The sequence below is a fragment of the Mytilus trossulus genome, chromosome 8, assembly GCF_036588685.1.
Source record: "Mytilus trossulus isolate FHL-02 chromosome 8, PNRI_Mtr1.1.1.hap1, whole genome shotgun sequence".
Lineage (NCBI taxonomy): Eukaryota > Metazoa > Mollusca > Bivalvia > Mytilida > Mytilidae > Mytilus > Mytilus trossulus.
In genome coordinates, this window is record NC_086380.1 from 36,037,868 (window position 1) to 36,109,956 (window position 72,089).

The 72,089-nt window shown below is 32.4% G+C and overlaps 3 protein-coding genes across 3 annotated transcripts; 2 read left to right on the top strand and 1 right to left on the bottom strand.

The window, feature by feature from the left end:
- Nucleotides 1–1,539: 1,539 nt before the first annotated feature.
- On the top strand, nucleotides 1,540–10,577 carry LOC134681874 (metalloproteinase inhibitor 3-like). Its single transcript, XM_063541519.1, has 5 exons — nucleotides 1,540–1,657; nucleotides 4,944–5,053; nucleotides 7,262–7,364; nucleotides 9,419–9,567; nucleotides 10,380–10,577. The coding sequence occupies exons 1-5, from the start codon at nucleotides 1,540–1,542 to the stop codon at nucleotides 10,512–10,514; spliced, it is 615 nt and encodes a 204-aa protein (XP_063397589.1). The 3' UTR covers nucleotides 10,515–10,577.
- A 17,792-nt stretch (nucleotides 10,578–28,369) lies between these two features.
- On the top strand, nucleotides 28,370–32,642 carry LOC134727617 (metalloproteinase inhibitor 2-like). Its single transcript, XM_063591999.1, has 3 exons — nucleotides 28,370–28,499; nucleotides 30,981–31,090; nucleotides 32,550–32,642. The coding sequence occupies exons 1-3, from the start codon at nucleotides 28,382–28,384 to the stop codon at nucleotides 32,640–32,642; spliced, it is 321 nt and encodes a 106-aa protein (XP_063448069.1). The 5' UTR covers nucleotides 28,370–28,381.
- A 4,163-nt stretch (nucleotides 32,643–36,805) lies between these two features.
- Nucleotides 36,806–45,853, bottom strand: LOC134681875 (uncharacterized). Its single transcript, XM_063541520.1, has 4 exons — nucleotides 45,691–45,853; nucleotides 43,557–43,691; nucleotides 37,470–37,707; nucleotides 36,806–36,971 (listed from the first exon to the last, which is right to left on the bottom strand). The coding sequence occupies exons 2-4, from the start codon at nucleotides 43,644–43,646 to the stop codon at nucleotides 36,928–36,930; spliced, it is 372 nt and encodes a 123-aa protein (XP_063397590.1). The 5' UTR covers nucleotides 43,647–43,691; nucleotides 45,691–45,853; the 3' UTR covers nucleotides 36,806–36,927.
- Nucleotides 45,854–72,089: the final 26,236 nt, after the last annotated feature.

Sequence of the window (72,089 nt, forward strand, 5' to 3'; positions counted from 1 at the left end):
GTTTAATTATTTTTGTTTGAATGTAAAAAAATATTATTACAAAGATTAACTTGCGAAAATAATTCTACTTTTTTTTGTGTATAAAGTTGTTAACATGATCAGCAAAGCGTGACAACATATTTTTTTTCAACATTACATACACTATGTAACGTAAGAAAATTGAATAATTTTACAATTATTTTATCAATACTCAAATAACTACTTGTACAAATCGTCTTTGAAATAAGCAGGTAATTATTATTTTATCATTGTTTTAACTCAAACCTTATACGAAAAAAACCCACCAAAACATTTACTCAACTTAAAAAGACAAATATCGCAATATCATATAATGAAAGTGTCCAAGTTGCATGAAAAGCATTTTAGTAGGCATAATTTTAAATGTTTGCTGTTATGCTTTTTTACACCTTTGGTTTTCGTCAATATGTTTTAATCAAAATTGCAATGACATGAATTAAATGTGTAAGAACTTGTTTTAAATGACTGACTGTGTATGATATTTATTGGCAATTTGTACATGTTCTCTTTGAAATAACTAATACACACTCTTTAGATCTCGGACAGAACCAGTTCCTAGAATTATTAACGTCATGTATCAGTGCAGTCGCGTCATGTTTCCATGTCCTTGTGCGTTAATATATCAACAATTACGCGCGAATGCATTTATACATTTAAACAGTAATCCAACGTTTTCGTTATTGCATTTCGTATCATTTTCTAAAATTATCAATACAGCTACCCGATAAATAGTGTCGTTTTATTTGGAGCAAGTAAAGTCAATATTTAAAAACAATATAATTATATGACTTTTTTGTATCATATACAATATGTTTCGAGACTTTTAAAATAGAAGCCAAACAAAGAATTTCTAATAGAATGAAATATTGTGAAATAAAGAATTAGTTCAATCAGTAAGATGAACGTTGACGAACAAACGTTTTAAAGCAAATAACAAACGAGCAACTATGTGTGGTAGTTAACAGCTATCATGGATATAAATGCATTTTAAAACTGAAGCACATAACGGCATTGCTTTTGTATATAGATGGCCATTTTTTAATATACAATGTAACAACATAACGTAATGCAAAACTCTATGAAGTATTTATTTAGTGTGAAAGGGTTGTTATCTTTAAATTGTTCGTTAGATTTATTTCCACATAAATAAAAGTGTATGATAATAATCCATATAATTTTTGTTCTACAGTGTGTAAATCTTCCACATTTTTAGTTGATTTGATATTATTCTTATGCTAGATTACAATATAAGTGTTACGAGGTCTGTAAAGGGTTTTTTCGTAAAACATTTGTGTCATTTATTTGAGAATGCTCATACAGTATAGCTGAACATCGAATTGAAATTAACAATAATGTTAACTTTTTTTTTTAAAGAAAATAGTTTATGTCAGGTCTTTCTGTGTACATAACTTAATCTCTCCCCCCCCTGTTTTTCATTTGCAAAACAAATATTAAAAGATATAACAGTCAGCTTTCCATATATATGTTATACATTCTATTAATAGACAAAAAATAGTGAGAATGTTTACCAAAGTGCTACAACTTATAATTGGTCTAGTATGGTTAACAAATAGAATACACAGTTGCTCGTGTCCTGGTTCTCAACACCCGCAGAATCAATTCTGCTCATCTGATTATGGTAAGTTCTAGACTAAACTTGTACATCATATGGGCCGTCGTCGATCTTCTGCATGTTCTGCATGTATAAAAAACAGAACGTGAAAACGTTCCTGTCATTATAAAAGATATGAATAAAAAACCGAACTCGATTCAAAGAAAAAAAACATCAACGGCTTCTTCTGCCTTTTTTTAATTTAATCTCCAGTTTGATAGTACATGGATATCTCAGTATCAAAATTACAATTAAGACGATTTTAGTTTTGAAATAATTAATTTACCACACCTTAACAACAGCACACCATCTTCACCTGTATATGGAATATACATTTCCAAAATAATTAGGTTTTCAAGAGTTTACAGCTGCTACTCACTAGACTTAGTAGATCTTCAACACTGTCTTAGCAGAAAGTTGATGAACCAGGATTATGTCAAAGAACCTCTCGACCTTCTATAAAAAATGTTATCAGAAGATATCAAGACTTGTTAATAAATACTCCGGATCAACTTCGCAAATAATACACGATGGTATTAAAAAATATCTTGGTACTGTTGTTGTCCATCACCTTAATAAATTTTTATGGTACTTTTTAATTTATATATTTGAATATTCTGTTTACTGTTTTGTATTTTCCCCCCGGTAAAATCCATTTCAGATGGCTCGGAACATAAACACACAGCCATTGTGTTATGTTGTGTTGTGTTATGTTATGTTATGTTATTTTTTTTATCTTTTTCTTGTTATTCATTTCTTCGTTATAAATGTGTTATGTCTATTTGCCTTTTCATGATTCTGAGTTGAAATATTTTTTTGTTCTATAGTAATAGAGATCAGAACATAATTAAGACTGCTGTAACCCTCTTGTTTTTACATGTTTACCAGTTATGTCTGTGTATGTCGTTCACACATAGTTTTCAATATAATTATATGTGTACATACTAGAAACATATGGATACTTACAACAATATGCAACTATGAACATGCCAGGTTATTGAAAAACATACCAAAGTCAATAATCAATCTTAAGCATATGACAACTAATCAATTTCTCCTTTTTAAAAACATGAAACATGCATTGCGATATTGTATGAATACTTGATCTTGAATATTTTGTATGAAAAATTATACTTAATTTGGATAAACCAACACGATGGTTGAATAAGGAATGGTTAATTAGAGCAAAGAAACCTGTACAATGAGACCGTTTAAAATGTTAGAAAAATGAAAATTAGAAGAAAAAGATTAAAATATTAAAAATATTAAAAATGTCAATTAAAACATGTATACACAAATAAATGGATGTTTCAGGTGCTTTCTAAAAAAATCGTTTTAAAATGAAAAATTGCAGTCCACTTGACAAATACTTACACGGAACGATGGCGGATTTGTGGTATCTTTTGTCGTGCGTTTTAGGTCGAACAGATGACGTCGTTAAATGCAAATAGTTTTCAGATATTAATGCCATGATCGGTTTGTAGTATATTTTTCTTGTAAGAAGTGCCATCTCGAAGAAAATCTCGCACATACAAACAAACACTTATGTATTGAGTTCGATAGTAACAGAAAGCATATGAATTCTTGATCATTTGAACTGCCTCAGCGGGCAGGCAGCAACCCATTTGTTCAACTTTGGATGATTATTGTTGTATTGTAACTTCAAACTAATTGCAACAGAAAACGGTTTTGTCTTTATGTATAGCATTAAATACCAAATATACACAGAAAAAAGTCTCATAAAATCGAACTTGATGAAAACTCTAAATCGGCTTTTTGTTTTTTTCATTTCTTATTAAAATTAACATTGTAAGGAAAATAATTTCTGCCAAAAATTAGTCTTTTTTGACTTTTTTGTAATTTTCTTAAAATTTATGTAGATTACATGTATGATACTTTGATGAAGTGATGAATTCGTACTTGAATATATTGTATTATCTTCTGCTCGTGAAATGTACAAAATCAAAGTGTCATAGGTATTTGTATTATTCATTGGCGCTGTGACCATTATGAAAAAAATAATGTAAATATTTGGTAATGTTTATTTCTGTAAATTATATTTGTTTAGAATCTACTTTGTTTATTGCAACTTCAAACCACAAATGGAAGAATATATGCTTATTTATTTTTATAAAACGAAACGCGCGTCTGGCGTATTAAATCATAATCCTGGTACCTTTGATAAATAATTAGACTCTTAATCTTGACATGCCGACAAATTTAATGAATGGTCTACTACAGTACTTAATTATGAAAAATGGGTTGAAACTTGATAAAAAGATTTAAAAAAAAACAACTTTAGATTTGTTTGTTATACTCTAAAGACGAATAAAATCGAGAATAAATACATATTCTAATGCAATTAGTTTGTAACGATAATTTTCATTGGACGTTGATAAATGTTTTGAGGGGTTAGATTCCACGTTCTACCAGTCCGTAACTAAGAAAGCCACCATTTTGAATTCTGTTTTTTTGGGGATATGTAATTTCTCATAAAATAAACAAGATATTCACATTTTGAGCCACAAAATGTTCTTTTAGTCTATATTGAAACCATTCTGAAGCGTACGAAAAGTAAAAATACGTTTAGTATTCATGTTTGAAATTCAGAGTAAACACATGACGTCACGTTGTTTAATTGCTAAAGACCATGCAACAGTTTCGCGGACTTTTTCATTTATGCCATTGTTAAGCCAAAATATTTATTAAATGACATTTATTTTAATATGTGGCTTTAGAATGGAGATAACTGTATTGTATTTTAAGCTTGGCCTTCGTAAAACTTGATTTTACTGTCGCAAATATCCGTTTACCTATCTCCGCTTCGCGTCGCTAGGTAAACTCAATTTGTGACAGTAAAATCTACGTTTTACGAAGGCCAAGCTTAAAATACAATACAGTTATCTCCTAAATGTTGAATACAGGTGGTCAGGTTTTAATTTTGTATCAATTTCTCTTGATATTTCTGCCTTTTTTGCAGGGTAATCTTCCATTTCGAAAATCTTCATTTTAATTTTAATATTGTTTTTTTTTTTTATTTTCCTCAAGTAAGATTTAGTTGGACTTTTTTTGTCTGTACATACTTAGGGTATAATGCTAGTGATTAAAACTAGAACACCATCAGTTGCAATAAGTCGTGAGCGTCAAATATAGGCTAGATTGACGGAACTGCATATGACAGTTCGTTTGATGTGTTTTACCTTTTGATCTTTTGTCATTTGATTAGAGAACTTGAGATTTGACAACTGTCGTGTCATTCGAGTTCAGTATTTTTGTTATTTTTTTTTATTTACAATAATTTATGCGTTTTCAGTATTTTACGGCGTGGTAAAAAACGAAGAGTTTATATCAGGCCCAGTAGATGATACTGCAAACAATTTAGCGACTTGGAAATATACGTTTGAAGATATTTTCAAAATGAAGGTAACTATCAGTATAAAATACATTTAAAAAAATTCAAACTGATTGAATATTACATTTTAAACAACATAGTTAAAAATATATATATATATCATTGGTTCAATGATTACATTGATTTCCAAGTAAAATAAAAACCGATAATTTCACATGTGAAATATACATGGTTATTTCACTCTCTGGCATCATACAAAAATAGGCGTTGCCAAGACGTCGTCTACGGTGGATCACAACAAAGTGTGAATGCGTAGAAAAAAGATATAGTTCCTTACATGTTTTACATTTAATTTCTGTAAAAATACATTAGCCAATGTTGTAAAAAGAATAATTAATTAAAGAAGTCAAATATCGAAAAAATATGCAACTCGTGCGCGACCAACACTGATAATTAATTCTTGCAATATGCGCATTCATGAATTAATGTGTTGTTCGGTCACTCGTGGAATAATTTTCTCTACTTGAATTCTTCGATAAGTCATTTTATATTTATTGGTCTCAAATACAGGAATCACTCGATACAAATTTTGACGAAAATATATAGTTATCCCAATATAGGTTAGAGTTTTTCTTTTTCTTTATGTTGCCTTACAATTGTTGGTGTTACATGTACATGCATATACCATTGGTTGTATCGGACGCAAGCTGGTCAAATTAAGAATTCACGACGGTAAAGACAACGAATGATTGCTTTGCAGACATTCAAAAGAGAAGTCTCTATCATATACTCGTACACCAGAAATGTTTTATGTTGATCAGATTGCACAAAAACGATTCGGAAGTAAATAGACCAAAATCAGTGGAATCAGCAAACACTAACACTATAAACATGATTAAAGTGTTTTAAATTTATTACACTAAATAATTTGAAAAAACAGAGCATTCTATCCTGGAATATTATAAAGCAAGTTTTTAAAATTTGTATACATCACGCAAAGAAACAATGTGCATAAAATCGACCTGTTGGGCCCAAATATAGCCGGGAACAGACAAGCAATAGAGATCTTCATGCTATGACCATCGAGCGTGTGTTTTAAGTCAGGTGTAACGTAAAGTGTGAATTTGAAAGAATATACGACGACGGAAAACTTATTCTACAGGGTATCTGGTTCTAATTTGTTTATGGATATCTTTAGAGACGGGTAACTTCTACATATAAACCTCAATATGATTTATACCGTTAATAGCGTTGCAATAATAACTAGATTTGTAATTGCTAGCAATAACGGATAGCACACTCGTCCCCTTTTGCCAGGCGAGCGGCAGCCATTTTTTGAAAAGTCAATCAACGGTTTTAGACATGTTTATCAACATTGTTGTAAAATTTCATCTCGTTTTGAGCATTTTGATCTTTTTTTTAAATGTTTGCTGTTTCCATGGTAACAGTTAATATTTCAAAAATTCCAAAGACGGGTGCCCCTTTGGGGCATGCCACATTATCCACTAAGGTTTAATATATTTTATCTTATATTCCTTTAGAAAAATACAGCTTTAATGTATTTTCCCATAGGGCAATGTTAAACTTTTGCCTTGTTTCCATGACAATGACAGCCATTTTGGAATTTCTAAATATTGTCGGTATATCAGGGCATACCAAGAAACATTTCCATGCAGTGTCATCCAGTTGGGTCTTACAATGAAGGACTTGGAATTTTAATTTTTTTTTAACATTTTTACCGTTTCCATTGAAACGGCGGCTATCTTGAACAATGACATAGCAAGATGCACAACTTCACATGGGGGTCCTTATTATAGTAGAGCTCCATCATCATTGACCCATTTAGATTCCGAGAACTAGCGTGGACAAAAGGTGTGGAGGAGATTAATAAGAATAATAAGGAAAAAAAGAAACGTAGAATAACAATACGTCACCCCAACTCCGTTGAGGGTGCCATAACTAATGATAGAGTCAAACGAAACAGGAATGATTTTCCAATTTCAATTGAACGATTAAAACATATATCAATTGATGCATACAGCTATTGGGGTATCACAAACAACACAATGAAATGCAATTCTTACCACAAAAGTACAGTTTATAATTGATATTAACTAAATGCTGAACATTACGCATGTCATATAGTGCAGTATGAACCAATGTGCTTAAGATGGGAGGGAATTGTTGTTTTTGTTTAATAGTCTGGCCTTTTAAAGTCAAAATATCTTATTATATCTGATTTAATAATAATTATATAATGCGACTCATTTAAAACACAGGGAGTGACAGAAGAAGTTGGACAAGATGTTGTCATAGAAACAGCAGGGAATGGTGCTCTCTGTGGAGTTCGATTAGTGGTCGGAAATGGTTATATCTTAATGGGTAAATTCACCGTAAGATGCGGAACTAACTTATATATAACATGTATAAATTAGCAAATGAACTACTTTTAAAATTGGTAAAACTACAATATACAGTGAAACCTGTTCAAACCGAACGGGACTTGCGTTTTGTTCGGTTTTCACAGTTGTTTAGATTGAAGAGGTAAACGGAGGTCGACATTAAAATAATTTTGTCACTTAATGACAAGGGACCTTAGGTGACACAACAGAGGACAATTTGTGTTCATGATGATTTGATGCGAAGTAAAAATAAAGGTAGATGAAGATAGACGTAGTGTACCTTTTCCATATAAATCAAACGCCACTGCACCAATCACGAACCTCGTTGTGTAAATATATTAATCGTTCAATGATGTCCGACGTTGAGCGAGTTTGCTTTTTGATTCGAGATCGTTATTTTCAAATATTTGTCCAAATACGAGTTCTTGGACTAAACTGGTCACCAACTGATTGATACTCTGTCAAACGACAAGGGCAAAACAACAGCAAGATTCCAGTTTATTCTCAGACTTTATCGTTGATAAAAAGCAAACTGAAGAATTATATATAGGGCCTCTAAAAGGAATCCGGAATCCCGTAAACATAATTCAAAAGTCATTGATCTTATGTTGCACAATTTCTAAATGCAGTGCGACTCTTTAAAACTATCATTTAATTAAACAGTTTAGCTGCTGAATGGCATTAACGAATTTATGACCGTGAAAATTTGAGAACCGTGCATTTAATCGATCTTAGGGAAAGTTCATTCTTGTCATTTTCGGCGAATAGACTCAAACATGTTAATAGGTTTGTTATAACAACTCATCAATTCATTTAAGGTGGTATGGGAGTCTAAAATAAAAATGATAGAATTTGTTCATACTTTGCCAAAACGTAGTATCTATTGATACATGTCAAAAAATATAATGAAAATGATAGGTCACCGTGCATTTTCTCAAGCTACAGGACGGGACAAAATGACACATTTTGTATGGATTATACAGGAAAAAACACCATTTTGTGATTTTTTTAGAAACTAAACAAAATGATAGAATTGTTAAATACTTCAGGAAAAGATAGCTTTGGGATACTGCTTTGAGAATATCAAAAGAAAAGATAGGGTCACCGTACGTTTTTTCCGGCTAAAATACAAAATAGGAAAATTCCATGTAGAATCCTTCAGAAAATGCACTGTTTTAAAATTACCTCCCCTTAAAATGCCAATTTAAAAAAAACTAAAAACAACCAAAAATAGTTAATATTTGCAAAAATATTAATATTTATAAGTTAAATTCTTATAAATAGGTTCTTATAAATGAAAATTCACATTAAATATCTGCATTCCTGCATCAAATTTTGCTAACTTGATGGAAAATCTGGACCTTTGGTTTTTTATTTTTTACAATCCAAGATGAAGGAAGACACCCATACCATCTTAACCTCACATACCATCGGGGATACTCTGTTATCATTGCGTTTGTTTAGCATGTTTAGTTAAAGCATGCAAATAATTAAAAATACTTTTTTGTTTTAATGGCTATTGATCGATTTTTGACAGGTTATATTTCAATACATATTTACTAACTAGCCTTAAAAACACGTTCGGAATTCGGTGTTGACAGGGTTCTGTTTTTTCCGGTTAGATTAACATTGATTGATAGTGAAATTTTTTGGGACTTTGAAATTGTTCGGTTAAAACTTAAATTCGTTGGTTTTTTTTTTATCAGGAATCGGTTTACTCAGGTTTTCACTGTACAAATTTGAATAATAAGTTCAACGTTTTACTTGTTTAGCTTATTTTGATATGAGTGTCACTAGTGAGTCTTATGTAGACGAAACGCGCGTCTGTCTTAATAAATTACAATCCAAGTACCTATTCAACATTTAAAACAAATTAAAAAAAAAGTAAGGAAAACGAAGAAATCTATCATACTGTACGCTATTAAAAAAGGAGGATTACATGAAGGGTAATCCGTTTCTATAAAAAATAAAAATTGAATATTTTCAAAATTTAGAAAATCAACAATTTTAAACAATTATATTTTTGTCTTTTAGGAAGAACAAAGGCCGATGGAACGAAAACGATAGGATTGTGTGAATTCATAAGTCAAATTGGCAATTTGACCCCGTTTCAAATGGCTTACCTGTTTAGCAATGGTTCTTTTTCTTATAATGGAAACTGTAGAACATGTAGAAGGAGATGCGTAAGTATCATAGAACCAGCTTACCTTCTTTAACTTATAAAATATCAGTGGTTACAAGGGACATCATAGCGACCGGATTTAGCTAAATTAAATATCATAGCACACACGTAATGAATATGTGTCGGTTTGAACAAAATTGAAGTATGTGTCAACCAATTCTGTTTTTAAATCTCAATAACCCTTCGTTACTAGTGCATACAAAAACATTTTCATCGTATTAAATTACCCTAAAAAATGCATCGTACAATTTTGCTGACAGCAAAATATGCACCCGAAGTATTTAATAAATAATAAATTTTATTTCATTATATCTTTTAACATAGGAGGTAAGTATCAATAGATTATAGATAACAACGCCCTACATTTTTCATATGTAATAAAACTCATTGATTAATATAGCTACATATTTGAACATATTAAACCTTTGTCCAGTTACAATATACATGGTCAATATAGAAATGCATGAATAAAACAAGGTTTCCAACAACACACGGATTATATGTGTTTAGTAATCTGTAGTTATTATGATGATGAGGTACAAAAATGAAAATACGCAGGTCATTATTGCATATCTTAAAACACATTTCATTGAAACATGATACTGTACATGTTGTTTCTTCATAAGTTATAATAATTTAGGAACAAACTTTATTTCAACATTTTTTGTAAACACGCATGATATACGTAATTAACTCGCAGAATTTATTGTTTGCATCACAACTATATCCATTGTATCTACACTAGATAATATCATATTAAACTGAAGCATATCGTACAAAAACCACAGTTAACTATAAACTTTCTGTTTTCAGAAAATTGGTCCAGAGTCAAGAGATTGCAAATATGATCCTTTCAATCCAAATAATGGTACTATCTGCCTTGCTAAAAATGCACTTTGCCTACGAGAAGGACGGCAGTGCCGCTGGATTAATAATGAAACATGTTAACGACCTCATGTCATCAACATGCGAACCCCAATGGCTGACTGAAAGCACTTGAAATTATTAAATTGAGTTTTAAGCCTTTTAGTACCCAATTTATATAGTTTGTTCTTATGTTGTATAATTACACCTCGTTCCCGACTTAAGAAAGGATTCGTGCCAACAAACTGGTTTACTCCCGCCACTTTCTGTTTGTGTTGGTCCCCAGTCAGGTGCCTGTAATTTGGTAGTAGTTGTGTGTCCTATTTTGGTATGAAGACAATAAAAAAGGTCAAATAAAACAAGAATTCTAAAAAAATGTTCACAAAAGGTAATATATGCGGAGTAAGAAGATAAATCTGGATGTTTCAAATAATCCAACATATAAAACAATGTTGTTAATTTACTTTCAATGAACATTTCAGTAATTTTTCATGTGAAAACAAAAGTTGTGCCTACTGAGCTGATGATAAACTCGGGGACTAAACATCCACCATTCACATATTTATAGTGGTTGTAAGGATATGCTGAACCTGCAAAATATGCCGGGATGATAATAAATTATAATGCAATTATTTTGTTTCGATGGTTCTGATTGGATGACAGTTAGCGTAGAATTCTCTATCTCCTTGTCTGTAACTAAGGAAGCCGACATTTTGAATTGCTGAATGTATTAACATGTAATTTCTACAATAATAAGCCAAAAAACTCACATGTTGCACATAAAAATCTTCTTTTTATGATTTTTTTTTTACGTTATGAAGCGTCGCAAAGTAAACTAAATTTGCGACAGTAAAACTACCGATGGACGTCCTTAAAGCTTCAAATACAATACAGTTATCTCTTAAGTACGCTGGTAACGCAGTGACACTCGAATCAATTGAAAGGCTAAACAACTTCAAATCTAAAGAGCATTATAAACCGATTTTTTTAAAATGTTTACGGTCTCTGTTTTCTACTTTTGAGTTGTATAACATGTGACATGTCGTGTATTTAATAACTTTCTATAAAGTATTTGTTAAGTTTATCGTTGAATGATTTAATTGTTGACACTTGATTTCTATGTTTTGCTCTTTTTATGAGATCTTTTTTATGCCACACATCTGCTGGTTTTGTTGTCGTGATATATCACTTGGTGCAAATGATGGGGACATCTGTTTTGCTATTACCTTATATCAGTACTTGCAAAGTATATTCTATGATAATAATGAGGTTAAACATAATAGGTTTACGCAACCCTGTGTTTGCTAAGAGTTTAGCTAAATTGTATTTGTGTATTAAACGTGACCAGCATAACGGGTCCTTCACAAACCCTGTTACTCTCAACAGTCATATGTATAAGAACAAAATAAAATGTGTGTCTCTTTACTTGTGACTTATTGATGTACTTTGCCCTGTTTTTAAGCCGGTATTGTTTTCTCTTAATCGATTCATGACTTAGAACAGCGGTATACTCCTTTTTGCCTTATTCATAATACACATGGTATCGCCAGACATGCCAGATGGGTATGTATGTAAGTGCTGTTAAAATTAAAATTAGTTTATAAGTGTTGTTCGGCTTTGCATCGGTCTTGAAAGTATATAAGCTAGCCTCCTTAGCTGCTTTGTATTTGTTGTACTGTTACACTACTACCGGTTTGTGAACCGGGACGGTTGAAAGCTTGATAACATGTTTAACAACGCGACAGTCATCATGTGTGTGTTTAAAATCAGTTAGTTATAATTCAGTAGTTTTCGCTAGCTTTTGTTTATAATATATCTTTCTGTTAATTGCCTTTAAACATAACCAGGCCGAAGTCTTTTCCATTTGAATGGTCTTACATGTTGTTAATTCGAGGCCTTATAACTTAATATGCGGTATTTGTTCTGTACATCTAATTATTGAAGGACATACAGTGATTTATAGATGCCACCTATTTTGGTCTTCCTATTACTTAACAACCGATTAAGCAATCTTTATATGAGGAAGATTATTTTTTTGAGAATTTCAAATAATTTTCAAAGTTATTATGAAATAAAATAAAATCCTTTTTTTAATGCCAAAGCAAAATCAAATATGGCTTCTTTTGTAATAATTCTCTCGGGTATTACTCGTTCATCCATCTAATACCAAAAATGGTATCAAAGATGTAATTACGCCGCAAGTACAAATTTGTGTAATGGTATTCATGAAGGTTTTGACAATTTATGTCTCTTCAGTGCTGCTTGAGATCACAACTATAATTGAAAATTCAAATTCTTAGTCACACGTTAATGTCATATGAAACGAGCTGCGAGTGGTGAAAAATAGTGTTTATCCATTTTTTGAACCAATGCATGTATATATCATAAACTTAGTCCTCTGTGCACGAATTTCTCATTTTGTATGCAAATATATCGTTTAATCGTCTTTTTTTCTCTCTGTCTGTTACGATTTAACAAATATGGCTGCTTATTAAATGCCGTGTTTTGAAGCCGAAGTTTACCAATTGTCACCTTAAATACCGAAAAGCATGGGTATTGAGCACGTGTTTAACATGTTTTCTCGTTTTGTTCATATAAATTAGACCGTTGGTTTTCCCGTTTGAATGGTTTTACACTAGTAATTGTGGGGCCCTTTATAGCTTGTTGTTCGGTGTGAGCCAAGGCTCCGTGTTGAAGGCCGTACTTTAACCTATAATGGTTTACTTTTTAAATTGTTACTTGGATGGAGAGTATTCTCATATGCACTCACACCACATCTTCCTATATCTATCTACAATCAGATAATTGTTTATTTTAATGACAGATCTATGCGTATTGCGATCACCGGATTTTTACGAGGAGGGTTGCGCTCATGGGACTATACATACGGAAAATATGTCGCCAAATTGCTTCCTAGAAATAGCAATTAAAAATTAGTAAACTTCTTCTAAATGTGGACAAATTAAAGAATTTTCCTCAGCAAATAGTATTTGTACATAAGTTGTATAAGAAAACTATCCATTTAGTTATAAAAAACATATGCAGACTTTTTTTTAATTTGAGTTTTTTTATGACTTTAAAGGAAAAAAACAGCACTTCATATTTTACCGAAGCTGTTGGTTTACCTTCACCAAGAACGCTCAAAGCTGAATATTTGAAAACCAAGGATGCCAAGGACTTTACAATATTGTAAAGTTAATAAAACCAAAAAATGGTTGCAAATCAAAACCTGACGAGCAATAGGATTTAATCATTAACTAAAGGTAGATTTTATAAGTACAACTCCCAAGTTTTAAAATGCTGTAACTTTCTTAATAATGCTTGACAATGTATAAAAGTGGTAGTTTTGGATAGCTAACAGATTACTCTTCCAAATTAATGCAATGTTAGTATTATGTAACTAATTATAGTGTTAACTGTGTCTAAACTATTTTTTACCAAATTTCCGCTTTCAAATGAAATAAAATTTGGCATAGGTATCCCAAGAGGGCTGATTTTATTATATGTTGTGTTGTTCATATGGCCATTATCTACAAAAGGTTGTCTTAGATTTCAGATAGAATGTATAAAACAAATTTTACACCTAATTAAACATTATCTTCTTTTATATGGTTAGGATGTTTACACTAATTAGAGATTTATGAGAGAATGGAATACCATAGAGACAATCTGAGACACCCTTTTGAAGCCAATGATGTGTTGGTTAAGATTTTGCCAATAATTACATAAATATTGATTACATAATGATTGCGTGCATAATAAAAATATTGCATTCATTTAAAAGATTAATCTGTTATCTATCTATTTATACCTCTTTTATTATTTTCTATGCATTCATAAGAAAGTTACAGCATTTCAAAGGTTAGTGATTGGAATTTAGAATATTGTCAAAATTTTACTACAGCAAATTCTAAATAAACAGTATCCGTATTACTCCTGCAACTTCTTTAACCATGCAGGATCTTCAAACAAAAGTGAAATTTTTATTGAAAACATAAGACATACATGTAGCCCTCGGGTTTTAGATTATACTTCGTCATTTGTTTACAAATAGACATGTTACGAAAAGGTATATTCACGACGCTGATGTTGACAAATTACATTTTAAATGTGGGGATGTGTCAAAACACAAAAGAGATTACCTGTGTATACATTAAATATAATTCAAAAACCTGCATTGATCCTTTTGGAGGAAATTCCATATGAAACGAATATTCAATAACATTTTTACCAAAAAAAATATGAGAAATAGATAGCAATGCAAACAATTAGAGAAAAGGGGGGTGGGGGGTGGGGGGGGGGTGGGGGGGGGGGGGCGTTCATGTGAATGCAGTAGACCTAGATATGCGGGGCAACGGAGTCATGGGGTACATACGAATGTAAATTCTTCGGCGAGCCCTTAACAGGTCTTTCAAACAATCTGGTATTGTAATCTAGTTTATACCTAGTCCTGAATAAGTTTCTTACGGTAATTTCATGTTCCGATCCACTTGTTTACCATCTATTTTTTTATTTAACGGGGTCTATTTTAAAACACCTTAAACAGGATTTTGTTTTACAATTTCAACTTGAAACATGTTGCATTATAGTTTAAGGACATTTACTCTCGATCATGTAGCTTCGAATACATGTATTTTTTCCCTTTATTTCCTTACAACTTTGTCTTAATTTGAACAGTTACAGCTCAATTTGTATTTTCTGTATAAGGGGTTTGTGATTTATTGATTGTTGGTTGCTGTACATCCAGTGGTAAATATTTCATGCATGTTCAGAACGGTAAGAGATTTGTGTAACACATGCCCCACTACTCACCGGTTGAACATCCCTGCAGCGTTTCAAATGCATGATAGCATAATGACTTTGCATGTACATCTTAACACCACATATGCATATATTTTGTATTTTATAAATTCCGGAAACGTTTGGTGGAAATTCGCCAACCGTTTCATTAAGAAATGACTATAGTAAAATTAACACCGATGATCGATGGGTCTTTTTTTCTATTTAAGATAACAACGCTGGGGGTTCTTTAAAAATATTTATGGCGTTTTTATATCAAATCTGGTGGATGCATACCTATAACTACTCTACGGCGGTACCTTTTTTCAGGGAGGGGGAGGGGGCAAGGATTCAATTTTGAAAAAGAGGCAGGACAGGCGTTTCGAAATTTTAAAAATGGCAGAATGATCAACTTCACACAAAATAGGCAGGATGACAATTCATGTTAAACAAGGCTGAAAAAAACTAATAAAAAGTCCGAATAGAATAAGGCGATAAAAAGGCAGGACATATAACAAAAATTATAAAGCCCGCAATACTTTTCATTAACCTGTCCTAAGTCAGGGGCCTGTAGTTCAGTGGTGGTCGTTAGCTACTGTCTGTCATATGTGTTCTTCGAAAATGTTTACCCCTACAGACGCCACCAACTTGAAAGCTTAACCACAAGTAGAAAGAAGAAAATTAAAAAAAAAAAAATTCTATATCAGAGTGTCGGATATATGTCGAACGCGCTATACAGAACTTAAAAAACTTTGAAGTCATTGGAAGCTTATGAAGACACCCGAGAGAGAAAAATCAATCAGACTATAGAGCTCTGTGTATGATTAGTGGAGCGACAGAATGAACTTTTTCAGGAACTGTAATACAACAATAAAATTAATATCTATTTAGCTTAACATGCTTAATATGTATATATTATCAATCTATAATCGAATGAACTTGTATAACTCTCAGCCCCCCTTTTTTTCTTCTAGCCCACCACTCCTGCACGAATACACTTTTCATGTCTTATGATAGCCAGAAATGATATCATAAAAGCAATTACCATCCTAGGATGTTACATTATGATGTTCTAGACAAATGTGATTTGAATTTACCAAGACGCACAAGATTTAAAGTTTACCTGTTTAAATTATAATCAATGTTTTGACACCGTCCCTTAATTTAAAGTCTAATTTGTCAACCTCAGCGTCGAGTATATACCTTTTCGTAACATGTCTAATAATATGACCATGAGCGTATCTGACTGATATTTTTAATTGAGAAACGTACTTCCAATTCATTAAATGTATCAAGAATTATATTAATTCAGATACTGGCAGACGGAGAAATTCAAGTTATGGCCATTAACCTATAGTTCAATAATCAGTAACATAATAAAAGAGAAGAGAACTGCAAACCTAAACATAATTTGTATTTCTAAACAGTTTATTAATCCCTAACTAAAGAATAAGCGATTTCCGTGAAACCATCTGTTATGTAATGCTGTAATTCTGTATTCAATGCATAACATTTACTTGAAAATATTCATACTTATATTGGTTAACAAAAGTATGTTAAAGCGATTAGATGAAGCGAGGTTTTTTAAGGTTTCTTTTTGTGCAACCATTTTGGCTTTTTTAAAAAGTACTGTCGTGCGTAATCGCCGAAATGCGAACTTCTTCATGATAAGTTTAATACGTAGAGTTCAAGCACATATTATGTTCTACAAAATAAAACCTTGATAATTCAATGTCTATTTGAAAAATTATTTCCTAACAGATCCCCAGAAATTAAAAAAAAAATGAAAATATATCAAAACAAATATTGTGTGGTAGTATTTTATGCTGGGCAACATTCCAGTATACCACATATCAAGAAAGATGTTTATGAAATTATTGCCAACAATTATTGTATTAACATGGTGTACCAGTGAGGTACATGGCTGCTACTGTGCCTTTTATCAACATCCACAAGAACAATTCTGCTCAGTAGATTATGGTAAGTTCTCGAAATCATGAAACTTGCACCGAGGTCTTTGAAAAAAGTATCAAAATAAGAAGATCGTGTAAATGAAGCCAACAGTAGTATACTGTTGGTCAAAAGTTATAAATCGATTGAGAGAAAACAAATTCAGGTTACAAATCAAAACTGAGGGAAACACGTCAATTATAGGAGTAAAATAAGGAAACAACAGAAACACTGACGTGCAACCAAAAGCCTAATGACATTGCAACACACACTGTAATTACATATAAAATAAGAACTGTCACTTTCCTGATTTAGCACAGGAAATTGAACTAAAGAATTGGGAGTTGGACCTGGTTAATGACTAAATAAACCTAACACTAGTATGACAATGTTAAATATAACATTAGAATGGCAACATTACATGACATGACTACAGTACAAACATATGCAAAAATATTCAGGACTGAGAAATACACAAATAACCAATACAAAAGAACTTTTAGACAAAAAGTCATGCAAATAGTTATCAATGCTTGTAAAAGGATGTCCATTTTTAAGTAATTGTTCGACAGCCAACTTTGAGCGAAGTACAAGTACGTCTAGTGAGATGTGTAAAGAAAGTTTTTTTTTAAACTTTCAAAGAGCGGAATAATCCAAACTGCCTGTTAAGTTTAGAACTTTTAATCTTTGATCCAATATCTTAACTTCTGAAATTTTACCTTTTTGGTGAAAATTTCAAAATTTTCAATTGTGTAGAATTTTGATATTTTAAAACTTTGATCAACATTTCAAACATTTCTTAAAATTTTAAATTGATAACTGTTTCACGGATCCGTTCCGTTTGTCATAGAAATTAGTATGAAGTTGTCCATATATGCCATTTTTTAGGAAAAGATCAAGATATGAAACAGTCCTTCTACTATCAATTAGTATCCTTCATGTCAGTTTCATTGGCATAGAATTTAAGAGATGCAAGTATTGGTTGATCTATGGTAATGGACATCATCAATATATCGGAAGGTTAAATGAAATAATTGCGCAAGGTGCTTTTTTTTAAAGGACTTCTGCTTCATACGAGTACGAAAACAAATAGGTCAGTAGGGGTGCACAAATAGTACCCATTGTAATACCGGCTGTCTTTTGAAATATTAATCTTCCAAATTCAACATATATATTGTCCATCAAAATGCCCAGCATGATCATAATATCATCTTCAGTATATGCTCTGGTAGTTTCAGTGTGATTTATATAAAAAAGCTCTGTTTAATGAGATAATAAAGTCGATTTTCCAGCTGTGTATGGGTAATATTAGTGTGAAGCGTTAAAAAAATAAAAGTCTTTATGTTGTTGCAAAATGGCAGAGATTTTGACCTTAGATTAAGTAGTAGATCTTTTCATTTTTTGAGAATCCACATCTGGTTAACACAACTGATAGAATATATCTCATCACATTATGTTTGATGACCCCTTCTATTACTTTAGAAAGAATAGTAGTCAGAACTTTAGAAAGATGATTAGTCTTAAATGTTGATAATCTAGCAATGTATCGTTCTTTATATGAAGTTTTGTAAAGTTTTGATTTCCAGTATAACATGATAATGACGGTAGACTTTCTTTGATTTCTTTGACATTGAAACAAAAGAAAGGACCGATTTGTGATTTTGGAAAATTTCATCTTTGGTAAATAATGTTTAAGAAAATGAAGAATATGAAGGATAACCAAATATTTATTCCGAACTCTGTTGTGAGACATGGCTGATAACGACTTTTGTATATGAAGACAATATTTTAAAGGCTTAATCTGCTGGAACAATGACATATTTGTCATGTAAGAGGATAAATATTCCACAACCTCCATTTTCTTAAAAGGGTCAACAACACTTGTGCTCAAAGTACGTCGTTGTTTCTTAATGCATGATCTAATAGATTTGATCAATTAAGAAAAAGTTTCTAGGTCTGGTTAGCATGGCTTGAACTTTACTCTTTTTCTTGCATAGTCCTCAACTGCATCCATGAGAAACCTGAATTATTTTTTCAGTTGATTGGCTAGGGATTTCTATATTTTACTCCCCTGGCTTACAACTTTTTCAGGTGTTTATTGGTAATGATACCACGGTTGTCAGTTATTATCTGACCAGGTGGACTATAAATGTATTGCAATTGTGACGATGCACAAGTGCAATACACCTTATCGCTATTTGTCCGCCATTACTGGATATCACACAGGTTCCCGTAAAATTTTGACGTCATAAAACAAAATATCTGACGTCTTATCCTTAAATCCATTGGATGTGTACAGATTGATAATGACTGTGTATGACGTCTTAACCTTAAATCCATTGGATGTGTACGGATTGATAATTAAGTCTTAGATGCATGTTTTTTTATTAGTTGTTAGTGGTTTTTAACTAGCTATCAGATAACTTTGAGTACTCTCGGAGCTGTTCATTGTGTCTTTTTGTGTCGGGATGTATAAGTATTGAATTGTTTTGCATTGTCTTATCGGAGCCTTTTATAGCTAACTATGCGATATGGGCTTTGCTCATTGTTGAAGGCCGTACATTGACCTATAGTTGTTAATGTCTGTGTCATTTTGGGCTCTTGTGGACAGTTGTCTCATTGGAAATCATACCACATCACCTTTTTCATACATGTATTTTTTTTATTAACAATTAATTAAAAGCTAGTATTTATATTAGTAATATAATACCTACACAATATTGCATGATGTTTTCAGCATTATATGGTAAAGTCATCACCGAAAAGTTTATACCTAGTTATCGTGACAATACAACGAATTTTAATATCCCAGATGGCTGGAGGTACAAAGTTCGTATAGTATATAAAATGAAGGTAGGAACAGTATTTCACTGAATCGCAAAATGCTTATTCTATGAATGTTATGAGTTTTGAACCAAACCTTATGTCCGATTTAGAGAAAAAAATACGTTTAATATTAGTCTCTTTTAACCTACTTGTCCAATAAATTCACCCGCATTCTTAACTATCACAGTAAATAGAACAAATGACGTGCACGTTTATGCATACTATAAACGTTTAATCTCCAGTGCCTAAATAAAACAAATCCTGATTTATATTATTTTATTGTATACAGATCCGTATATGTATTAGGTATACACATCAACTTTGTTATGACGCCCTATGATTTACAAATTATTATATGTTACAGACACTTAGAATTCCAAACCCTATGAAAAGTTCGCCTTCGGTTGATTAAGCTATTTTTGTTTAGGTACTTTTGGTTAATAGCGCGGTCAGTACAAATGGCTTTCAAATATTCGTCTGCGAGCCTTCCGGATGAATATAAATCCAGGAAAGCGCTTCGGTTGCACGAAATATATGACGTGTATATACAAATAAGATGTGGTATGATGGCCAATAAAACGACTCTTTGAAAGAGACAAAATGACAGTCATTTACAACTATTGGTCACCATACGGCCTTTAACAATGAGCAAAAACAATACTTCATAGTTCGCTATACAAAGCCCGGAAATGACAATATGTACAATTCCAACAAGAAATTAAATGGCCTATTTTATTCATGTAACACATAACCGACGACAACCGCTGAGTTGCAGGCTCTTGACTTGGGACAGGCACATACTATTTCGTTTTGTTCTTTGTCGTTGTCATAAACGGTTTCTAGCGTGTCAAAAATGCCAAAATATAACGTCGTATTTCGTTTATCTTATTTCAGCATTAATCGTATATTACTGAAAGTCGCAGTTCAATCTGATTTTGTGAAATTACACCTGAGTAGGTTTCGGTGGCAAATATAAAAAAAAAATCTATATTTTGATTTACAATTTACTGTCGTACATAACAGGGAGTGAAGGAACGTGTAGGTTCAGATGTAGTTTTGAAGACACCAGAGGATAGCTCGGCATGTGGAGTTCGTTTAACGGTTAATGAGTCATATATCATATTAGGTAAATATGGAGTTTATTATAATTATAGTAAATGCCTTCGCAAGAATGAAATGGCTGTAATTAGAAGTGTTAAGTTGAACTTAAAAGAATTTCCTTTGTTCAAAAATATACGATGTAGCATGCGGCACAACAAAGAAACTAAATACAAACACATGCAAAAAGGGAAAGGTAACAATATGAGTAAAATGAAATAAAGAAAATGAATGTAACACGTCACTAGATAGAAAATGCCGTATTTATAGATTATCAGTGATCATCTCAACGAGATCATTTTTTTTTATCGCTAATTTAACCATGACCACGTCAAGTTCATGTCCATTTCATGTCAATTTCGTTAGCAACGCCACGTGCATGCTTAGTTTCTAGCGATAATTTTCCATATCAAGCGAATAGAATGATATGAAAATTATCACAAAAAACAATCAAAAGAAAAATGCTCAAATTAGCGATAAACGTATTTAATTGATGGTTACTTGTGTGATATCACAAACTATGTGTAATCGAAACAATAGATGGTTGTGGCCATCTATATATTTCTTGTGTGTGGTACCAAAAATGTGCGTTAATCTGGTTGGCTTATGCAGCATCATAAGACGATCATAAGACGATATTACGGCATTTTCATTGAGTATTTTTAAGTATATTGCTGCATTTCAATAAATAAAAAAAACACTCACACATTTTTAAACTCACAATCTTCTTTTTGTCAATTTTTGCTACATTCTAAAAACAAAAAAAAGTAACATCTCTGATGATTAAAAAAAGGTCATATGACGTCGAACTGGAATGTTCAAAACACAAGATCATCAATTCAATGATTTTTTTTAAAAATTCTAACACATTGAGAGTGTTGACCATAAAAAGCTTGAGAAACTTATGAGAATGGGATATGGCTTGATTTCAACTTTCGTTATTTACTTTGAATAGATAGAGAAAACTCGCCACAAGCTCGTTCATTATTATTGTAAACCAACTTATTTTCGCAATTGATTTATAATTTCGACTTTCCCAACTGGAAAACTATTGGGAAAATGTAAAACTTGGAATTTGAGAATGTCGAAATTAAATCATCGTGAAATAGGCTAGAGAGGACTAAATGCGAAAATAAGTTTATTTACAGTATATTGAAATCGTGTTGATATCAAGCAATATCCCTTTCTCACTCGTTATGAAACCTATATTTTTATCTGAATCGGACATTTAATATATGTCGGAGATATTAACAGAAGAAACGTCATAATAAGTTAAAAAACGTTTTGGAAGGAATTTAAGGGTATGATGAAGATAATTAAATGAAAGAATAACAACCTACATCAAGAATTTTGTCAAACAAAGAAGTTGACGATGGAATTCCCCAATTATAAGCAAACCCTTTCTAGCGCAGTGGCAATGAATTTTGTGCCTATGACAAAAATAATCTAGTTACAAATTGTCATGCTTTGTTTATTAAAAGGTGCAAATGCTATTGATGGAACGAAAAGAACAACGAGCTGTAATTTTATAAGACGGCTCAGCGATCTTACACCTATCAAAGCATTTTATATGTTTACCAGCGGCGCCTATTCATACGCCTTAAACTGTAGAAGAGGATGCAATGTAAGTAATAAACATACAATAACAAACATTTTTTTGGCATAAATCAAAGATATATATATAATCTCTTATTTCTAAAATATAGCGGGATGCAATATTATTTTATAACTGAACAGTATATAACATGTATAACGGCTAAAATAAGCATATAATAACTGTCATATACGCTATTAATATTACGTTATGGAATAACCGTTTCACAAATGATATCGGATATGTTCCTTACGTCGTAACTACAATCCCCTTCCCTCTCATGAATGTGACCTACCGAATTAGATTATTTACCGGATTTGTAATCACATAAGCAACACGACGTGTGCCACATGTGGAGCAGGATCTGCTTACCCTTCCGGAGCACCTGATATCACCCCTAGTTTTTGGTGGGGTTCGTGTTGTTTATTCTTAAGTTTTCTATGTTGTGTCGTGTGTGCTATTGTTTTTCTGTTTTTCTTTTCATTTTTAGCCTTGGCGTTGTCAGTTTGTTTTAGATTTATGAGTCTGACTGTCCCTTTGGTATCTTTCGTCCCTCTTTTAAATGTATTGGTTCAAGGCATGTTAGCAGTGCAATCTAATCAAATTTTATAAACGTTTATGTCTAATCAATTGATGGTCCGTCGCTTTTGTGTTTTGCTATATCAGATACACGGAAGTATGTGCCAAAACAAACCCACACAAACAATACATAAATAAGCTTGTCACCGTTAGTAATTTTAATGGTTTTTTTTTATATAGCTCCGTTCTTTGAAGTATATCATTTATGTGTTTCCTAGTATGCATTCCCCATTTTCATTTGTGTGGATGAACAAAATCCGTCCATATGAATGAGACTAACCCCTAAAGGGGACATACAAATTAAGACATATACACGGATTTGTACGTACCTGAGCAACAAACCGAATAACACATGTGCAACAAGATTACATTACTCTTGCGGCGCGCATAAGATCACCGCAGTTTGGGGTTTCCGTTGTTCAGTCTTTAGTTTTATACTTTAGTCTTATTGTGAGGTACTGTTGTTTACTTATTATATGTAATATGTTTGTTTGTTTAGTTTACACATCGTTGTCAATATAAAGGAACTGCATGCGACTGTCATACAAGTGAGAGTTTTAGCAAGCTATAACACCAGGTTAAATCTACTTTTGTTTACATAAGTCAAGTCTGTATTAGGTCAGGAGAGGTGTTATCCATTGGTTTGATGTGTTTGAGGTTGAGCTTTGTATATTTTACTTTTTAAACTTTAATATACTTTATAAATCTAGGCCTATAAACTCTCAAATATCCTTTTAGAAACAACAGTCACTGCATTAACACTTTCTTTTTTTTCTTTCAGAACCTGAACGTAGACTCACTAGGCATAAGAGGTTGTAAATATAATGCAAGTTCAAATACACTGTCATACTGTCTTGCAAGAAACGCTTTGTGCAAAAGACAAGGAAAACAATGCATTTGGTTTAATGACAATAAATGCTAACTTAATTGTTATGCATCAATTCGCTCGTGTATGTATTAATGTATTTGATTTCAAAGAAAGAAATCTCTGTATTACTGAAAAAAATACAAATTTGTCATATCATTTACTAATCTTTATTATCGGCACATGTACATCGTTCGTAAATATGAACCAACATAGATATATATCGTTTATGTTCAGGTATTTAATATCCTACCTTTTATGGTAATAAAAATTTTCAGAAAGTATAAGTTACACACTGTTGTCAAGTCATAATGATGATGTCAATTCTGGGAAATAATATTAATTCGCTCCAGTTTTTTGCCTATACATATATTTTCTTTCTATGAAATGATACCAAATCACTAACGGGAGAAATAATCTTCCAATCTCTTTAAATAAGGGCTGGGGCTGGCATGTTAGTAAATGCTAGTAGTCCTTTGTAAATGTATGTTACTTATTGACATTATTATTTGTTAGTTGCCTATCCCAACATCGGCCACGGCTTTCTTTATAACTAAGTTTAAATTTTGTTGATATCTCACAAAATCCTGCTACTTCGTTAAGTGTTACCTCCATTTCTGCTGAACTAGTATTCATTTTTGTGTATGGAACTACGGCTGTTGCATTTTTACGTTGTGCTGATGATCCGTTTGTGGCCTTGTTTTCTACTCTTTGGTCGGGTTGTTGTCATTTTAACACATTCCACGTTTCCATTCGAAACGTTATTTATGGCGTCATTTTTTTGAACATCGTTCTTATGCACAGGAATACATTATCATAATGAAAGATTTGAAACACTTAACATACTAAAAAGACGTAAATCTTTATTTATAAAAATACATAGACCTTTTATGTGATTTATGTTTGTTTTTCGATCGTTTCATCAAGTTTTGTATATCCAGAATCTAAAATTTTTGTTGTGCGAAACAAATACAAATTATTTGAACGAAAATTGAACTTACATTATTTTAACAGTTTTGACAACAAATCCGTCAATAAAGCTTAAAAAAAACCCAATAGCATACCAGTACATTGGAATGACGTAAACGAAACGGATAAAACAAATAATAAAATGTGCAACCTTAAATCAAATCTGTATTACTGCATGTTGATGCAAGCATACAATCTATGTTTTTCATTTGTCATATTCCGTTCGAGTCATTTAATTTTTAACAACCATTAAACATTAAAATGTTAATTAAGAGCTCTGAAATTCAAGTATTTCATGCATTTTTCCTATTAGGTTTTAAAAACATTTAAACAAATATACTGAGTTATTATTCTTTAGCTGTCGCTTAAGAGATAACTGTATTGTATTTTAAGCTCCGACGGCACCAATTTGGGATTTGATGGTCGCAAATACCCGTTTACTGTTTCCGCTAACGTGTCGCCAGTAAACTTAATTTGCGACAATCAAATCTTAAATTGATACCGTCGGAGCTTAAAATACAATATTGTTCTCCATTCTAATGAAACTGACAGAAAACAACGTTTAAACATGTATTTAAATCTGTCATATGCCTGTCTGCGCCCAATACGTCCCATAGCATCAATTGTCAATTGATGCCTTGTAAGAAAGTGACTTTATCCAATCAAAATGAACGTAACAAACGTTGTTGCACTAGAATATCCTATAGATTGTCAACTGTTGATTATATTGATAATTCAGAATCGTCACTGAAGCTGGAGCACGATGTGTCATTTGTATGCAAGCGTGAAATCAATTAATACTATGTTCTATTACAAAAAATATATCAATGCGTGTAGTGTCTCCCTTAAAATGAACAGGTTTATAATTTTACATGTACGCATGCTTATTTTATTTCCTTTTAGATCATAAAAAGCTATAAAAGAGTGGCGAACGATACCCGAGGGACAGTCAAATTGAAAAAAAACTGACAACGTCATGGCCGAAAAAGAACAAAACAAAAATACAACTGATAGTACGCATGAAACAACACAGAAAACTCAAGACTAAGCAACATGCATGAGCACCATCAAATACTAAGGGGGTGTTCTACGGTGCTCCGGAAGGGTAAGCAAAACCTGCATCAAATGTTGATCCTAATCCTTGTAAAATTATTCATTGCTCCAATGTTGTGAACATGGTAAAAATAATTATTTCAGAATTCAATGGAACAGTCATCATCTTCATCTGCATTAGTTGCTTTCCTTGAAAATAATACATGAATACAGTGTAGCAAACACATACGCACAAACATCAAAACTTTCATTAACCATTTTAAATCATTTCAATAAGACTATAAACATGATAAATGAAAACAAATTAGCTCCCAATAATGATAACATAAACCAGAGTGATCTTAAATTAATCACAGCGAAGGGCTAGGAAACAATTTGTATTGATAACTTAGTTAGTATTATAACAATATTCCACATAAGATGACAGCTACTTTATTCAAATATGAGGACTTTGTAAATAATTGTTACTATTAATTAGTATGATTTTTTTATGACAATTGATAAACATGCTACTATATAGCAGATGTTAAGAAAATATCAATACTTTTTCATTAAACAAACTTAAATTAATATTATTCCGCTCAAATACAATACACTATATCATGATTTCAACATAAAGCATATTTGCTTTATGGGATATTTTACACAATTTATTAACATTAAAGTTGTGTACAAGTAGCATACGTATCCCATGATATACTTAATGTTAATTAGAATATCAATCAACTAAATTGTTCAAAATATAAGCTGTCAATCAAAAAGTGTAACAATGTTTGACAGAAGATGAGTCAGAAGTAAGATATGGTCAATCTATACGTTCGCTATGAGTAATCTCAGGTACTTTATATAGCCTTTAATTATCACCCACGATTTATGAATTTTAAAAAGCGGTTTACTACCGTTGCCATTAGTCATAACCAGTCATAATCCACGTGTAGTATCCGTGCATTTGATCATGGGCATACAAATCCTGCGTGTTTCTAGAAAAACAATGCTGGGATGTGCTAACGGCATAGGAACATTCTCATCGTCATTTGGCATAATGTAAAAAAAAAACAAAAAAAAAACATAACGATCAACTAACTGTCGATTGTATCCATATAATGTTACAAGCCATAACTTGAACTCGACAATTTTTGATGTTCTGTGCCCGGAGAAAATTACGGACCTTCGGAATTTTTGGTAGGAAAACTGACAATCCTAGTCAATTAAAACAAATTAAAAACAATTTAAATCAGAATACATATGGAATAACTGATGTACAAAAACAAATGTAAAAGACATTGTAACAGGAAAAACTTTGCTGGAGATTCGGGTATGCGAATCACAGCTTCTTATTGTTCACGAACTTATTTAAACGGAGAAGTTGGATGCCGAATGTAAAATTGTGATCTAAATATCTAAGTAAATGAAGGCAAACAACAGTGTAAACATCATATAATTTAATCAATAAGTACAACTTTTATCATGAAGAAAAAAGTAGAGAAAAGGAGCTTTCAATAATGATGTCAATATGTACCTGTTTTCTAAATAGGTATGTGACATATAAACTAAACTTACATGAATCGGTTCAAATGTGTAAGAATGGTTCAAAATATATAATTAACATATCAATATATAAATGTAAGGAAAAAAATAAAACGCTAAAAAAGAAACCCAAAAAGTGTGTATTGAATGACAAATCAAGAATTACATTATCAGTATCAAATTCTAAAGGAAAGTTTCATTGTAAAAAAACAAACAGAAAATAACAATAGCATAACTTTAGATCTGTATGGAAAAAAAGCAATTATGTAAAAGCCAAAGTGCATAAACCTTTATGATATAAACAATCCTCTTAGTATTTTTATTGCATGAACACAGCTTACACCATTGAATTTGATATACTAATATTCTACATGTTATAGTATTGTAATATGATTAAGTGATATGGGGTTTGTGAAGGTTATTTTTTTCGTAAAACTTGTCTCTTGTTAATTCACACATGCTCGTTTTGTATAGACAAAAGTCACATGCTTTTTGAATTGTGCAAGTGTAGCATACTTATATATGTGAAGCCTCTATTTGTAAATAAATCACAAGTATATGACATATTATTTTTTACAAGTAACCCCATCTGCTATACTGACATACCCATTGACAAAAGAATTTGCAATCTATATATTGAACGAAATAAGGATTCGGTTTTGCTTATTTATGCTAGATATTGAATCAGTTAGTAAAACACAATCAGTAAGAATGGTTGCGAAGATATTACAACTAATAATTGTTCTAGTATCGATGACAAATAGTGTACACTGTTGTAGGTGTCGTGGTTATTCTCACCCTCAAAATCAATTCTGCTCTGCTGATTATGGTAAGTTTTAGAATAAACTGTACATCAAGTTTCATGATTTAATTGTTTCCGTAACAAAAAGAATTTTTATATTTTTTTGGTATCTTAGTTAACGTGAAATGAGGGATTTGTTTTCGCGAATGGATTTTTTAATGAAATGGTTAGTTTGAACATGATTTCCTCGTCACATAAAAACTATACTTTCCAAACAAAAAAACAAAACCAAACATGCCAGAGTTATTGTAAAAAAAAACATTTTCTCAAAAACCTTTGCGATGCGTGATAGCTTCAAAGAAAGGCGTAAAAGAATAATGAGGACAGTTGAAGGTGCAAATCTTGTTGTATCCGTGAAACCCTAGATGTAAGTTTTGAACGACATTGACTGGCTATACAGCCCTTATACGGTCAACAATCCGTGTAATCTAAAAGATGGTGGAATTTATGTACAGGATATCTAATATTTTAATTAAATTCAATTAATAAGCTGGGTTTTTTTCTTACTTGAAACGCTGAGCTGAGACTAGAATCAGATGCTCGGAACATTAATATTTTCATTGTTTGTTGTCGGGCAAGTGAATAAGAAATGCTGTCACTAGACTGTATGATACGAAACAATTCACGTCTTCCAGCCTATCATGACTATTGCGACGCTACCAGAGATAAATTATAACTTTTGACCGTTAAGGTTTTGATTTAGTTCGGACTTCTTAATCCGGCTTTATTTTATCAAAATAAGTTGAATAGCGGTGAATCACAATTTATTCATAAGATACGAAATCTGTGTACATATGTTACAATGATCTGGGTCAATATAGTCATTTCGGTGTACAGTTTTAGCTCTGGAAGTAAGATGATGCATCACCCGACCATTTTAACGCCGCTTGATTTAAAGATGAGCATTTAGGCGTGTAATTAACCTCCATAGTGGCTTTTCAAACGACCGCTCTCACACAGCTTGTGCTACTGTTTTACTTTCTTGCCAACCATAAACGAACAGTGTTCCCCAAGCTGACTACATCAACATATCTTAACGCCGAATTACATTTTGGGATGATTTGAAAAAATGAAAACAAAAGGTAATAAATTTCACGCGTCCGAGACACTTTTTCTTGAGTTACCTTTTCCAGGATCAGTCAAAGCCGAAGATGAATAAAACAAAAATAATTGATGATCTTTATGAAAATGACCAAAATTGCCAAATCCGTAGAAGGTACACTTTTCTTGAGGAAGTTGAAGCCTAAGTTTCAAAATGCATAGGCAGATACTTTTGAAAGGTACAGTGTATGTTAAAGATCATATCAGTACAGACGTTTTGGCTTCAGAGCTGATGATACCCTCGGATGTTGAGCCAAGCCCTCATCAGTATAGGCGCAAATTATGGTCTCAACACCATGAATTGTTGAGAACTCTCTATGAGGTTTAATGGTAAGCTAGTTTTTTTCATATCTCCCAGGAAAACAAAATTCGACTGACACCATCGTGTCGTTTTTCAACTATTAGACTGATACACAAATTATAAAGACTGAATGTTCTGCGATTAACAAAACGGATGAATCGAAAGAAGCACAAGAAGTGTATAGACTAGGAGAAATATGGTTGGTTTTATAAGAAATAAAGTGACTTGAAAGCGTTTTGTTCAAGTTATTTGTTGTTTGTGGTGACAAAGGAAAACAGTCATACCAGACAACACCGTGACAATATTAACGTTTTTTCTTACCTTTCTTGAAAAGTAGTCATCAACTACCGTATCTTGATTAGTATCCAAATGATTTTTATGTATTGTTATAACATTACTGTCTTTGAGAGCAAAAGGTTCAACAGCAAAATCCTCGACTGACTGGTTGTAAAGAGGTAACAAAGCAGATACATTGACTTAGCGGTTGTAAAGAAAAAAAACGGATGGTTCCAAATAGTTATTGCAAAGATATGATGAAATGACAATCTCTATTACTCCAAGACTGAATACCCAACACGAGCCTCACTTAAAACAAGGGTCAATATAAAAGAGGGGCGAAAGATATCACAGGGACAGTCAGACTAGTAGATACAAAATAAATTGGCAACGTCATTGCTATAAAAGAAAACTTATAACGTCATGGCTAAATCATATAAAGACAGACAGACAAATAAAAGTACACAAGAAAGAACATAGGAAACTAAAGACTAAGCAACACGAACCCCACACAAATCTGGCGGTGATCTAATGTGAAGGTCTAGAAGATCCTGCTTAACATTTGGCACCCGTAATGTGCTCCACAATGGTATGATTACTGATAAGGTATAGTACTGTAGTAAGCATTTTAAGGAAAATCCTGTGATAGTTGATACGAGATTTAAACATGCATTGTTGAATGCTGAAATGTTAAATTAAATGTCTATGTCATTTGGTCTCTGGTTGCGTTTGTATATATATTATTTTGTAGATATGATGTATTGCTTTACAAATGTATTGTTTTGTTTTACAAAAGCATCATATGGTCAAAATATTGTGTGCCTTTTCAGTATTGTATGGCGAAGTCACCAAGGAAAAGCTTATTCCAGGTGCACCCGATGACGTAAACAATAATTTAGCTACTTGGGAATATACATTGAAAATTATTTTCAAAATGAAGGTAAGAAGCAGTATTGAAATCGATCAAAACATATGCATGCAAACTCATTGAATTTCCTAATATACTAGTAAGTACGTTGTGTATTCTCGCAAACTTTGTCATATAAGACATATGCATAAAACAACTACTATATAGTTATTTTGTTTATATGATAAGAAATTGTATAGATTATATGCGTTCATCATGAACAAATGAATTACAACTCAACTGTATTCTAGCTTTTCAATTGATTAGCGAGACAGCATTTTTAATAATAAAAAGATAAACAAACAAATTCTAAAAGATTGTTTAAAGTCATCAGTTGAAAATAAACTGACAACAACATGACAAAAAAACCCAGATACCAATAGATAAAAAAATGATACAAAACACAACACAGAGAACTAAAGACTGAGCAATATACGAACACAATCCGCCAAAAATTCAACATTATAATTTGAGACAAATTGCTATATCATCTTTCTTTACATTAAGACAAGAATAGCCTATCACAGTTTAAGCAAAGACAGAAACCCTATCGGATAAAAAAAAATGTGTAAGGTTTGTTTGTTTCAAGACTTACACTTTGAGTTGCTGATCGCCTAACTCTCGGGCTTCCATTTCCGGAATTTAGTTTTGTCTGGATTAATGTATTTTTTTTTAATTTACCCTTACGTTTCTAGAAGGGCGACTACTCAGAATGTTTTCTTCAACTTTGCACTTGTTTGGCCATAAAACTGTTTTGATCTGAGCGTCCCAGATGAGTCTTATGTAGACGAAACGCGCGTCTGGCGAATGAAATTATAGTTCTCGTATCTTTGCTTACAATTCTTAGTCGTAAGCAATTTTGTGAAAATAACTCCAGGTACCTTTGATAACTATTCGTGAGGTTCCGTAGGTTGTCGAGATGAGATGAATCGTGTGGGTATGATTCCTGGTGATTTAAAGTAAAGTAATGAATGTATTTTTATGAAAAGTTCTAAAAACATGGAGTATTAAAGCATATATTGTTTTCACGTATAATTAAAAGATAAACGATATAAAATGTATTGAAAAAAAAAGAGTTTTGAGTTCTTTTCAAATTGGTCAAAATATCGCGTATAATCTTTTAAATTCACTAGGAATAAAACAAAAGACAACCCATCAAAGATACAAGGTTTTAAATATTTTACGTCAACCATGCCAAGTGTTCTTTTCGCAAAAAAAACCTCAACTGTGACGTCCCAATCGTAAAGTTGAGAACATAACGAAGTACAAAGAAGAAGAGCATACCAAAAACATGTGCAAAGATTTATCTCCATGTGTACATGTTGTAAGGTTAAATTTGAACACTGTGAATAGCATGCATTAAACATTTGTTAAACTGTGATGTAAATTTACGGGCTTAAAATGTTAAACTTTTTCAAAAATAATCTGTCCATTTAAATTTAGAATATCTTTACTGATTGAATTATGTATAACGATATACATTTAAATACAGGGTGTGACAGAAGGAGTTGGACAAGATGTTGTCATAGAGACAAGAGGAAATGGTGCTCTCTGCGCTTTACTGTTGGCCAATCTTATATTTTAATGGGTAAACCTACTGTATCAAACTTAATTGTACCATTGCAATGAATTAAAACAGCTGTTGACTTAATATCATTTAACAAACATTAAATTTGGAGCTTCTCAATATCCTATATTTTCAGAAACTGAACATTTTGCGACATATATACGTGTTTTAATACCTCTTAAGTAGCTTTTGCCTTCAGAAATACTTTAAAGTGAACGATTTGTTAATGTATTGATGACACTTGTCTGATATGGATCAGCCGGTGTTGACAATTACTGATATTGTACAAAATTGGAAATGTTAATAAATCTTATATATACTTTTTACTCGTTTAGTGTAATAACAGAACACCAACTTTACAATATTTGAAAACAATGTTGAAAAGATAAGTTAATCAAGAAGAGCTTAGAAGGAATTCCCTGAAGGGTTAGTCGTTCATTATATCAACAAAAAGAGTATCTTAAAAGATATAGAAAATCAGCAAAATATTTTCATTTTTTCTTTAAGGAGGCAAAAAACCTGATGGAACGAAAACAATATATTTGTGTGATTTTAGGAGTACACTTGACTCTCTTTCTCCATTTCAAGCGTTTTATTTGTTTACAAGACGTTCTATAATTTCAACTGTAGAAGAAGATGCGTAAGTAATATATTGTTAATGTAGATCATAGGTATATGTTTCCCGAGGTATTATATTCGTACACTTTGCCACTTCGTACAAAAATAAAATAAAAAGGATGGGTAACCGTGCTATTTTTCGAGTCGTTGAAAATTGACTAAATTTGCTTAAAATCACCATGAAAAAAACACATTTTTGTGCATAAAAAAATATGAGATATAACTTTAAAATAAATTGTGAGAAGTTAGGTTTTATACTATGTTTTAAGAAAACAAAAATAAAAAATGGTGTCATCGAACTTTTTCTTGCTACAAGTAAAAATAAAAAAGTTCCCCTTTCAGAACAGCATAAATATGTTCTAAAAAGAGTTATCTCCCCTTAAATGACTTAGTTAAAAGAAACAAGAAGATTTGAAAACAAAAATGTTTTGTATTTGTTAAAGTATTTCGGAAAATGCAAATATATCAGCAAATTGTCTTAATATAAATAAAAAGTCAAATATCTATAAAATTGCAAATCTGTCTACAAATTTGCAAATTTGGGCAAAAAACTAGACTGATAGTGTACTGCAATAGTACAATCCAAGATTGCGGTATACCATGAATCTACCTTAAATGACTTTGCATATGCTTGTCCTTGTTTTTGATCTTTTAGTCGACTATCATTCTGATGCTTAACAAAATAGATAAGAACTGGTATGATTGCCAATGAGACAATTCTTCACATAAGACCAATTGGCACAGACATTAACAACCATACATTTATGTCACCATATGGCCTTCAACAATGGTCAAAGTCCATACCGGATTATAGGTATCAAAGTCCTCGAAATGACAAATATAAACAAAGGCAACAGTAGTATACCGCTGTTCAAAACTCATAAATCCATGGACAAAAAACAAAACAGTTCAATCGAAAAAGATAACGACAAAAACAATAAACGGACAAAAAACAATAAACGAAACATTGATACATAGCACAGCAACAAACGACAATCACTAAAACAGGCTCCTGACTTTATTAATGCACATATAAACAGTTTTTTTAACATCATTACGGTGCCTTGCATATGGAATGTATATCTTTAAGTGGACATATATCCACTCTCTTGTTAAAAGTTCTCATATTTGCTTCATGTTTGTGTATGTTCTTTTGCTTGTTATCGACTTATTGATATACATAATGCAAGTATGTGTTTGAGTTTCAAGAACACTGCTTAGAACCAAACCACCTTTTCAAGAGTCTTCGAGACTATCAAAAAAAAGATTTACAACTGGTTTGTAGTGATACCAAAAATAACAACAGATAACAATATACTTTTAATTTTCAGAAAATTGGCCCAAAATCAATAGGTTGTAAATATAACTCGGAAAATCAAAATGATAAGACTACTAGATGTCTTGCTAAGAACGCACTTTGCAAAAGAGAAAGAAGACGATGTCGCTGGGTTAATAATGAAACATGTTAGCTAGCTATTTTCATAAACACGCTGAACCTAAATGAGGTATTGACTACGCATGGAAATTATTTAGCAGACTTTCTGATTGACTTGATTATTTTTTCATTAAAAGTGGATGTCTGTTTCAAATTATGTAGTTGTGATCTGTTTTAGAATGTAAGGTTAAACACTCATTGAACATGCATTTCTATAATTAGATGGCAACCAATTGTATTGTAACAAATAACCAACGTGTGGTTGTCGGTGATGTCAGGAGATGATTCTATTCCAAATACACGCTCACCATTATGATATAAAAGGATACTTTTAAAATGCAGCATGCTATCATATGAATTGAAGAAACTGTATTTTGAGTTGGCATCATTGACGGTCCGAGTTGATTTTGAAATAATAAATAAATAAATATTCAACAAATGAGTAAATCAAATACAACATAATAGTTTTTTTTTTTATTAAGTTTAATAATAAATTGATAAAGATAAGTAAAAATTGGAATAAACATTAAACAAAAAATATTTGTTTTTTGCAGTATGCAAATTCACCAACAAGGAAATGATATTGTTGTGTAAATTATAACATTTAACTTATATAGCTCAAATCCTCTTTCAATACTCTGTCTGAGCTTTCATTATAGAAGGTCCTAGTTGACTTATAAGTCGGTCCGATTTGACTCTTAGCGAGTTGTCCTGTGCTAATGTACTTTTCTGCCTGAGTTCTGGTGTGACCCCGTCTAATTTGTTGAAAATAATTTGATGATTATCAGCTGTATGTATACATAACCTGTATAGTGTAATTCGATTTTTGCATATATATCTACGTAATTAAAAGTCTCCATATATAACCAATCTGTATTTCTTCAACAAAAATACAAATTGATCGGCATTAAATTTTCGAACTCGTCTAAGATATTGCTAATATAAACTTATGATATAGGTTTCATAGAATTTGGCAAGATTTATACATATATAAAAGACGATATAAGTTTAATCAAAATCTCTTAAGAACTATACAATCATGTGACAGCGGACGGACGCCCGGTCTTTCTGTTTTCCTGCAATGTGTTGCGCGGCTATAAAATGGATTTTAACTTCATCTTAACTTGTCAGGGTGCAAACGTTATAACAAATACCACATTATTTCACCGGAACAAAATTCTGATTTTATCGACCAAAAAGTGAAAATTGAAAGTAAATTTTAACAAAACGCATTTGACTAGCAGGTCCAGCAACTGTAATTTCTTAAATCCTGCTGACTGTCATTTGCGATTGTCAAAAAAAGCGGACCGCCAGATGTAACAAAATGGGTCTTATTATCTTAATTAATTACCAAACAGAAAACATTATACTTGCGGAAGAGATAGTTAATCCACGACATGTGGTGAAAACATTTGTACACCATATCCGGATTTCGACAACTTATGTCCTTCAGTGATGTTAGAAGAATAATCACTTTATTCTTTGTCCATGGACCCTTACTCTAGACACAATATTTAGAACGGAACAATGTTTGAACTTGATCTGCAACTTGTCATGACAAAACAACATACAAATCATCAAATCAATTATATTTTAAAAGCGTGATAAATAAAAAGTGTGGAAAACTAATTATTTGCGTGAATTTTACAAGTTCAAGAACCATAACTCTTGACAAAATCATCAGTCCGTAACCACATTTGAACTTGATTTGCAACTTGTCATGATAAACCTATTTACCAAATATTAAATCAAAATCAATAAGCATGAAGAAAAAAGTGTTGAGAACTGATTTGCCGGACTGACGGATAGACAGACAGAAACAGACAGGCAGACGGACGGAATGCAAACATTAAGTCACCTTCGACTTTATCGGGATGATACTAAAAAGAGATTCATCCATATATTCAAGTTTTTGTTTGGAAACCAAATGTATTCGAACGACGACGGCAATATTGACATCCCCATACTATTATAAATACAGCCGTACATTTTTACTTTCGTATATATAAAAAGGCAATGGAATATAAATTTAAAGCAATATATACAATTGTCATTTGGTTTCGTGTAGAAAAGTCTCATTAGCAAGCATACTTCCATATGTAGATGAAACTAATACGTATATTGTGCATAAATTAAATTTGTTTTATTAATATGAAGTTACATAAGGAGAAATTCCTTAAAGATTTCAAGACAATATAATTATCAGTTTCGTTATAATTGGACAGTTCCATGTTGATACATTCTGTCGTTCTATTTTCCTCTTCCCATTCCCATTCTCATAAGTCCAGCATACTCTGAAGAAACAAAAGTAATTTCATATAACATATAAAATAATAATATGTATATATAACTGTACATAACTGGACAATGATAGCTTTGTGTTGAAGACATTGGATTATCACACTAAGTCTTACAAAAATCAGCGAAAATGGTACCATTGTCAAAAATGTGAATTCATGCGTAGTATGAAATATGCTTTTCAATGTAATACAATCATATATTCTAAACAATCCATCAAACAACTAATCAAATCTATATTGTTTAACCACTTAAAAAATTGCAATTCTGATAAAAAAAAAATGCTGAGACCCATTGTTGGCCTTCGGCTGTTGTATGCTCTATGGTTGGGTTGTTGTCTCTATGACAATTTCCTCATTTAAATTTTTGTTTGTTTTTGTTTACTGTTGGTATGGGAAAGAGTAGTAGTTATAGCAGTACAGTAATAGTATTAGACGTATAGTTATTCCCTTGACAAAACATATCTGTACTCGTCAGTAGAAATGCATACGTACCATTTAATTCAATAGTCCCATTTTCATTGAGGTCATATGTGGGATTCCCAAACACCATATTAAAACCTTGTCTGGTTGTCTGATCAATGGTTAACCCGGTTGTTTTCTTTACAAATTGTATCAATTCATCTACTGTTATGTGCCCATCGTGGTTTTTGTCTGTCATGCTGAATGCCATCTTAACCGAATCCTCCATGCTCGGTTTAAGTGACCTTTTACTGCGATTCTGATGCATCATCTGAAATAGATTATAATATGTATTTTAGTCCTTCTGGAACATCTGAGATCATTGTCAGTTTTTGCTGGGGTTCAAGTTGTTCAGTCTTTAGTTTTCTATGTTGTGTTTTGTGTACAGTAGCTGTTGTTTTATGTTGTTTTTTTTTATTTTAAAGCCATGGTAGTGTCACTTTATTTTCTACATGAATGTCCCTATACTATATAACAAATAGTAATTTCCGCTAACCATAAAGGTCACAGAAATTCCAAAATATGGCATCTGTAAGAAGAGTTGTACAAATAATGTGAATACTCAGAACCCTGATCCAATTTATCTTGTGCTAGAAGTATTTATCATTTTCTGTTTTTTATGTACTAACAACATTCCATTTTTCTATAATTTCGATTAAAATATTGTAACCCTGCAGGTTAAATAGGTCACATTCCCTAAGTGAACATTCCCAGATTGAATCCCAGATTCCCAGAACTACTGTGGCTTCGATGTAAAAAAAAAAGCAAGCCTCGATGTAAAGAGCATATTTCCAAAGAGTAAAAAGTAAAATCACAAAAATACTGAACTCAGAGGAAAATCAATTCGGAAAGTCCATAAACACATGGCAAAATCAAATAACAAAACGTTTCCAAAGAGTAAGGAGAGTTGTACCAATTTTAATATGTATACACTGAACCCCGATCCAATTTCTCTTTTGCTAATAGTTATCAAAGGTACCAAGATTATAATTAATTACGCCAGACGCGCGTTTCGTCTACACAAGACTCATCAGTGATGCTTATATCAAAATATTTATAAAGTTAAACAAAAACAAAGATGAAGAGCATAGAGGATTCAAATTTCCAAAAACTGGTGCCAAATACGGCTAATGTAATTTATTCCTGGGATAAAAAACAACTTAGTTTTTCGAAAAATTTAAAATTTGTTATCAGGAAATTTATAAAAAAAGTGACCACATAATTGATATTCATGAAGTGCTGGCTACTCAGCTAATGATATCTTCAGGGACTCACTTTTACTTGCTCACACACTCTCGTTCGCTATTCCACGTTCACTTATTCTCACTCCCTCGTACTCACTTTCTCTCGCTCACTCACTGTCACTCGCTCAACCACTGTCACTCGCTGACTCTCTCGCTCACTCACTGTCACTCGTTCACTCACTCACTCTCCCAATCACTACCTGCCTCATTCCCTCACTAACTGTCTTACTCACTCAATCTCTCAATCACTCGCTTGCTCACTCTCTCGCTCTCTCGCTCACTCACTCGCTCTCTCGCTCACTCACTCGCTCTCTCGCGCTCAAACTAATCATAACCTCTGATGCACTTACATCATTTGCTGTCCCTCGCGAGATTTCATCCATCATCCTTCCCAGTGAATTATATCTATTACTTTCACGGTTTCACGGACCGTGTTTCATACAGACAATTCAAATGGCTGTAGCAGTACATTGGTTAAACTCTTTCAGGGCTGTGCTTGTCACAGTCCGTCAGGTCAAACACGTCTCTGTCTACGTTTGCCATTGCCTAGGAAGGTTCGGTACCCATACCTTCAGTTAGACTTCATTAGGTATGAGTACGGTATGTTAAACAAACAAGTATTCATTTTATTGCATTATAAATTACATTGAAATGCGGTATTTAAACATTTAATGTTTTGCAATTAAATTTGTTCTGAAGAACCAACTTAATATTTTTTAAGTTGCGTTTCATTTGTTTTAAATTTTTATTCCTTTTATTGTTAAGTTATTTATTAAATTACTCACAGTTTTTTATCCCTAAAAAACATTTAACGCGATGAAATAATGGGTGCTAACTGTGTTGATCCTTTATATTTCATTGTGTATACATGTATGATACTCATATATAAATTCAGTTCACTTGCTATCAGTGAGGTGTAAAAAGATTGATTGATTGATTGTTGGTTGCTTAACGTCCAGTGGCAAATATTTCATGCATATTCAGGACGAGAACAAGTTTAGGTGTAAAAAGATTAACTGTGATTAGATAACAACGATTTTATGAAAAACTGATTTTAAGGAGACAATTTGAAGAAATAAATTATCGACTGAAATACTGACTAGAATGCTGAATTTCAATAGTGAATACTTCACCAATATAAATCTAGAAAGTAATAACAAATGTAAAAAGAGTATCATTAATAAAAAAAAATGGTTGAAACGCAAGTCAGGAATATGACAGTTCTTGTCCATTTGTTTTTGATACGTTTTGTTATTTGATTTTGCCATTTGATTATGGATTTTCCGAATTGATTTCTCTCTTAGTTTAGTATTTTTGTGATTTTACTTTATTCATTACACTTTTCTTTACCGTGTTTTTTTATCCAACTATCATTCCAATTTTACTCCCTTTAGATTTAAGGATTACAAATTATAATTGTAAATAAGATAAAATAAAAAAATATAAATCCGAAGTTATTTAATGGGTTAACATTCGGATTCATTATTAATGGTCAAACATAAACATCAATTTAAAAGCCCAGGGATGCCCAAATACGCTTCAACATTGTTTTTTTTTACTACATGGAAACCAACAAGTTTATCTAAGATCAGCTCTGACTTGCGGAGTTAGTACATTTAAGATCAACTCTGACTTACGGAGTGAGTACATCTAAGATCAGCTCTGACTTACGGAGTTAGTACATCTAAGATCAGCTCTGACTTACGGAGTTAGTACATCTAAGATCAACTCTGACTTACGGAGTTAGTACATCTAAGATCAGCTCTGACTTACGGAGTTAGTACATCTAAGATCAGCTCTGACTTACGGAGTTAGTACATCTAAGATCAGCTCTGACTTACGGAGTTAGTACATCTAAGATAAACTCTGACTTACGGAGTTAGTACATCTAAGATCAGCTCTGACTTTCGGAGTTAGTAAATCTAAGATCAACTCTGACTTACGGAGTTAGTACATTTAAGATCAGCTCTGACTTACGGAGTTAGTACATCTAAGATCAGCTCTGACTTACGGAGTTAGTACATCTAAGATCAGCTCTGACTTACGGAGCTAGTACATCTAAGATCAGCTCTGACTTACGGAGTTAGTACATCTAAGATCAGCTCTGACTTACGGAGTTAGTACATCTAAGATCAGCTCTGACTTACGGAGTTAGTACATCTAAGATCAGCTCTGACTTACGGAGTTAGTACATTTAAGATCAGCTCTGACTTACGGAGTTAGTACATCTAAGATCAACTCTGACTTACGGAGTTATTATATCTAAGATCAACTCTGACTTACGGAGTTAGTACATCTAAGATCAACTCTGACTTACGGAGTTAGTACCTTGTTTTTACTGACTTCTTATAAATATAAATGAGTGGAAAACTTTTGATAAGCTTATATAAATCATGTTAGTATCGTTGCTCTCACTACAATAATCTAATAAAACCATCGGGAACTAACAGTCTATCCACAGCGGTTTCGACCTCAGTCCTAGTAAATAAAAATCATTTTATATATGTCATGCGTCAAAACACAGTTTTTTTTATTTACCTAGCTTCATCAGGGACGCCCATACCGTACCCTTTACATATATGTATTTAAGAACTGCCATTTTAGTTTCAGCATTTGCATTTTACTATCAACAGTACATAAATGTACAGGCTTAACATTATGTCTGACACCAGTTTATAATTGTGACATTCCAGCAGCCTGCAATTGTGTGTTCATACGACCGCGAAGGGGTTCTTATAGACTAGTGCTATAATGAACTGTCGTCGTCGTCGTCCAAAGATAAATTTGGTTTCCGGACGTTTTCTTTAGTTTAAGCAAATTGATCTCTTGGAAATCTTACAACAAGGTTCAATCCCATAAAAGGAAGGTTAGGAGTTGTTTTGGGGGGGTTTATGGTACCAACAGTCTGGGTATACATGTAAGGGAGCAAAAAGGGGTAAAAAAGTTTTTTTTGTAGTTACTTCCACAATAACTTGTAATATGGATCTCTCTGACACTGTACCACACGGTTCCATATCACAAAGGGAATACTGTATTTGGGGGTAATTGCCCATAACATGCCAGACTAAGGGTGAAAAAGGGACCAAACAAGGTCTTTTTTCCTAGTTTCCAGACAATAACTTGAGTTTAAGAGTATGGATCTCTCTAAAATTGTTCAACAAGATTCCATTATACAAAGGAAAGATTGGGATTGCGTTTTGGGGTTATTGCTCCAGGGGGGGGGGGGGGGGGCATTTTTTTCAGAATTTATCAATTTTTAGATTCTTTGAAGTTTCAACTTAGAAGAAATCTTTTAATGCACAGTATTGCGAAATAGATTTTTAAGATAGTTGACAACATTTATTTTGTGTCAGAAACATATATAAAAAAATCTCAATCCAAATTCAGACAGTATTATCAAGCTTGAATATTGTGTCCATATTTGCCCCGACTGTTCAGCGAAGCATTTTGTTTGTTTTATTCTATTTTTTTTTTTTTTTTTTTTTTTTTTTTTTTTATATTTTTTTATGTTACTATATTTAATTTCCTATCGACCTGACGCAAATTGATACTTTATCCGGAGACCAGGGAGTCGGACGTATTATATGTTTCTGCTGAGACCAAAATGAATTTTGCTATTTTTATCGATTGTTTAAGATAGTGTTGTGGCCTCTAGATGTCTGGACAAATGGTTATTTTCGATTGCATGGTTCTCTCATATTCGTATACTCAGCATCCCTTTTTATTCACATCAACAATTGAAGATTTACTTCCAAGAAAAGAAAACTGGACAAAATCGTAGACTCAACTGTTAACAAGCGCAAACCCAATCAATACATTTTGGACATTTAGTTGGACCCCCACCCCCCTTTTGTCATGGGTTAAGAACCCCCCTTTTAAAATAGCTGGATCCGCCCCTGATTAATTCTTACATTTGTTTGTGGACAGAGTTTAACCATTGCAGATCGACAAACATGTATTTTAATTGCTATTTTTGTATTTATCTCATTTGTTCTCTGGTGGAGATTTATTTCATTGACAATCATACCACATCTTCATATTTTCATATTGTATAAGTATCCTTTGACCATTTTGTAGTTTTGCGGGTATGAGTCCAATTTAACACCAATTAGAAAATATATTCACAGTAACTGTTTATGTGGCCATTGGTCTAGATGTTGTTACCAGAACAACAGAATAAAAGACAACAAGTCCAAAATAAAGGGCAAACATATTTAAAAAAAAGTAAAGAAAAATAGACTTTTTAAAGCACAGAATAGAGAATAAGGGATTGATGAAATAATACGTATTTATATCTCTACAATTAAAATGGCATCAGGTTCTCCGTTTATCGGACTATATTCGAATATGTCCAAAATTTTCTTTGAAGATGAGAGCAGGTTTCTATCATACTAAGAGTTTAAACAAGCTTTTTAAACATCAAAAGCGAATAAATGCATCGATAAGCAGGGCGCCACAGAACACATTTGCAATACCAAATACATAATCAATTACATTTAAGAAAAAAAGTAAACAAAGTACAGCATTTAAATTGCAACACGTTTTCTCATGGAATAACAAGCTTGGTTAAAATTGATATCCGGTTTTTAAAATGCAACCCATGAAAATAAAGAACATTTCAATATTTACAAGATCATGATCTTGTGCGTATTATTTTTCTTTTCCGTAAATTTACTGTCTGCGAATTTGCGTTAAAATTGAAAGAGATTTTTCGCAAATACATGTACGTGTAAATCGAATCTCCTACCTATGATCACCTAGTATTCTAACTAGATCTGTTTAAAAAGATATAAAAGAATAATATCATGACAACACAAAGAGCAAACTAACTTTGGGAATACTCATTATTCATTAACCAAGACAGATATTTGCCTACCTTTACTGACTGCACTATTAGGTCTGGTACTAAATCAACAGCCAAAGTCATTCCAATCAGCACAACACAGACTGCCAGTGTAAATTTCATTTTGATTGTCACTTACGAAGTTTCCAATAAAGGTAATATATTCGACTGAAATAAAGATATGCATGTACTATATATATAAAAAAGAAGACGATGAGGTATGAATGCCAATGAAACAACTCTCCACAAGAGACCAAACCTGACACAGAAATTAACAACTATATGTCACCGTACGGCCTTCAACAATGAGGAGACCAGCAATGCTTATTGATAATAAAATTGAGAATGGAAATGGGGAATGTGTCAAAGAGACAACAACCCAACCAAATAAAAAAACAACAGCAGAAGGTCACCAACAGGTCTTCAATGTAGCGAGAAATTCCCGCACCCGGAGGCGTCCTTCAGCTGGCCCCTAAACAAATATATACTAGTATGTAGTGATAATGAACGCCATACTAATTCCCAAATTGTACACAAGAAACTAAAATTAAAATAATACAAGACTAACAAAGGCCAGAGGCTCCTGACTTGGGACAGGCGCAAAAATGCGGCGGGGTTAAACATGTTTGTGAGATCTCAACCCTCCCCTATACCTCTAATCAATGTAGAAAAGTAAACGCATAACAATACGCACATTAAAATTAAGTTCAAGAGAAGTCCGAGTCTGATGTCAGAAGATGTTACCAAAAAAAATAAACAAAATGACAATAATACATAAATAACAACAGACTACTAGCAGTTAACTGACATGCCAGCTCCAGACTTCAATTAAACTGACTGAAAGATTATGATTTCAGCATATGAACATCAGGCACAATCCTTCCCGTTAGGAGTTAAGTATCATACTATCATAACATATATGAGAAGAACATAACCCGTGTCATGCCAACAACTGTTTTTAGAATAAATGTGTTTAGTTCCGACGCAAAGCCCTTATCAGTGACTCAATATTAACGCCAACATATGCAATCTTTAATGACTTGACAACAGTATCGTAATTAAGCATACATGTACAATGTCCTTGTAATCGCTTTCTTCATTTTCGCGAATATTGCTGGTCACATGATTTTGAATAAGTAGATTATATCCTGTATAGCTGCTGCTTTTTCGCTTCAGGTTTTTTACTTGTGGTTTCAAAGCTACAAAAATGTTATATTTTGCTTGAATGTTTTTTTTAATAACATCAAGGGTGCAAATTTTCTGCACAAGATGCGCATTTCAACAATAAATGTCTTTTCAGTGACGATAGAGCCCAAAACAATTGAAAATTCCAAGCTTATCAACTCAAACGACGACCTTATAAATCGGTCTAGGAATCAGAGCTTTGCATGGGGGAGATGTATTCTTTAATTTAAAAAAAATTGCAAAGTTTTGTAACTGCAAATTTGTGCCGTAGAAAGTGGTTCACTGTGTTAACAAAAAATATAATGAATTAATTTGTTGAACTTGAACATATTATGATATAACCTCGAGAGGCTGCATCCTATGTACAATGTACAAGATGATAGCTAAGACATGCCGCTGGAATACTGGTCACTTTTCAGTCGTGAAAATTTGTGAATAGCTCGGAAAAACAATTAGAAATATATGATAAGGTCAATAAAGTTCCCATTACGACTTCGTCTGTCATCTTTGTTTGTGTTTTCTGCTGTGTTTTTATTTTCAGCTATTTTGTTCTCTTTTAATCACTTACATTACACGACACGAAATCAAAGATATATGGTAAAAGGTGCTATTTTTGCCGACGCAACATAAGAAAAGGTTTATGTTTCCAAAATCTAAATTATATGAAAAGGACGGCACCCCTATCAATTAGGTATTGCAACCCCCTCCCCTTTCCCTCCCCGAGGGTATAAAAACTGTATCGTGATCCTTTCTCATACGATTACGATTAAATGTATGTTATTTATATAATAAGGCGGCCCTTTGTTTTGGTAAAACTCGTTTTTGCTTTAATAAAAAATAGATTAAATGAATAATCATCAATTCTAATGTTGAATATTAGAACAATTTTTACATTGACTATAAATATGATATATCCTTTCATTTATATTATTGTATTATTTGTTATTCAATAATATATACTTGAATATGTAATAATTCCTACCTTGTTCGTCTTTACAGCTCGTATTACCAGTGAAAAAACTACCAAAATGTCTATCAATTTATACCATTTCCCTTGTAGAAATTCCATAATCATTAAAAATAAAGATTACAAGTCTAAACTTGCTTCAATCATCACTTTTGAATGGGAATTTCCTATCTTATTTCCTGCTGCATCAGTATTTTGAAGTACTTTGGGGTCATGATATACTTTTATAATTAGTTTACAGTAGTAGGATTATTTACACGTTACAGAATAAATCTATAAATAGAATGATGTTGTGCAAGAACATGTCATTGACCTGCATTGCCTTGGAATTTTTACTGTCATGTTTCCTTACCAATAAGAAAAACAAAAAGCGTATGGATGAACCTAATTATAAATTTTAGTTGACATATTATTAGGCTTATTAATTAACAAATGACCATTAAAAGTAGAAAGCTATGCCTAAACATCTCCTATATTTGTTTCACTCATGCAATAGTCAAATATGCCTTAAATTTTTGAGGTGCATGAGTTCACTTCACTTTCAAATCATTTTATAATCAGTTGTACTTTAATTATTAACTATATTTTTACAAGTATATATAGTAATACCCGCAGTCAAATGGATCCCTTGCCTAACATATCTATATGGTCATAGAAGCAATTGGCATCTATATTCAAAACAGTCACAGCACAATATGTCAGAAAACATTTGAAGAATATTTACAATTTTTTTTTAAAGTTGCCGTCAATGCTCTACAAGATTTTAACTCAATTATCTATGAAAATGCTCAAAAGTCAACTACATGTAAATTAGATTAACTTGATAAAAAAAAAAAAAAACAAACACAAGAAATAAACCAAAAACCTTTGTTCTCGCAATCTACATGTAGCTTGTAAAGAACTTCGTACTTCAGTGAAAAATTATGAAAAAATAATTTCCTGAAAATGAATCGTACAGGAAAAAGTTTTATTCCTTTCGGTCACAATTTAGACGTGAAAAAAAGATATAAAAGAAAAATATACTCCGAACTCAATAACATATGTGAAAAGAACCAAATTATGGTTTTCTGGGAGATTTTGAACAAACTTAGTATGCAGTCCGAAATACGATTTAAATATTTTTTTATGCTGACAATATTTAAAAAAAAGATTTTTATTGAATTTTATAAAAAGTCGGATTATGAGTATAATATTCACCAACGCAATGTATACGTAGTTAAACATATGATTCACTGAGAGCTAATTTAAACTATTCCATTATCAGATGACTAAATACAGAAATAAATGCAGATGAACTAATTAAAACTATAAGGTTGGTCCGTAATGGTAAGAGTTCATCTGCTGATATGATCACAAATGAAATTTAAAAAATGTTGTACCAGTATTAATTAACCCACTTCATAAATTGTTTAATTTAATTTTACTACTAAGTGGAAATTTTCCAAAAACCTAGAATGAAAGGTTTCTATTTTTTCTCCATAAAAAAGGGGAAAATTTGACCCTATAAATTATATATATAAATTATATATATATATATATATATATATATATATATATACGAGTCTAAATTGAAAACTACGTTCAAACCTATGACTGCGTTGGATAAAAACCGCAGTTTTTATACGTGTGCATGTCAAACAAATTTCGTTGTAGAAGGGTCTAAAAACAGCACAAACAACATTTTCCAAAAGACCAAAAGAGTGAAAAAGTATATTTAAACAAAACGCATTTGACTAACAGGTCGAACAACTGATGTTCTTTAACCCTGCTGACTGCCATTGACGATTGCCAAATAAAATTGATCACAAGATGTAACAAAATGGATCCTAATATAAATTTAATACGTCACAGAAAAAAAATAATTGTTAACTTGTGGACAGGATGTTGTGCCACAAACATTCGGTGTCAATATTTCTTTAGTACACCATATCCGGATTTCGACAATAAATGTCTCTTCAGTGATGTTAGGGATCGAAACGGTATTTGGAAGGCCATATAAAAAGTACCCTCATTTTTAGAGAAAGTACCCTCATTTTTAGATTAACTCTTGAATTTTAAGAGTCAATATATAGGATGAACGGATCATATAAACCGGAGGGAAAATATGATACATGCCCAAACAAAAAATATAAACGAGTCTAAATTGAAAACTACGTTCAAACCTATGACTGCGTTGGATAAAAACCGCAGTTTTTATACGTGTGCATGTCAAACAAATTTCGTTGTAGAAGGGTCTAAAAACAGCACAAACAACATTTTCCAAAAGACCAAAAGAGTGAAAAAGTATATTTAAACAAAACGCATTTGACTAACAGGTCGAACAACTGATGTTCTTTAACCCTGCTGACTGCCATTGACGATTGCCAAATAAAATTGATCACAAGATGTAACAAAATGGATCCTAATATAAATTTAATACGTCACAGAAAAAAAATAATTGTTAACTTGTGGACAGGATGTTGTGCCACAAACATTCGGTGTCAATATTTCTTTAGTACACCATATCCGGATTTCGACAATAAATGTCTCTTCAGTGATGTTAGGGATCGAAACGGTATTTGGAAGGCCATATAAAAAGTACCCTCATTTTTAGAGAAAGTACCCTCATTTTTAGATTAACTCTTGAATTTTAAGAGTCAATATATAGGATGAACGGATCATATAAACCGGAGGGAAAATATGATACATGCCCAAACAAAAAATATAAACGAGTCTAAATTGAAAACTACGTTCAAACCTATGACTGCGTTGGATAAAAACCGCAGTTTTTATACGTGTGCATGTCAAACAAATTTCGTTGTAGAAGGGTCTAAAAACAGCACAAACAACATTTTCCAAAAGACCAAAAGAGTGAAAAAGTATATTTAAACAAAACGCATTTGACTAACAGGTCGAACAACTGATGTTCTTTAACCCTGCTGACTGCCATTGACGATTGCCAAATAAAATTGATCACAAGATGTAACAAAATGGATCCTAATATAAATTTAATACGTCACAGAAAAAAAATAATTGTTAACTTGTGGACAGGATGTTGTGCCACAAACATTCGGTGTCAATATTTCTTTAGTACACCATATCCGGATTTCGACAATAAATGTCTCTTCAGTGATGTTAGGGATCGAAACGGTATTTGGAAGGCCATATAAAAAGTACCCTCATTTTTAGAGAAAGTACCCTCATTTTTAGATTAACTCTTGAATTTTAAGAGTCAATATATAGGATGAACGGATCATATAAACCGGAGGGAAAATATGATACATGCCCAAACAAAAAATATAAACGAGTCTAAATTGAAAACTACGTTCAAACCTATGACTGCGTTGGATAAAAACCGCAGTTTTTATACGTGTGCATGTCAAACAAATTTCGTTGTAGAAGGGTCTAAAAACAGCACAAACAACATTTTCCAAAAGACCAAAAGAGTGAAAAAGTATATTTAAACAAAACGCATTTGACTAACAGGTCGAACAACTGATGTTCTTTAACCCTGCTGACTGCCATTGACGATTGCCAAATAAAATTGATCACAAGATGTAACAAAATGGATCCTAATAAAAATTTAATACGTCACAGAAAAAAAATAATTGTTAACTTGTGGACAGGATGTTGTGCCACAAACATTCGGTGTCAATATTTCTTTAGTACACCATATCCGGATTTCGACAATAAATGTCTCGTCAGTGATGTTAGGGATCGAAACGGTATTTGGAAGGCCATATAAAAAGTACCCTCATTTTTAGAGAAAGTACCCTCATTTTTAGATTAACTCTTGAATTTTAAGAGTCAATATATAGGATGAACGGATCATATAAACCGGAGGGAAAATATGATACATGCCCAAACAAAAAATATAAACGAGTCTAAATTGAAAACTACGTTCAAACCTATGACTGCGTTGGATAAAAACCGCAGTTTTTATACGTGTGCATGTCAAACAAATTTCGTTGTAGAAGGGTCTAAAAACAGCACAAACAACATTTTCCAAAAGACCAAAAGAGTGAAAAAGTATATTTAAACAAAACGCATTTGACTAACAGGTCGAACAACTGATGTTCTTTAACCCTACTGACTGCCATTGACGATTGCCAAATAAAATTGATCACAAGATGTAACAAAATGGATCCTAATATAAATTTAATACGTCACAGAAAAAAAATAATTGTTAACTTGTGGACAGGATGTTGTGCCACAAACATTCGGTGTCAATATTTCTTTAGTACACCATATCCGGATTTCGACAATAAATGTCTCTTCAGTGATGTTAGGGATCGAAACGGTATTTGGAAGGCCATATAAAAAGTACCCTCATTTGATGCGACTGTCATATAAGTGAGAGGTTTAGCTAGCTATAAAACCAGGTTCAATCCACCATTTTCTACATTAGAAAATGCCTGTACCAAGTCAGGAATATGACAGTTGTTACCCATTCGTTTGATGTGTTTGGACTTTTGATTTTGCCTTTTGATTTTTGATTTTCCTTTTTGAATTTTCCTCGGAGTTCGGTATTTTTGTGTTTTTACTTTTTAGAGAAAGTACCCTCATTTTTAGATTAACTCTTGAATTTTAAGAGTCAATATATAGGATGAACGGATCATATAAACCGGAGGGAAAATATGATACATGCCCAAACAAAAAATATAAACGAGTCTAAATTGAAAACTACGTTCAAACCTATGACTGCGTTGGATAAAAACCGCAGTTTTTATACGTGTGCATGTCAAACAAATTTCGTTGTAGAAGGGTCTAAAAACAGCACAAACAACATTTTCCAAAAGACCAAAAGAGTGAAAAAGTATATTTAAACAAAACGCATTTGACTAACAGGTCGAACAACTGATGTTCTTTAACCCTGCTGACTGCCATTGACGATTGCCAAATAAAATTGATCACAAGATGTAACAAAATGGATTCTTATATAAATTTAATACGTCACAGAAAAAAAATAATTGTTAACTTGTGGACAGGATGTTGTGCCACAAACATTCGGTGTCAATATTTCTTTAGTACACCATATCCGGATTTCGACAATAAATGTCTCTTCAGTGATGTTAGGGATCGAAACGGTATTTGGAAGGCCATATAAAAAGTACCCTCATTTTTAGATTAACTCTTGAATTTTAAGAGTCAATATATAGGATGAACGGATCATATAAACCGGAGGGAAAATATGATACATGCCCAAACAAAAAATATAAACGAGTCTAAATTGAAAACTACGTTCAAACCTATGACTGCGTTGGATAAAAACCGCAGTTTTTATACGTGTGCATGTCAAACAAATTTCGTTGTAGAAGGGTCTAAAAACAGCACAAACAACATTTTCCAAAAGACCAAAAGAGTGAAAAAGTATATTTAAACAAAACGCATTTGACTAACAGGTCGAACAACTGATGTTCTTTAACCCTGCTGACTGCCATTGACGATTGCCAAATAAAATTGATCACAAGATGTAACAAAATGGATTCTTATATAAATTTAATACGTCACAGAAAAAAAATAATTGTTAACTTGTGGACAGGATGTTGTGCCACAAACATTCGGTGTCAATATTTCTTTAGTACACCATATCCGGATTTCGACAATAAATGTCTCTTCAGTGATGTTAGGGATCGAAACGGTATTTGGAAGGCCATATAAAAAGTACCCTCATTTTTAGAGAAAGTACCCTCATTTTTAGATTAACTCTTGAATTTTAAGAGTCAATATATAGGATGAACGGATCATATAAACCGGAGGGAAAATATGATACATGCCCAAACAAAAAATATAAACGAGTCTAAATTGAAAACTACGTTCAAACCTATGACTGCGTTGGATAAAAACCGCAGTTTTTATACGTGTGCATGTCAAACAAATTTCGTTGTAGAAGGGTCTATAAACAGCACAAACAACATTTTCCAAAAGACCAAAAGAGTGAAAAAGTATATTTAAACAAAACGCATTTGACTAACAGGTCGAACAACTGATGTTCTTTAACCCTGCTGACTGCCATTGACGATTGCCAAATAAAATTGATCACAAGATGTAACAAAATGGATCCTAATATAAATTTAATACGTCACAGAAAAAAAATAATTGTTAACTTGTGGACAGGATGTTGTGCCACAAACATTCGGTGTCAATATTTCTTTAGTACACCATATCCGGATTTCGACAATAAATGTCTCTTCAGTGATGTTAGGGATCGAAACGGTATTTGGAAGGCCATATAAAAAGTACCCTCATTTTTAGAGAAAGTACCCTCATTTTTAGATTAACTCTTGAATTTTAAGAGTCAATATATAGGATGAACGGATCATATAAACCGGAGGGAAAATATAATGATGCAAATATGAGTGATATTTAAAGATAAGATTCATAAATAAATTACAAGTAAAGCGTTGGTGAATAATTGAAGAATTGCACAGAAGTTAAAGAGAATATTTGTCAATTAATTGTAAAATTAAATGACAGAAAAATAAACGTAAATAAAATAAATTAAAGAAAGTTTAACTTGTTTATAGAACAATTTCCTAAAAATATAAAGTAAAGTGTTTAATCTTTTAAGCATATTTGATAACGTTGTCTCAAAAATGTCCCCCAGCTAATTGATAAATGTGTCAGCTTCGAAGGCATAAAGATAATTGTATATACTTTTAAAATTAATAGACTTGAACAATTAAGATTAAGTAATTCTGCCTTTATCCGACAAAGATCCATTGTTTATTAAAAGAGATCAGAGAAAGCTATTATAATGAGTAACAACATATTACGTGTCAAATTAAGTCCAGTCTGCTATATAAAGTCGTGCAAAACTATTTGGTTCACTAGACTGTGAACCAGAATAAAATGTAGTTAGCAGACTGGATTGTCTTTTAAAGGTTAGTTAAAATGATAAATTTGTTTAATAGTTTATCTTATAAATTTTAGCAGAAAAGAGTTTAAAGAATTAAAAGATGTTTTCTAGTAAAGTAATTTTAATCACATTCACAAGTAAAATCGTGGTACAGTTTAAATAAATAAGAGGCAAAGTTTGAGATAAAATTTAGGTAAATGATTTGTATAAAATATTCTTAACATATAAAAAAGAGATGAACTTATTCGTATTAATAACTTTTGAAAATACAATTCTTAATTTGATATTTGACTGAATATTAAAAGTAAACGAAATAAGGGGAGATAACAGATTACACGACTGTTCATTTATGGCGCGTATACTATTGTCGGGTTTTGTATTATTGTTCGATTGATATTGCGAAATATTTGATGTATAACTATGATGGAAAAGTAATGTTATCTTTATTGTAACTATTGTAAATATATGACTAGACTGTGGACCAGAATAAAATGTAGTTAGCAGACTGGATTGTCTTTTAAAGGTCCCGTTGTCATGCCGAGTCCAAGCTAGTTCCCAAACAATGTAACATCTATGTGAGCAGTTCCCCGCAAAAGAATCGATAAAACCATGAAAGAAAGACTACAACACGAGATACAAAGTCGGGACCAAGTTCCCGCATAATATATTTTGGTGGAGACGAGTGGTAAAATCATCGGTACCTACAACAATGAACAACATGTAAAGATGGACTTCGGCACAGTTCGACAAATTACAACTTGCAGTCAACTGATAGACAACTAAAGAAAAGAACAGGACAACATAATAATATCAAGAGAACAACAATGGCTGAACCACATGGTAATGTACATTTTAATTATTTTAACATTATAACACCTCCTATGTACAATGGTTCGGGTAACCCGTCAAATTGGTTATTATACTTTAGAAAATGGATCAAAATTAATTCAATAGCAAATGAAAATGCTTGTCATTATTTGCCGTTTTATTTGAAAGAATCAGCTAAAGTTTGGTTTGATGGTTTAAATGAAAATATTCAGAATAGTACAGAAAATTTAGAAATTGGTTTAATTGAACGTTTTTCAAGAGATGAAGACGATATTGAATTAGATGTAAAACAAAAGGAAAACGAATCTGTTTTAGAATTTTTCGACAGACTAAGAATAATTGCAAAGGATTTACAAATACCTGAAAATTTAGAATTCATCATGGGTAAAAATGGATTACTTCCTAAATTAAATACTAGCATAACTTTGAGTAACCCGAAAAATCTGAATGAATTAAAGCAAGCGGCAATAATAGCTGAAAAATGTGCTAACGTACGTAAAATGATAAAAGATTCTGATTGCTCAAATTTAAATGTAACAAAGCAAAATAAGGATCTAGATGAAATAACTGAGAAATTAGAAACATTGAATTTGAAAATAAAAGAACAGATGTCACCGGTAAATGCATATAGAAATAGCAGAGTCAATAGGATGACAAAGCAAAATTATGCTTGTAAATATTGTGGTATGTCATATTACCATAAAAACCATAAATGTAAAGCAAGAAATAAAGAATGCTTTAATTGTAAAAAAATAGGACATTTAGCAAGAGTTTGTTTCACTAAATCTTATAGAAATGTGGTAAAAACTAAAAGCTTTAAAAGTAGACAGAAACCACACAAGAAGAAGAGAGAAAATATTTATATAAATTTAATGACTAATATTGAAGGAAATACTGTAAATGTTGATATATTAGGAATTAAAACAAAAGGATTGATTGACACAGGAGCTGCTGTATCCTGTATTTCAAGTTATTTATTCAATAAACTAGATAAAACTAAAATAAAAGTAAACTTGTCAAGGATTAACAATGTTTATGGTGTAGGCGGCGAAGGAATTTCTGTAAAAGGACAAGTAAATCTCCCAATAAAATTTGATAAAGAGCCAGTTGTGTACCAGAATTTTTACATAATTGATAAAATTCAACACTCTTTAATAATTGGAAATGACTTTTTAGAATATAATAAAGCTAACATTAATTATCCTACTAAAACTTTAAACTTGTATGATGGAATTGCACAGATCGCACTTATAAGTACTAGACAAAATGAAGCTAAAACTCTAAAACACATTGAGCTTCCAGCTAGACAAATAAGCATTATTCCTGTTAAAATTCCTAAACAATATGTAGGGAAGCAAATAATACTTGAACCTAGTCAGTCTTTGCAAAATAAAAGCATTGTAGGTGCTGCTTGTCTAGTGTCGTCTTCAACCCAGCAAGCAGTAATGCAAGTCATAAATCCAAATGAAGATAAAGTGGTGCTAAACAGAAATGAAATTGTTGCTTTAATATCAGAAATAAAACCTAACTCTATTCAAAATTGGTCTGATAAAACTGATAAATTTCAAATAAATAACATTGAAAAGGGTCATAAAAAGCAAAAACAAAACTTAAACATTGATCTTTCTGAAGCAGACTTAACAAATGATCAAAAGGAAAAATTAAGAAAATTTGTTGATAAAAATAGGAATGTGTTTGCAACAGATTTGTCTGAAATTGGCATGACAGATGTACACTTTCATGAAATTGACACAGGGAACAACCCTCCTGTCAGTTTACCCCCACATAGAGCTGCACCCAATATCAGAACAGAAATTGAAAGACAAGTTGAAGAGATGTTGAAGTACAAAATTATTGAGCCTTCTAATTCTATTTGGCATAGCCCCGTTTGTCTCACTCGTAAGAAAGACAACAGTTGGCGATTTTGCGTTGATTATAGAAGGGTAAATGCTTTTACTTCCCCGATGCATGCTACGCTTGGAAACATGCATGATGTCTTTGATACCATGGGAGAAATGCAACCACAGATATTTAGTTCTATTGATTTATCTTCATCTTTTTGGCAGGTGCCCTTGCACCCAAATTCTAAACAAAAAGCAGCGTTTGTAACTCATTCTGGAATCTATGAATGGAACAGAATGCCGTATGGTCTACGTAATAGCAGTATAGCTTTTTCTCAGGTCATGTCACAAATATTAAGAGGATTGCACTGGAAGTATGTACTTGCATATATTGATGATATTTTGATTTTCAGTAAAACATTTGAAGAGCATCTGCTACATCTTGAAGAAGTTTTTGCTAGATTACGAAAAGCAAATTTTACTCTTAAGCCACAAAAATGTCACTTTGCTGTTAAGAAAGTCAATTATCTAGGTCATATTATTTCAAAAGACGGTGTCAAGGTAGATGAATCTAAAATTACTATAGTGAAAAACTATCCGAGGCCTAAAAATCAGACCGAGGTCAGACAGTTCTTAGGTCTGTGTAATTACTATAGACGCTTTGTAAAGGACTATGCTAAAATCACAGTTTCCTTGAATAATCTTTTACAAAAAGACAAAGAATATGTGTGGACTGATAAATGCCAAACTTCGTTTGAAAATCTTAAACAAGCTTTGACAACTGCTCCTGTTTTGTCGTACCCAGATATGTCAAAACCATTTATTTTGACTTGCGATGCATCAGGCTCAGCCATTGGTTATATTCTAGGTCAGTTAGATGAAAATGGTAAAGAAAGAGTAATATCATACAGTGGTCGTGCTTTAAGAAATAATGAATTAAATTGGACTATTACTGAAAAAGAATGCTTAGCAGTTCTTGAAGGTATCACGAAAAACAAAGTTTATTTGTCTCATGCTAGATTCAAAGTGTATACTGATCATCAAGCTTTAGTTTGGTTACATAAATCAAAAGATACTAACTCACGTCTAGGTAGATGGGCTCTTGAATTACAAAATTATGATTTTGAAATTATTTATAAAGAAGGTAAAAAGAATACAAATGCGGATGCTTTGTCAAGAATTCCTTATAAAGAAATTGAAGATGAAATACACCCGAAGTTGTCTGTAAATAGTTTATTGGAAAATAAGATCAAAACTGAAATTAAGTTCGAGTATGCAAATGAAAAGCCAATTATTGCAGCTATTGATAATAATGATGTTGGTCTGAATGATGTATCAGATATTTCAAAATTGCAAAGAGAATGTGATCAGTTGATCCCATTGATAAAATACCTTGAAACGGGCGAGTTGCCCGAAAATCAAAAAGAGGCTCGCAACATATGTTATGAACGAGACCACTATAGATTAAGTCAATCAGGTGAGTTAATTCATTTACATAGGTCAAGAACAAAAGGGATACCTAAAGCTGAAAGCATGATTGAACAATTGGTTTTACCGAAATGTCTAAGACAAGATGCTTTGTTAGCATATCATGACCACAATGGTCATACAGGCATCAAACGCACATACGCTGGTATACATCTTAAATATTATTGGTCAGGTATGTATCAAGAAGTTTATAATTATGTGACGTCATGTGATAAATGTCAAAGGTCAAAACAACCAACACACCATCGTCCGGCACCATTGCTTCCTCTTCCTATTGAAGACACTTTGTCTAGATGGCACATGGACATTCTTACATGTCTACCCAAAACAAAAGACGGATATCAACACTTATTGTTAGTAGTCGATAGTTTTTCTCGATGGCCCGAATGTTTCCCTCTTAAGACTCAAGAAGCTACCGAAATAGCTGAAGTATTATACAATGAGGTGTTTTCTAGATTTGGTGCGCCAAGAGCAATTGTATCTGACAGAGGAGCTAATTTTTGTAGTAAACTTATTCAGGCTCTATGTGAACTATTTGAAGTTCAAAGGTATCATACTAGTTCGTACCATCCGCAAACCAATTCAACATGTGAACGAATGAATCGAACGATCGCACAAACCTTACGAACATTAGTGGCGAAAGATCAGTCAAATTGGCATAAGTTAATCCCTAGCGTTATGATGGCTTTACGTATGTCCACAAATACTGAATCAACTGGTTATTCTCCATTTCAAATGTTGTTTGGTAAAGAAATGAACTTGCCATTTGATATATCGGTTCAACCTAAAGATGGTATGAGTAAAAATGCTAAGAATCATCTCGAAACCCTTATTGATAGACTAAAAATTGTAAAAGATATTGCAAAAACGTCAGTAGAAAATTCACAAGAGAAAACTAAAAATAGGTATGATAAGAAAGCTGAAGCACCAAAATTTAGAGTTGGAGATTATGTCATGTTGCAATCTATGAAAGTACCAAAAGGTTTGTCACCCAAATTACATCCAAAGTGGGACGGTCCATTTTATGTAATTAATGTTGGACAAAATAATACATGTAAGTTAAGACGATGTTCAGATCACAAATTGATTAAGTCTCGTATACACACAAATAGAATGAAACCATATATTGACCCAAGAGATTATAGGAATCTTCCTGAAATCCAAAGAAATATTGTTGAAAATGACAGAGATAGAGTAGATGATATAGATGATGTTCAAAATGACAATATAGATAGAACACAAAATGATAATGCACAAATGCAACAAAATGATGCATTGTTGCAACAAAATGATGAGACTAATAATGAAGATAATGACTTCATAGCAGAAAAATTACTTGCCAAAAAGCGTAGGCAAGGCAAAAACTATTATAAGGTCAAATGGGTAGGTTATAAAAAAACTACCTGGGAACCTGAAGAAAACATAGGTGAAGGTCTATTGGTTGAGTTTTACACTAAGTTTACAAAATCAGGTACGAAGAGAAAAAGGCCAACTAGTTTACTTGTAAAACAGACAAATCCATAAAAAAATATTGAATGTTATGCAACATAAAATGTAGTATTAAATAGATTTAAAAGTCTTAATATCTGTCGGATTCAAGCTTCCAATAATGCAATTTAGCTTTCTTAAGTGACCAGGGTAACATCACAAACTATTAGTATACTAACAATTTAGGCGACTGATATTGAATTAGGCCAAGTATGAAGCATAAGAATTTTTACCACTATCTTAGTAGTATTCAAAATTAGTGCTCAGCTGAAGTCTAGACCAGCTACCGTGATTCATCTTGACACAATTCAACTTCAAAAATGCATACATGATTTATAAAACCTAGGTTGGTCGCATACTTTAGAACAATAAGCTGTTTTGTGGTAAACTTGCACTCCATAGTACAGATAACTTAAATATAATAGAAATGAGAAAATAAAATCATTCAGTGTAAGATATAAGGACCATTGAAATACTGAAAATAAAATATTGTGAAGAAAGTAGCTAAAAGTTACAAGTAGTCATGCTGCCACCTGCAAAACAGGATAAGAGCTGATTTACGAAACCGATTATGACATATACATGTGAAATTAATGTTGTGTTCACTCGAATACTGTAAAAAAAAAAAAAACCGTAATTGTATATCAGAAAAAGCGAATGTGTGGTATACCGTGTAAGCTTACTAATTATCTGAGTTCGCTTAATACTTTAAACGTAGCCGCACTCGCAACTATTGGTTGAGTCAAGTAGGACAAAACTTGTAAAGTATCTACATATTTAATTGTTTTAATTGCGCGACCTTGTTACCTCTTAATACAACCAAAGTATATAGATATCTTGATATACGAATAAAACTGCATGTAAACAAAACATTGTAAATAAAAAAATAAAAAAATTGTTCGAATTGTTTGTAAGTTCTGTGATGTACATAAATTTTCTTATTACTTAGTATGTTTTATTATATATGCATAAGCTAACTATTTCTTTTGTCGTTTCATATTCCTGAGTATCCTGCATGGTGATTGGTCCGGGACTACAGCCCCGAAAAATAATCAGCTTAGAGAAAACAAGCATTTAAAGAGAAAAATAGATACATAGTGACAAAAATGAAACCTAAAATTTTAGATGACTCTGTGAAAATTGACAGAAATAGAAAAACTGTGTAAAATAATGTATATAGAACGATAAGTTACAAATCAGTAAATTTATTCGAGTCGAAAAAAAAAAACCAGCCATCGAACCAAGATGACAGACAACCAAGAAACATTGAACTATTGTTGAAATTAATTATTATCTCATATAAAACACATCTTGTTCTACTAAGTAATCATAACTAATTTTTAGGGACAAAAATTTTGAAACAAAGGGGTAATATAATGATGCAAATATGAGTGATATTTAAAGATAAGATTCATAAATAAATTACAAGTAAAGCGTTGGTGAATAATTGAAGAATTGCACAGAAGTTAAAGAGAATATTTGTCAATTAATTGTAAAATTAAATGACAGAAAAATAAACGTAAATAAAATAAATTAAAGAAAGTTTAACTTGTTTATAGAACAATTTCCTAAAAATATAAAGTAAAGTGTTTAATCTTTTAAGCATATTTGATAACGTTGTCTCAAAAATGTCCCCCAGCTAATTGATAAATGTGTCAGCTTCGAAGGCATAAAGATAATTGTATATACTTTTAAAATTAATAGACTTGAACAATTAAGATTAAGTAATTCTGCCTTTATCCGACAAAGATCCATTGTTTATTAAAAGAGATCAGAGAAAGCTATTATAATGAGTAACAACATATTACGTGTCAAATTAAGTCCAGTCTGCTATATAAAGTCGTGCAAAACTATTTGGTTCACTAGACTGTGAACCAGAATAAAATGTAGTTAGCAGACTGGATTGTCTTTTAAAGGTTAGTTAAAATGATAAATTTGTTTAATAGTTTATCTTATAAATTTTAGCAGAAAAGAGTTTAAAGAATTAAAAGATGTTTTCTAGTAAAGTAATTTTAATCACATTCACAAGTAAAATCGTGGTACAGTTTAAATAAATAAGAGGCAAAGTTTGAGATAAAATTTAGGTAAATGATTTGTATAAAATATTCTTAACATATAAAAAAGAGATGAACTTATTCGTATTAATAACTTTTGAAAATACAATTCTTAATTTGATATTTGACTGAATATTAAAAGTAAACGAAATAAGGGGAGATAACAGATTACACGACTGTTCATTTATGGCGCGTATACTATTGTCGGGTTTTGTATTATTGTTCGATTGATATCGCGAAATATTTGATGTATAACTATGATGGAAAAGTAATGTTATCTTTATTGTAACTATTGTAAATATATGACTAGACTGTGGACCAGAATAAAATGTAGTTAGCAGACTGGATTGTCTTTTAAAGGTCCCGTTGTCATGCCGAGTCCAAGCTAGTTCCCAAACAATGTAACATCTATGTGAGCAGTTCCCCGCAAAAGAATCGATAAAACCATGAAAGAAAGACTACAACACGAGATACAAAGTCGGGACCAAGTTCCCGCATAATAAAAATATGATACATGCCCAAACAAAAAATATAAACGAGTCTAAATTGAAAACTACGTTCAAACCTATGACTGCGTTGGATAAAAACCGCAGTTTTTATACGTGTGCATGTCAAACAAATTTCGTTGTAGAAGGGTCTAAAAACAGCACAAACAACAATTTCCAAAAGACCAAAAGAGTGAAAAAGTATATTTAAACAAAACGCATTTGACTAACAGGTCGAACAACTGATGTTCTTTAACCCTGCTGACTGCCATTGACGATTGCCAAATAAAATTGATCACAAGATGTAACAAAATGGATCCTAATAAAAATTTAATACGTCACAGAAAAAAAATAATTGTTAACTTGTGGACAGGATGTTGTGCCACAAACATTCGGTGTCAATATTTCTTTAGTACACCATATCCGGATTTCGACAATAAATGTCTCGTCAGTGATGTTAGGGATCGAAACGGTATTTGGAAGGCCATATAAAAAGTACCCTCATTTTTAGAGAAAGTACCCTCATTTTTAGATTAACTCTTGAATTTTAAGAGTCAATATATAGGATGAACGGATCATATAAACCGGAGGGAAAATATGATACATGCCCAAACAAAAAATATAAACGAGTCTAAATTGAAAACTACGTTCAAACCTATGACTGCGTTGGATAAAAACCGCAGTTTTTATACGTGTGCATGTCAAACAAATTTCGTTGTAGAAGGGTCTAAAAACAGCACAAACAACATTTTCCAAAAGACCAAAAGAGTGAAAAAGTATATTTAAACAAAACGCATTTGACTAACAGGTCGAACAACTGATGTTCTTTAACCCTGCTGACTGCCATTGACGATTGCCAAATAAAATTGATCACAAGATGTAACAAAATGGATCCTAATATAAATTTAATACGTCACAGAAAAAAAATAATTGTTAACTTGTGGACAGGATGTTGTGCCACAAACATTCGGTGTCAATATTTCTTTAGTACACCATATCCGGATTTCGACAATAAATGTCTCTTCAGTGATGTTAGGGATCGAAACGGTATTTGGAAGGCCATATAAAAAGTACCCTCATTTTTAGAGAAAGTACCCTCATTTTTAGATTAACTCTTGAATTTTAAGAGTCAATATATAGGATGAACGGATCATATAAACCGGAGGGAAAATATGATACATGCCCAAACAAAAAATATAAACGAGTCTAAATTGAAAACTACGTTCAAACCTATGACTGCGTTGGATAAAAACCGCAGTTTTTATACGTGTGCATGTCAAACAAATTTCGTTGTAGAAGGGTCTAAAAACAGCACAAACAACATTTTCCAAAAGACCAAAAGAGTGAAAAAGTATATTTAAACAAAACGCATTTGACTAACAGGTCGAACAACTGATGTTCTTTAACCCTGCTGACTGCCATTGACGATTGCCAAATAAAATTGATCACAAGATGTAACAAAATGGATCCTAATAAAAATTTAATACGTCACAGAAAAAAAATAATTGTTAACTTGTGGACAGGATGTTGTGCCACAAACATTCGGTGTCAATATTTCTTTAGTACACCATATCCGGATTTCGACAATAAATGTCTCGTCAGTGATGTTAGGGATCGAAACGGTATTTGGAAGGCCATATAAAAAGTACCCTCATTTTTAGAGAAAGTACCCTCATTTTTAGATTAACTCTTGAATTTTAAGAGTCAATATATAGGATGAACGGATCATATAAACCGGAGGGAAAATATGATACATGCCCAAACAAAAAATATAAACGAGTCTAAATTGAAAACTACGTTCAAACCTATGACTGCGTTGGATAAAAACCGCAGTTTTTATACGTGTGCATGTCAAACAAATTTCGTTGTAGAAGGGTCTAAAAACAGCACAAACAACATTTTCCAAAAGACCAAAAGAGTGAAAAAGTATATTTAAACAAAACGCATTTGACTAACAGGTCGAACAACTGATGTTCTTTAACCCTGCTGACTGCCATTGACGATTGCCAAATAAAATTGATCACAAGATGTAACAAAATGGATCCTAATATAAATTTAATACGTCACAGAAAAAAAATAATTGTTAACTTGTGGACAGGATGTTGTGCCACAAACATTCGGTGTCAATATTTCTTTAGAACACCATATCCGGATTTCGACAATAAATGTCTCTTCAGTGATGTTAGGGATCGAAACGGTATTTGGAAGGCCATATAAAAAGTACCCTCATTTTTAGAGAAAGTACCCTCATTTTTAGATTAACTCTTGAATTTTAAGAGTCAATATATAGGATGAACGGATCATATAAACCGGAGGGAAAATATGATACATGCCCAAACAAAAAATATAAACGAGTCTAAATTGAAAACTACGTTCAAACCTATGACTGCGTTGGATAAAAACCGCAGTTTTTATACGTGTGCATGTCAAACAAATTTCGTTGTAGAAGGGTCTAAAAACAGCACAAACAACATTTTCCAAAAGACCAAAAGAGTGAAAAAGTATATGTAAACAAAACGCATTTGACTAACAGGTCGAACAACTGATGTTCTTTAACCCTGCTGACTGCCATTGACGATTGCCAAATAAAATTGATCACAAGATGTAACAAAATGGATCCTAATATAAATTTAATACGTCACAGAAAAAAAATAATTGTTAACTTGTGGACAGGATGTTGTGCCACAAACATTCGGTGTCAATATTTCTTTAGTACACCATATCCGGATTTCGACAATAAATGTCTCTTCAGTGATGTTAGGGATCGAAACGGTATTTGGAAGGCCATATAAAAAGTACCCTCATTTTTAGAGAAAGTACCCTCATTTTTAGATTAACTCTTGAATTTTAAGAGTCAATATATAGGATGAACGGATCATATAAACCGGAGGGAAAATATGATACATGCCCAAACAAAAAATATAAACGAGTCTAAATTGAAAACTACGTTCAAACCTATGACTGCGTTGGATAAAAACCGCAGTTTTTATACGTGTGCATGTCAAACAAATTTCGTTGTAGAAGGGTCTAAAAACAGCACAAACAACATTTTCCAAAAGACCAAAAGAGTGAAAAAGTATATTTAAACAAAACGCATTTGACTAACAGGTCGAACAACTGATGTTCTTTAACCCTGCTGACTGCCATTGACGATTGCCAAATAAAATTGATCACAAGATGTAACAAAATGGATCCTAATATAAACTTAATACGTCACAGAAAAAAAATAATTGTTAACTTGTGGACAGGATGTTGTGCCACAAACATTCGGTGTCAATATTTCTTTAGTACACCATATCCGGATTTCGACAATAAATGTCTCTTCAGTGATGTTAGGGATCGAAACGGTATTTGGAAGGCCATATAAAAAGTACCCTCATTTTTAGAGAAAGTACCCTCATTTTTAGATTAACTCTTGAATTTTAAGAGTCAATATATAGGATGAACGGATCATATAAACCGGAGGGAAAATATGATACATGCCCAAACAAAAAATATAAACGAGTCTAAATTGAAAACTACGTTCAAACCTATGACTGCGTTGGATAAAAACCGCAGTTTTTATACGTGTGCATGTCAAACAAATTTCGTTGTAGAAGGGTCTAAAAACAGCACAAACAACAATTTCCAAAAGACCAAAAGAGTGAAAAAGTATATTTAAACAAAACGCATTTGACTAACAGGTCGAACAACTGATGTTCTTTAACCCTGCTGACTGCCATTGACGATTGCCAAATAAAATTGATCACAAGATGTAACAAAATGGATCCTAATAAAAATTTAATACGTCACAGAAAAAAAATAATTGTTAACTTGTGGACAGGATGTTGTGCCACAAACATTCGGTGTCAATATTTCTTTAGTACACCATATCCGGATTTCGACAATAAATGTCTCGTCAGTGATGTTAGGGATCGAAACGGTATTTGGAAGGCCATATAAAAAGTACCCTCATTTTTAGAGAAAGTACCCTCATTTTTAGATTAACTCTTGAATTTTAAGAGTCAATATATAGGATGAACGGATCATATAAACCGGAGGGAAAATATGATACATGCCCAAACAAAAAATATAAACGAGTCTAAATTGAAAACTACGTTCAAACCTATGACTGCGTTGGATAAAAACCGCAGTTTTTATACGTGTGCATGTCAAACAAATTTCGTTGTAGAAGGGTCTAAAAACAGCACAAACAACATTTTCCAAAAGACCAAAAGAGTGAAAAAGTATATTTAAACAAAACGCATTTGACTAACAGGTCGAACAACTGATGTTCTTTAACCCTGCTGACTGCCATTGACGATTGCCAAATAAAATTGATCACAAGATGTAACAAAATGGATCCTAATATAAATTTAATACGTCACAGAAAAAAAATAATTGTTAACTTGTGGACAGGATGTTGTGCCACAAACATTCGGTGTCAATATTTCTTTAGTACACCATATCCGGATTTCGACAATAAATGTCTCTTCAGTGATGTTAGGGATCGAAACGGTATTTGGAAGGCCATATAAAAAGTACCCTCATTTTTAGAGAAAGTACCCTCATTTTTAGATTAACTCTTGAATTTTAAGAGTCAATATATAGGATGAACGGATCATATAAACCGGAGGGAAAATATGATACATGCCCAAACAAAAAATATAAACGAGTCTAAATTGAAAACTACGTTCAAACCTATGACTGCGTTGGATAAAAACCGCAGTTTTTATACGTGTGCATGTCAAACAAATTTCGTTGTAGAAGGGTCTAAAAACAGCACAAACAACATTTTCCAAAAGACCAAAAGAGTGAAAAAGTATATTTAAACAAAACGCATTTGACTAACAGGTCGAACAACTGATGTTCTTTAACCCTGCTGACTGCCATTGACGATTGCCAAATAAAATTGATCACAAGATGTAACAAAATGGATCCTAATAAAAATTTAATACGTCACAGAAAAAAAATAATTGTTAACTTGTGGACAGGATGTTGTGCCACAAACATTCGGTGTCAATATTTCTTTAGTACACCATATCCGGATTTCGACAATAAATGTCTCGTCAGTGATGTTAGGGATCGAAACGGTATTTGGAAGGCCATATAAAAAGTACCCTCATTTTTAGAGAAAGTACCCTCATTTTTAGATTAACTCTTGAATTTTAAGAGTCAATATATAGGATGAACGGATCATATAAACCGGAGGGAAAATATGATACATGCCCAAACAAAAAATATAAACGAGTCTAAATTGAAAACTACGTTCAAACCTATGACTGCGTTGGATAAAAACCGCAGTTTTTATACGTGTGCATGTCAAACAAATTTCGTTGTAGAAGGGTCTAAAAACAGCACAAACAACATTTTCCAAAAGACCAAAAGAGTGAAAAAGTATATTTAAACAAAACGCATTTGACTAACAGGTCGAACAACTGATGTTCTTTAACCCTGCTGACTGCCATTGACGATTGCCAAATAAAATTGATCACAAGATGTAACAAAATGGATCCTAATATAAATTTAATACGTCACAGAAAAAAAATAATTGTTAACTTGTGGACAGGATGTTGTGCCACAAACATTCGGTGTCAATATTTCTTTAGAACACCATATCCGGATTTCGACAATAAATGTCTCTTCAGTGATGTTAGGGATCGAAACGGTATTTGGAAGGCCATATAAAAAGTACCCTCATTTTTAGAGAAAGTACCCTCATTTTTAGATTAACTCTTGAATTTTAAGAGTCAATATATAGGATGAACGGATCATATAAACCGGAGGGAAAATATGATACATGCCCAAACAAAAAATATAAACGAGTCTAAATTGAAAACTACGTTCAAACCTATGACTGCGTTGGATAAAAACCGCAGTTTTTATACGTGTGCATGTCAAACAAATTTCGTTGTAGAAGGGTCTAAAAACAGCACAAACAACATTTTCCAAAAGACCAAAAGAGTGAAAAAGTATATGTAAACAAAACGCATTTGACTAACAGGTCGAACAACTGATGTTCTTTAACCCTGCTGACTGCCATTGACGATTGCCAAATAAAATTGATCACAAGATGTAACAAAATGGATCCTAATATAAATTTAATACGTCACAGAAAAAAAATAATTGTTAACTTGTGGACAGGATGTTGTGCCACAAACATTCGGTGTCAATATTTCTTTAGTACACCATATCCGGATTTCGACAATAAATGTCTCTTCAGTGATGTTAGGGATCGAAACGGTATTTGGAAGGCCATATAAAAAGTACCCTCATTTTTAGAGAAAGTACCCTCATTTTTAGATTAACTCTTGAATTTTAAGAGTCAATATATAGGATGAACGGATCATATAAACCGGAGGGAAAATATGATACATGCCCAAACAAAAAATATAAACGAGTCTAAATTGAAAACTACGTTCAAACCTATGACTGCGTTGGATAAAAACCGCAGTTTTTATACGTGTGCATGTCAAACAAATTTCGTTGTAGAAGGGTCTAAAAACAGCACAAACAACATTTTCCAAAAGACCAAAAGAGTGAAAAAGTATATTTAAACAAAACGCATTTGACTAACAGGTCGAACAACTGATGTTCTTTAACCCTGCTGACTGCCATTGACGATTGCCAAATAAAATTGATCACAAGATGTAACAAAATGGATCCTAATATAAACTTAATACGTCACAGAAAAAAAATAATTGTTAACTTGTGGACAGGATGTTGTGCCACAAACATTCGGTGTCAATATTTCTTTAGTACACCATATCCGGATTTCGACAATAAATGTCTCTTCAGTGATGTTAGGGATCGAAACGGTATTTGGAAGGCCATATAAAAAGTACCCTCATTTTTAGAGAAAGTACCCTCATTTTTAGATTAACTCTTGAATTTTAAGAGTCAATATATAGGATGAACGGATCATATAAACCGGAGGGAAAATATGATACATGCCCAAACAAAAAATATAAACGAGTCTAAATTGAAAACTACGTTCAAACCTATGACTGCGTTGGATAAAAACCGCAGTTTTTATACGTGTGCATGTCAAACAAATTTCGTTGTAGAAGGGTCTAAAAACAGCACAAACAACATTTTCCAAAAGACCAAAAGAGTGAAAAAGTATATTTAAACAAAACGCATTTGACTAACAGGTCGAACAACTGATGTTCTTTAACCCTGCTGACTGCCATTGACGATTGCCAAATAAAATTGATCACAAGATGTAACAAAATGGATCCTAATATAAATTTAATACGTCACAGAAAAAAAATAATTGTTAACTTGTGGACAGGATGTTGTGCCACAAACATTCGGTGTCAATATTTCTTTAGTACACCATATCCGGATTTCGACAATAAATGTCTCTTCAGTGATGTTAGGGATCGAAACGGTATTTGGAAGGCCATATAAAAAGTACCCTCATTTTTAGAGAAAGTACCCTCATTTTTAGATTAACTCTTGAATTTTAAGAGTCAATATATAGGATGAACGGATCATATAAACCGGAGGGAAAATATGATACATGCCCAAACAAAAAATATAAACGAGTCTAAATTGAAAACTACGTTCAAACCTATGACTGCGTTGGATAAAAACCGCAGTTTTTATACGTGTGCATGTCAAACAAATTTCGTTGTAGAAGGGTCTAAAAACAGCACAAACAACATTTTCCAAAAGACCAAAAGAGTGAAAAAGTATATTTAAACAAAACGCATTTGACTAACAGGTCGAACAACTGATGTTCTTTAACCCTGCTGACTGCCATTGACGATTGCCAAATAAAATTGATCACAAGATGTAACAAAATGGATCCTAATATAAACTTAATACGTCACAGAAAAAAAATAATTGTTAACTTGTGGACAGGATGTTGTGCCACAAACATTCGGTGTCAATATTTCTTTAGTACACCATATCCGGATTTCGACAATAAATGTCTCTTCAGTGATGTTAGGGATCGAAACGGTATTTGGAAGGCCATATAAAAAGTACCCTCATTTTTAGAGAAAGTACCCTCATTTTTAGATTAACTCTTGAATTTTAAGAGTCAATATATAGGATGAACGGATCATATAAACCGGAGGGAAAATATGATACATGCCCTAACAAAAAATATAAACGAGTCTAAATTGAAAACTACGTTCAAACCTATGACTGCGTTGGATAAAAACCGCAGTTTTTATACGTGTGCATGTCAAACAAATTTCGTTGTAGAAGGGTCTAAAAACAGCACAAACAACATTTTCCAAAAGACCAAAAGAGTGAAAAAGTATATTTAAACAAAACGCATTTGACTAACAGGTCGAACAACTGATGTTCTTTAACCCTGCTGACTGCCATTGACGATTGCCAAATAAAATTGATCACAAGATCGATGTAACAAAATGGATCCTAATATAAATTTAATACGTCACAGAAAAAAAATAATTGTTAACTTGTGGACAGGATGTTGTGCCACAAACATTCGGTGTCAATATTTCTTTAGTACACCATATCCGGATTTCGACAATAAATGTCTCTTCAGTGATGTTAGGGATCGAAACGGTATTTGGAAGGCCATATAAAAAGTACCCTCATTTTTAGAGAAAGTACCCGCATTTTTAGATTAACTCTTGAATTTTAAGAGTCAATATATAGGATGAACGGATCATATAAACCGGAGGGAAAATATGATACATGCCCAAACAAAAAATATAAACGAGTCTAAATTGAAAACTACGTTCAAACCTATGACTGCGTTGGATAAAAACCGCAGTTTTTATACGTGTGCATGTCAAACAAATTTCGTTGTAGAAGGGTCTAAAAACAGCACAAACAACATTTTCCAAAAGACCAAAAGAGTGAAAAAGTATATTTAAACAAAACGCATTTGACTAACAGGTCGAACAACTGATGTTCTTTAACCCTGCTGACTGCCATTGACGATTGCCAAATAAAATTGATCACAAGATGTAACAAAATGGATCCTAATATAAATTTAATACGTCACAGAAAAAAATTATTGTTAACTTGTGGACAGGATGTTGTGCCACAAACATTCGGTGTCAATATTTCTTTAGTACACCATATCCGGATTTCGACAATAAATGTCTCTTCAGTGATGTTAGGGATCGAAACGGTATTTGGAAGGCCATATAAAAAGTACCCTCATTTTTAGAGAAAGTACCCTCATTTTTAGATTAACTCTTGAATTTTAAGAGTCAATATATAGGATGAACGGATCATATAAACCGGAGGGAAAATATGATACATGCCCAAACAAAAAATATAAACGAGTCTAAATTGAAAACTACGTTCAAACCTATGACTGCGTTGGATAAAAACCGCAGTTTTTATACGTGTGCATGTCAAACAAATTTCGTTGTAGAAGGGTCTAAAAACAGCACAAACAACATTTTCCAAAAGACCAAAAGAGTGAAAAAGTATATTTAAACAAAACGCATTTGACTAACAGGTCGAACAACTGATGTTCTTTAACCCTGCTGACTGCCATTGACGATTGCCAAATAAAATTGATCACAAGATGTAACAAAATGGATCCTAATATAAATTTAATACGTCACAGAAAAAAAATAATTGTTAACTTGTGGACAGGATGTTGTGCCACAAACATTCGGTGTCAATATTTCTTTAGTACACCATATCCGGATTTCGACAATAAATGTCTCTTCAGTGATGTTAGGGATCGAAACGGTATTTGGAAGGCCATATAAAAAGTACCCTCATTTTTAGAGAAAGTACCCTCATTTTTAGATTAACTCTTGAATTTTAAGAGTCAATATATAGGATGAACGGATCATATAAACCGGAGGGAAAATATGATACATGCCCAAACAAAAAATATAAACGAGTCTAAATTGAAAACTACGTTCAAACCTATGACTGCGTTGGATAAAAACCGCAGTTTTTATACGTGTGCATGTCAAACAAATTTCGTTGTAGAAGGGTCTAAAAACAGCACAAACAACATTTTCCAAAAGACCAAAAGAGTGAAAAAGTATATTTAAACAAAACGCATTTGACTAACAGGTCGAACAACTGATGTTCTTTAACCCTGCTGACTGCCATTGACGATTGCCAAATAAAATTGATCACAAGATGTAACAAAATGGATCCTAATATAAACTTAATACGTCACAGAAAAAAAATAATTGTTAACTTGTGGACAGGATGTTGTGCCACAAACATTCGGTGTCAATATTTCTTTAGTACACCATATCCGGATTTCGACAATAAATGTCTCTTCAGTGATGTTAGGGATCGAAACGGTATTTGGAAGGCCATATAAAAAGTACCCTCATTTTTAGAGAAAGTACCCTCATTTTTAGATTAACTCTTGAATTTTAAGAGTCAATATATAGGATGAACGGATCATATAAACCGGAGGGAAAATATGATACATGCCCAAACAAAAAATATAAACGAGTCTAAATTGAAAACTACGTTCAAACCTATGACTGCGTTGGATAAAAACCGCAGTTTTTATACGTGTGCATGTCAAACAAATTTCGTTGTAGAAGGGTCTAAAAACAGCACAAACAACATTTTCCAAAAGACCAAAAGAGTGAAAAAGTATATTTAAACAAAACGCATTTGACTAACAGGTCGAACAACTGATGTTCTTTAACCCTGCTGACTGCCATTGACGATTGCCAAATAAAATTGATCACAAGATGTAACAAAATGGATCCTAATATAAATTTAATACGTCACAGAAAAAAAATAATTGTTAACTTGTGGACAGGATGTTGTGCCACAAACATTCGGTGTCAATATTTCTTTAGTACACCATATCCGGATTTCGACAATAAATGTCTCTTCAGTGATGTTAGGGATCGAAACGGTATTTGGAAGGCCATATAAAAAGTACCCTCATTTTTAGAGAAAGTACCCTCATTTTTAGATTAACTCTTGAATTTTAAGAGTCAATATATAGGATGAACGGATCATATAAACCGGAGGGAAAATATGATACATGCCCAAACAAAAAATATAAACGAGTCTAAATTGAAAACTACGTTCAAACCTATGACTGCGTTGGATAAAAACCGCAGTTTTTATACGTGTGCATGTCAAACAAATTTCGTTGTAGAAGGGTCTAAAAACAGCACAAACAACATTTTCCAAAAGACCAAAAGAGTGAAAAAGTATATTTAAACAAAACGCATTTGACTAACAGGTCGAACAACTGATGTTCTTTAACCCTGCTGACTGCCATTGACGATTGCCAAATAAAATTGATCACAAGATGTAACAAAATGGATCCTAATATAAACTTAATACGTCACAGAAAAAAAATAATTGTTAACTTGTGGACAGGATGTTGTGCCACAAACATTCGGTGTCAATATTTCTTTAGTACACCATATCCGGATTTCGACAATAAATGTCTCTTCAGTGATGTTAGGGA

Coding starts and splice junctions, on each gene's coding strand:
- LOC134681874 (XM_063541519.1), top strand. CDS start 1,540: ATGTTTACCAAAGTGCTACAACTTATAATTGGTCTAGTATGGTTAACA. Junction 1,658..4,943: donor ATTCTGCTCATCTGATTATG/GTAAGTTCTAGA, acceptor ATGCGTTTTCAG/TATTTTACGGCGTGGTAAAA. Junction 5,054..7,261: donor AAGATATTTTCAAAATGAAG/GTAACTATCAGT, acceptor TTTAAAACACAG/GGAGTGACAGAAGAAGTTGG.
- LOC134727617 (XM_063591999.1), top strand. CDS start 28,382: ATGGTTGCGAAGATATTACAACTAATAATTGTTCTAGTATCGATGACA. Junction 28,500..30,980: donor ATTCTGCTCTGCTGATTATG/GTAAGTTTTAGA, acceptor GTGCCTTTTCAG/TATTGTATGGCGAAGTCACC. Junction 31,091..32,549: donor AAATTATTTTCAAAATGAAG/GTAAGAAGCAGT, acceptor ATTTAAATACAG/GGTGTGACAGAAGGAGTTGG.
- LOC134681875 (XM_063541520.1), bottom strand. CDS start 43,646: ATGAAATTTACACTGGCAGTCTGTGTTGTGCTGATTGGAATGACTTTG. Junction 37,708..43,556: donor TAATAGTGCAGTCAGTAAAG/GTAGGCAAATAT, acceptor AATCTATTTCAG/ATGATGCATCAGAATCGCAG. Junction 36,972..37,469: donor TGGGACTATTGAATTAAATG/GTACGTATGCAT, acceptor TTGTTTCTTCAG/AGTATGCTGGACTTATGAGA.